Here is a 69,346-nt window from a genome sequence, read left to right as displayed (position 1 = left end):
CCTTGCAGAGCAAGGGGAACAACTACTTCAAGGTCTCAGAGCGAGTGGCGTCACCGATTGAAACGCTATTAGTGCGCACCCCGCTAACTAGCTAGCCATTTCACATCGGTTACACCAGCCTAATCTTGGGAGTTGATAGGCTTGAAGTCATAAACAGCTCAATGCTTGAAGCACAGCGAAGAGCTGCTGGCAAACGCACAAAAGTGCTGTTTGAATGAATGCTTACGAGCCTGGTGCTGCCTACCACCACTCAGACTGCTCTATCAAATCATATACTTAATTATAACATAATAACACACAGAAATACGAGTCTTACGTCATTAATATGGTCAAATCCGGAAACTATAATTTCGAAAACTAAACGTGGGTACCCGGCTGAAAAGTCCCACCGGCACACTTTTTTGGTTACTACATGATTCCATGTGTTATTTCATGGTTTTGATGTCTTCACTATTATTCTACGATGTAGAAAATAGTAAAAATAAACAAAAACCCTGGAATAACTAGGTGTCCAAACTTTTGACTAGTACTGTATTTAGTGCAATACATAGGATAGAATGGTATATGTACAGCAATAGTTAAATAGGATAGGCCTTGACTAGAATACATGATATACATATAAAGTGGGTTAAAAGGTATGTAAACATTATTAAAATGACCAGTGTTACATGACTGTGTACAGTGCTTTCGGAAAGTATTCAGACCACATGATATTTTCCACAATTTGTTACGTTACATGCTTATTCTAAAATGGATTAACTTGTTTTTTCCCACCTCATCAATCTACACACAAACTGATATTACATTTACATAAGTATTCAGACCCTTTACTCAGTACTTTGTTGAAGCACCTTTGGCAGGGATTACAGCCTCAAATCTTCTTGGGTATAACACTACTAGCTTGGCACACCTGTATTTGGTGAGTTTCTCCCATTCTTGTCTGCAGATCCTCTCAAGCTCTGTCAGGCTGGATGGGGAGCATCGCGGTTCAAGTCCAGGCTCCGGCTGGGCCACTCAAGGACTTTCAGAGTCCTCATGCATTGTCTTGGCTGTGTGCTTAGGGTCGTTGTCCTGTTGGAAGGTAAAACCTTTGCCCCAGTCTGAGGTCCTGAGCGCTCTGGAGTGGTTTTCCATCAAGGATCTCTCTGTACTTTTCTCTGTTAATCTTTCCCTCGATTCTGACTAGTCTCCCAGTCCCTGCTACTGAAAAACATCCCCACAGTATGATGCTGCCACCACCATGCTTCAGGGATGGTGCCAGGTTTTCTCCAGATGTGACGTTTGGCATTCAGGCCAAAGAGTTCAATCTTGGGTTCATCAGACCAGAGAACTTGTTTCTCATGGTCAGAGTCCTTTAGGTGCGGGCTGGCTGTCATGTGCCTTTTACTGAGGAGTGGCTTCCGTCTGGCCATTCTACCATAAAGGCCTGATTGATGGAGTGCTGCAAAGATGGTTGTCCTTCTGGAAGGTACTTGGTCACCTCCCTGACCAAGGCCCTTCTCCCCTGATTTCTCAGTTTGGCTGTGTGGCCAGCTCTAAGAAGAGTCTTGGTGTTTCCAAACTTCTTCCATTTAAGACTAATGGAGGCCACTGTATTCTTGGGGACCTTCAATGCTGCAGAAACATTTTGGTACACTTCCCCCCCAGATCTGTGTCTCGATACAATCCTATCACAGATGTGGGACCGTTTATATAGACTGGTGTGTGCCTTTCCAAATAATGTCAAATCATTTGAATTTACTACAGCTGGACTCCAAGTTGTAGAAACATCTCAATGATGATCAATGGAAACTGGATGTACCTGAGCTCAATTTCGAGTCTCACAGCAAAGGGTCTGAATACATATGTAAATAAGGTATTTCTGTTAATTTTGTATAAATTTACTAACATTTTAAAAACCTGTTTTTGCTTTGTCATTACGGGATATCGTGTGGAGATTGATTAGAATAAGGCTGTAACGTAACAAAATGTGGAAAAAGTCAAGGGGTCTGAATACTTTCCAAACGCACTGTATATAGGGCAACAGCCTCTAAGGTGCAAGGTTGAGTAACCGGGTGGTAGCTGGCTAGTGACAGTGACTAAAGTTCAGGGCAGGGCGCTGTACTGGGTAAAGGCCGGCTAGTGGTGACTATTTGAAAGTCTGATGGCTTTGAGATAGTTGTTTTATCAGCTTAAGATGGCAGTCCCCCCCCCCCCCCCCGAGAGAACAGGCCATGGCTCGGGTGGCTGAGGTCCTTGTTGAAAATAAAGCTAACAAATGATAATGTGCTTAAAGTATCTGGATAGTCAATTTTTTTTTTGGTTTATTCATTATTCATGGATGGGTTCATTCCTAAAATCGCTCTCTTACTTGATAGATACATGCATTGTCTGGTTATTTAATTCATTTACTTATTTATTTATTATGTGACTTGTCTTCAGATACTCTGATGGAATGCTTGAGTTGCAGCCATCTTAAGGTGAGAAGACAAAATGTTGATATTATGAAGAATCTACTTATTCTACACAAGGCTCATAACTGTTGTTACAATCATTTTCAAATATTTTTGAAAGATTAATCTGAAGGTTTTACCATATTTGGTTGGCTCAATCCTAAACAGACCGCAGAAATTTGGATTGCGCTTGAGCCGTTAGTGTCTACAGAAAATGAGATTTCAATCTACAGGTAAACACCTTGGACTTAATTTCGCCTCTACCTCAATAATTAGCACCTGTCACAAACAAATCCTGATCAACAGAGGATTTAGTAATTCAGTTTATTTAATATTTTGGTTACCTAATTTGCATTCCCTTCTTCCAGACTTGAATCTATTGCAGGACGCTATGAGTGCACAATATCAGGGCTGCGCTGGGTATGTGAGAGCAAAGTCACACTTCTGTACCACTTCAGCTCTTGGGATCCTCACAGGGCAGTGCTACAAAGCATGGGGTACAGGCAAGCAGGCCCCCTACTGGACATCAAAATCATTGAAGGAAAACTGAAAGAAGTGCATCTGCCACATTTTGCCTGTTTTGGTGCACGTATGGATATCAGCTATACTGAACAAGACATTGTTTTATTTACCTGGGAATTCTCAATACATATTAAAATAAATGTTTTAATCAAACTGATAATGTTCTGGTTTCTGTCCATTTTAGGGGTTGGAGATCGTTATGATCCCTCTATAAAGCAGAAAGTGAGAGTTCTTCATGTAGAAGACCGTGGTGTGTCCATAGAACAAGTGGATAAGGTCACCCGCTTCCACGTCAAGATTCTCCATCCATCTTTCTCTCTGAGAGGTGTTATCCTGCAGGCATTAGGGTGTTCCGTGCACTGTGACTTGCAGATCTACCGAGCCAGGACAGCACACCTCACGCTACATGCTTATCTGATGCCATGTGATCCTGCACTAACACAGGTTATAAAGGCTAAATCTCTTCCTCATTGTTACTTCCATATACGGTATTTATTCAACCAGGATGGTCAACAATTTCCATTGACTTTAAAAAAAATAAAATCTAAACACTCCAGATCAGACAAACGTAAAACAATCAGGCACCCTGATCAAAGCGTTAGCCAAGACGTGTTGGTGTATTTTAATGACTTAGCCCACACATTTTAAAGGTTTATCAACTTTCAAACCCACACATGTGCCTGGACTTTGATTTTTTTTATGACATTTAGCACCCATGTTATAGTTTTTTTCTTGTCAAACAATGTTGAGAACAAATGGTAATTGGAAGTATACACTGCAATAGACAGTGATGGATATGTTTGCTTGTTCTACAGGCAGTGGAGAAACAGGAGAAGTGTCATGGATCCACAAGGATCCTAACACCAAGACCAGAGAAGTCCCAATGGTTGACTAGTGATTTCTACCTCACAACATCCTGTCCTTCTGATGTTAACCCTCGTGTACGGTTTGAACTTGTATAGAACATTAATGAAATCCAAAACATTGCACATTCCCAGAACCCCCCCCCCCCCCCCCCCCCCCAAGAATGACTAATTTCAAGAAACTGTGTTCCATGTCTGTTAGTCTAACACTATCTATCTATTGTCTCAGAGATTGGAGCTCGCACATGTTGACCCACCAAACTTCTTTGAGGTGTTTATAAGAGACGCAGATTTAGACTTCAGTCTGAACCTAAGCTGTAAAAGTCGTAAACAAACCATATGGAACCACGAAATACGAGCAGGTCAGAAAAGATCCATTGGCTTAGTAACCATAAATGTCAAATATAGTTTAATGCCGGGATTCCTCAGGCGAGTTGCATGCTGCACGACAGACAATTCGCCTTTTAAAAGGCATATTCCTTTACATTCACGGTAAACACTGCTGATATCAGCTCAATCGTAAACTATATTAAAAAGTCAACTGTAATGCACTTGCCAATACTGCGCCTTTGATTGAATCCCGTCCTAGAAATGTGTTTAAGGGTCATAAGTAAAGGCAAACTAATTGTATCAGTTTCCTTTATAGCTGAATACAGGGGTTCCATCTTGACCTCAGACCAGCACTTTGTGGACCTCCACCAGACAGCCCTGATTGACAGAGTGAGCCAAGTCGTTCCCATCTTGGACAGACTCCTGAAGAGTGGAGTCATCACTGCTGATGGCTACAGTGACGTGATAGCTGAAAGAAATAACCAGAAGAAGATGAGGGCGCTCTTTGATGGGCCCTTAAAAGGGTGTGGCCCCGAATGCAAAGATCGGTTCTTAGAGATCCTGACAGAGCTGGAGCCATACCTAATCAATCACCTGAAGCTGGAATGAGCTAGGTTGGTGAAAGGGGGGCATTTGAAGTTTATTTTTTGGGGAAAGAGCATGAATGATGTCAGTTACACTTTGTTTTATTTCTTTATAAAATGTGCATAGTATAATTATTTTATATCATTCCTTTTATTTCTACATGTACAGTTGGAAGTCGGAAGTTTACATAAACGAGTTTTAATGACTCCAACATAAGTCTTTCAACCAATCCACAAATTCCTTGCCAAAACTATAGGACACCTACTTTGTGCATGACACAGGTAATTTGTCCAACAATTGTTTACAGACAGATTATTTCACTTATAATTCACTGTATCACAATTCCAGTGGGTCAGAAGTTGACATACACTAAATTGACTGTGCCTTTAAACAGCTTGGAAAGTTCCCGAAAATTATGTCATGGCTTTAGAAGCTTCTGATAGGCTAATTGATATCATTTGAGTCAATTGGAGGTGTACCCATGAATGTATTTCAAGGCCTACCTTCAAACTCAGTGCCTCTTTGCCTGACATCATTGGAAAATCAAAAGAAATCAGCCTGGAGATAAATTGGTTCATCCTTGGAATAAATTTCCAAGCGCCTGAAGGTACCACGTTCATCTGTACAAAAAATAGTACGCAAGTATAAACACCATGGGACCACGCAGCCGTCATACTGCTCAGGAAGGAGATGCGTTCTGTCTCCTAGAGATGAACGTACTTTGGTGCGAAAAGTGCAAATCAATCCCAGAACAACAGCAAAGGACCTTGTGAAGATGCTGGAGGAAACAGGTACAAAAGTATCTATATCCACAGTAAAACGAGTCCTATATCGACATAACCTGAAAGGCCGCTCAGCAAGGAAGAGGCCACTGCTCCAAAACCGCCATAAAAAAGCCAGACTACGGTTTGCAACTGCACATGGGGACAAAGATCGTACTTTTTGGAGAAATGTCCTCTGGTCTGATGAAACAAAAATTGAATGTTTTGCCATAATGACCATTGTTATGTTTGGAGGAAAAAGGGGGAGACTTGCAAGCCGAAGAACACCATCCCAACCGTGAAGCACGGGGGTGGCAGCATCATGTTGTGGGGGTGCTTTTCTGCAGGAGGGACTGGTGCACTTCACAAAATAGATGGCTTCATAAGGAATGAAAATTAGGTGGAAATATTTAAGCAACATCTCAAAACATCAGTCAGGAAGTTAAAGCTTGGTCTCAAATGGGTCTTCCAAATGGACAATGACCCCAAGCATACTTCCAAAGTTGCGGCAAAATGGCTTAAGGACAACAAAGTCAAGCTATTGGAGTGGCCATCACAACACCATGACATCAATCCTACTGAAAAAGTGTGTGCAAGCAAGGAGGCCTACAAACCTGACTCAGTTACACCAGCTCTGTCAGGAGGAATGGACCAAAATTCACCCAACTAATTGTGGGAAGCTTGTGGAAGGCTACCCGAAACGTTTGACCCAAGTTAAACAATTAAAAAGGCTATGCTACCAAATACTAATTGAGTGCATGTAAACTTCTGACCCACTGGGAATGTGATGAAATAAATAAAAGCTGAAATAAATCTACTATTATTCTGACATTTCACATTCTTAAAATAAAGTGGTGATCCTAACTGACCTAAGACAGGGAATTTTTACTCAGATTAAATGTCAGGAATTGTATTTGGCTAAGGTGTATGTAAACTTCTGACTTCAACTGTAAATATACAGGGGCACAACTTTGGTTTTAGAAGTAGGGGGTACATAACCTGGGGGGGGGGGGGTTCTCCATCAAATGTTTTGGGCATCTAAAGCTCATTTCCTGCATTTCTACACAATGTAATATGACCCTTTTGAGGTTACTGTTATTGTAGATGCATTCCAGTTATATTTAAACACTTCTAATAATAATCATGAATAATGATGTGTGAGAAAGTCAAAACGCACAAATATCATACCCTCGCAAAAATGCGGACCTCCCCTGTTGTAATGGTGAGGTTAGCCTTGTCTTGGGGGTATGATGTGTGTCAACCTTCTCACTCATTATTCTCTGTAATCATAGTATCATCCACATTAATCAAGAAGTGTTTAGAAACATTCTATTCTTATTTACAATAAAGGTGACTTAAATGACACAATACATTATTTACCATTAATTTGTACTGGGCACAAAATAATCTGAGAAACAACCAAAACTGACAGCAATTGCATCCAACAAATTTGTAGATTCACCAGCTTGATGTACTCATTGTTTGCTATGAATGTGGGACCAAATACTTAACTTGTGAATTTGTCCCAATACCTTTGCTCCCCTAAAATGGGGGACTATGTACAAAAAAATGCTGTAATTTCTAAACAATTCACCCAATATGGATGAAAATATCCTAAAATTAAAGCTGACAGTCTGCACTTTAAGTTCATAGTAATTGTTTGATTTAAACTCGCATACAGAGAGTACTTTTCACAGACCGTCATGGGGCTGCAGAAAGGTTGCTAGATCAAATCCCCGAGCTGACAAGTTAAAAATCTGTCATTCTGCCCCTGAACAAGGCAGTTAACCCACTGTTCCTAGGCTGTCATTGTAAATAAGAATTTGTTCTTATTAACTGACTTGCCTAGTTAAATAAAGGTTACATTTTTTAAAAACGAATAATTAATACTATGGAATTGTTTCTAGTCACCACCAGATGGCAGTATATCGCCACAATCTCATGAAAGAAATACTATTAAAATCTAATTTTATTGGTCACAAACATTTAGCAGATGTTATTGCGGGTGTAGTGAAATGCTTATTCATCACTACCTTACAGGTTCTACTCAATACATTGTTTCACTAATTTACATGAGTGTTAAGTCAGTACTGACGATTTTGTAATTTGAGTAGTGATGAGCACAGTGGCACGGGGCGACCGCACAATTTTGGGGGGAATAGTGACATTTGCGCGATCGGTTTTCTATCACTCATTTACACATCGGATCAATTAACCTTGTCAGAGTGGGCGCCCTGATTCTATTTTATGAGCTGGGCAGGTCTCCCACTCAAAAGTACGAGATGGGGAGGGGGTAGGTTGACCTCAGGTCTCCCCACTGGAAGCCCGATGGAGGAGAGGGGGAATCTATCTAACAGCGCACATCTAACTTTGTACAGTACTAATGCAATTAGTAAAATTAGTCACACTACCAAATAAACCACAATTCATTCATAATAGTGTGAATATATAGATTGACATATTGTTGCATTTTTTTCTGGTTTGTGCAAAATCATTAAGAATAATATTAAACCAGTCTGCACACCACCAAGGTGAATTGGTTTAGTCTTGACTCTTGGTTGACATTGTTGGGGGATGGGTAATGTATTGATGCTCGAGTGCCAAACCAACACACATGTTTTTGTATGTTTTAAATGTTATGATTATTTTTGTGTTCCAAATGTCTAAATAAAAATTACAGTTAGTGCAGAATGGTGCTTTTTTTTTGTTGGTGGGGGGGGGTGGGGGGTGGGGGGGGGGGGGGTTCGCCCAGGGAGCCATACAAGCTAGAACCGCCACTGGATGAGCAGAGTTTTGGAACATGTCTTCTGGTGAATAGACATTTCCTTTTTGCATTACAACACAATTTCGTAATAGCTTGTTTTTATTTGAGGCATTTGGGAATCTACTACTTAACAGCTATGAAAAAGCATCTTGCATTTGACTGGCAGCTTTAGTGTCGCCGGTCGGGAGAAGGGCGGGTGAGCTGTGAGGAAAACGGCCACCAGAAAGGCAGGAGCACGGCTACCGCTTGATAAAGCGGAATATAGCAGGCGTCCTGTGAATGAGTCGATTGGCAAAAAAAAAGCAAATGGTCGAGGGACAGCTATTGGGGAACTGTGGGGGGGGATCTTGGAGGGTTCGGGCTTCACAAGATTGTGATCATGAAAAAGGAAACTGACATTTTATATCACTATCATGCACACGCACCCTCACACATAAGGATGGCTCTGTTGCGGAAAGACATGTTTGAGAGTGTCTTGATGCTGCTGTATTGTTTGTCCTTCATGTTCTAATACTTTACCCATTCCTTGTTTTTTGTAATAAATAATTATAAAATAACATTTTTTTAAAGGCCTGGAGGTTGTTGCTGAGAAAAAGTCTCAATGTAGAACTGGCACCAGCGCAGGGTGCAGCATTGTATTACTAATGCCCTAGACCACATATGTCAGAGTCAAGGCCCGCGGGCCACATCCGGCCCGCAAGAAGGTTTTTTACGGCCCCTGGGATGATCTTGATTTATTATTAGAACCGGCCCGCAGCAAGCCGGCAGCCCGCAGATCTTTTACACGCACCAATACTACATTTCCCACAATGCAAAGGTGACGCACCGAGCAGTAGGCTGCTTCATTTCAATATTTATTGGCACAGCAGTCGTCAGCATCACAGTAAAATTAACTTTCAGATACCCATCAAAAATGGCAAAACGGAAGGTGGATACTGAGAACCGGGGGTTTCAAACAAGGTGGGAGTCGGAGTATATGTTCACGAAGGTAGCTGGAAAACCTGTGTGTCTTCTGTGTGGAGAAAGTGTGGCGGTACTGAAAGAGTATAATCTGAGACGACATTATGAAACGAAACACGCGGACACACACGCGGACGCAACTGTCAAGGCCAGTTTTATTTTGGCAGAAGAGATCGCTAAATCAGCCCGGCCATTTACGGAGGGGGATTTCATCAAAAACTGCATGATTAAAGTTTGTGACGAAGTTTGCCCAGAAAAAAGGCAACTCTTTTTAAATGTGAGTCTGAGCAGAAACACCATTGCCGAGAGAGTAGACCAGTTGTCCATCAATCTAAAAGAGCAGCTTGTGAAAAAGGGAAAAGATTTTATTGCATATTCCTTGGCTGTGGATGAGAGCACCGACATTTCTGACATTGCCCAGTTGTCAATTTTCATCCGCGGAGTGGACTCCAACCTAAGCGTGACAGAGGAGTTTTTGGCTTTACGTCCTATGCATGGCACAACTACGGGGCATGATTTGTATGAAGAGGTGTCAAGATGTGTAAATGAGATGGAGCTGCCTTGGGAAAAACTCGTGGGTTTGACAACCGACGGAGCACCTGCGATGTGTGGACACAGGAGCGGACTGGTGGCGAAGATACGGGAAAAGATGCAAGAGGAAAACGCGACAGGTGAGCTGACAGCTTATCATTGTATCATACACCAGGAAGCGTTGTGCGGTAAAGCCTTGAAAATGGAGCATGTAATGAGCATCATCACGCGCACAGTTAACTTTATCAGAGCCAAAGGTTTGAATCACCGCCAGTTCAAGGCATTTCTGACGGAGTTAGAAACGGAGCATGGTGATTTGCCTTATCACACAGAGGTGCGATGGCTAAGCCAGGGAAAGGTGCTTCAAAGATGTTTCGAGCTTCGTGAGGAGATTTGTCTATTCTTGGACAGCAAAGGGAAAGACAACACAACTCCGAGACGAAATGTTTCTGTGTGAAATGGCTTTTCTGTGTGACATTACGAGTCATCTGAATGCAATAAACTTGCAGCTGCAGGGTCGGGATCGTGTCATCTCTGATATGTACAGTACAGTGAAGGCATTTAAAACCAAACTGACTCTGTGGGAGACGCAGATGCGGAAAGAAAATTTGAGCCACTTTCCCAGCTGCCAGACCATGAAAGAGAAGCTCTCTACCAGTGCGTTCCCGAGCACACAGTTGGCTGATAAAATAGGTATGCTTGCCGCTGACTTTCGACGCCGATTTGCTGACTTTGAAGCACAAAAAAGCAGGTTGGAACTGCTCGGTAACCCATTTGCTGTTGACGTGGAAAGCTCACCACCAAACCTCCAAATGGAGTTGATTGACCTCCAATGCAATGATGCACTGAGGGCAAAATATGCGGCAGTGGGTGCTGCGGAGTTCGCCCGTTTCCTCCCCGGCACAATGCCCCAGCTGCGCATCCAGGCTGCTCAAACGTTGTCTATGTTTGGCAGCACATACCTGTGTGAACAACTGTTTTCTTTGATGAACCTGAACAAAACATCACACAGAAGTCGACTTACTGCTGAACACCTCCACTCAATTCTGAGGATTTCTTCAGCTCAGAGCCTTACCCCGAACATTGATGAACTTGTGGAAAAGATGGGACACCACCAAGTATCACCCTCAACCTCAAACAAGTGAACATTACTGTGCAATCACATATTTAGAGTTTTTACTCAGTTCAAGTTTAAAAGTTAAAATTTAATATTTGTTTTCACTGCATGTTACTTCTCCTTAAACAAAGTGTTGTTTTTGATTAATAGATTTTTGCACTTTATTTTTTTGTATTTCAATCCAATTATATTTTAAAAATATTTCAGTTGAGTGGATGATAGAAAATTGCTATTATTGTTTTTTCTTTGAAGTAAATTTAGCCCACTTTTGCTAAAATAGAAAATATAGTCTACTGATGGTGCCTTGAATACCGGTTTCTTTCATTTAATGTTCATGTTATGGGGATATTTATATAAAGGAAATTTGTCTTTTGTGTCTGTTGAAAATTAAAGATTACTGACAGAGCCATAAGAAAATATTGCTTTATTTATCTGATCATATTGTAATATATTTGTTAGGTTTTCAGTAGGTTCAATTAGGTTCACTAGACTATATGCGTCATTTAAAAATTTTTCAATGAACATTCGAACAGTCCGGCCCTCGTCTTGTAGCTGATTTTTTTATTTGGCCCTCCGTCCATTTGACTTTGACACCCCTGCCCTAGACAATAGAAAGTACTGTGCCGCCTTGTTCATAGATTTGTCTAAAGGTTTTGACACTGTAGACCATGCAATACTTTCAGGTAAGCTGTCGTTAATAGGACTGGGATCAGATGCCTGTCGTTGATTTCATGACTATCTAAAAGGATAGAAGTCAGCCTGTTAGTGGCGGCATCCAGTCGGAGCCATTGGAGTTGTCAGCATGTAAGGCAAGGCGCGTCTTTTTCCCAACGCAGTTAAGCCATAACCATGCGTTCTACTACGCTCCAATTGGCTAGCTAGCGTTGTCTCACTCACAGGCAATCAGCGAAGAGACAGTGACCTTCCGAGGTAAGGATGGAAAGTGTAATTTTACAGTTAGCTGCCTACAGGAATGCAGGCCTATTATTATCATCATGTTTGGTAACATTTTCCCATGCATTTATTTTCAGAGTTTCAATTGCTTCAGTTGTAAATGTCTCAGAACTCTGCTGAATTCCCTCAATTGAAGGTCAGTTAACCTAGACTACTTAACGTTACAAGCTCGGTATTTGAAGTTATATTATCATTAGTAGTCTCAGGTAAAAGCACATGCTTATTATTGATACTTTCTCAAATATTTATTAGCTAATCATTCAGTCGAATACGCTATGCCATTGAATCCGTCTTTGAGCGTTAAGGGACGTTAATGGCTAGCTCGGTCCATGACATTATGTTATTATATTTTTCAATCTTGTACAAGGGCAAATGTTATTAATCAGCAACTGAAATTTCACGCTACGTGATATTCACCTCCGGATTTGGAGACTTGTAGAACACCCCTCAATCTGGGTTTGGCAGATGCCAGGAGACGCTACCTGCCCCAATGCATAGTGCCAACTGTAAAGTTTGGTGGAGGAATAATGGTCTGTGGCTGACCTCAACCCCACCAAACACCTTTGGGATGAATTGGAACGCCGACAGAGCCACACCTAATCAACTACACCAGTGCCCGACCTCACTAATGCTTGTGGCTGAATGGAAGCAAGTCCCAGCAGCAACGTTCCAACATCATGGACCAACCATGATTTTGGAATGAGATGTTTGATGGTGTCCACATACTTTGTCAGGTAGCGTTTTACAGTTGATGTTCCCCAAATGTCCACGTATAAGTTACTGTAACTGCTACATGATAAGCAATTTCATGTAGCAAGTAACCTAGCTGCATATATCTTAGTCAAACTCATAAAATGTTTTACCTATAGGCTATAGTCATTCTATACTGAACAAAAATATAAACATGTAAAGTGCTGGTCCCATGTTTCATGAGCTGAAATAAAAGATCCCAGAAGTTTTCCATATGCACAAAAAGCTTATTTTAAGGTTTACATCCCTGTTAGTAAGCATTTATCATTTGCCAAGATAACCCATCCACCTGACAGCTGTGGCATACCAAGAAGCTGATTAAACAGCATGATCATTACACAGGTGCACCTTGTGCTGGGGACAACAAAAGGAAACTTAAATGTGCAGTTTTGTCACACAACACAATGCAACAGATGTCTCAAGTTGAGGGAGTGTGCAATTGGCATGCTGACTGCAGGAATGTCCACCAGAGCTGTTGGCAGATAATGAATTGAATGTTAATTTCTCTAACATAAGCCTTCTCCAACATCATTTAAGGGAATTTGGAATTCCAATGTCCAAATGGCCCCATATCCACAGACCATGTGTAACCTCGCCAGCCCAGGACCTCCACATCCGGCTTTTTCACCTGCGGGATTGTCACCATTGGTGGTCTGAAAGAAGCCAATGAAATGTAATAACAGCACAATGCATTTATTTATCTTTATAACATTCATGCAGAATTGATTGGCTGGATAGAACGACAACTAATTTGCTCAAAATCACCCGTATGAAAATCCCTGAAAAATATACTATTTTGTCAAATGATATTTACAAACATTCACTGTCAACTTTCGTAAAACTGTGAAGAAAAAACAGATCCCATGCAAGACACAAAAGCCATGATGCACCACCATGTTATTTGCAGAACTTATTTGCAAATAGATAGCCATACAAAATGTCTAAAATAGCACACGTTATCGATTGCTACAGTCATTAGAAGTAGACCTGCAAATGTTTCTCCGAACTGCAAGTCATGAAACATGGGTCGTATTCATTAGTATGCACCATTTCAAAACGTTTTGCAACGGGAAAGGAGAACAAGGGCTTCTTATTGGACAAGTCCTGGTCCATCCTTCCCAGTTTTCTTGTTTGGTGCCTAAGGAATAGGACCGTGGGTGTGCAAATGATTACAAACATATACTGCATTATATTGTGCATTATTAAACAGATTGATAAACATTATCTCAACTTATCTGACAAATTGCGAACAGCTTTTGAAGAACACACCCACGCTTTACACATCTACCCGTCTGTCAAGTCTCCTTTGTTTTCTTTCTACAATCCATCTTCTGTATAAATTCACATAAGTCAGAATTCAGTCAAGACATGCACTCACGTGTCTAGTTACACAAACACCTAAATGCTAGCCTGGTCCCAGATCTGTTTTTGCCATCTTGCTAACCCCTATGGTTATAAATATTGGACTCAAGGATACCTAGATGTACTAAATTAGTTGTGAATTATTGTGGTTTGAAATTCATATCTGCAGGTAAGTGCAATACCTTTTAATTATTTATATAATATTAATTATCCAGTGCACTCAAATAATAAACACAGTATAACAATGCACCATGCGTTCAACCAGAGAATACCAAATAAAATGTAGCTTTCACTGTATTCGGAAAGTATTCAGACCCCTTGACTTTTTCCACATTTTGTTACATTAGCCTTATTCTAAAATGTATTAAATTATGTATTTTTAATACAACTGTATTAAACTAAAAACAGGACTACTTTATTTACATAAGTATTCAGACCCTTTGCTATTAGACTCGCAATTGAGCTCAGGTCCATCCTGTTTCCATTGATCATCCTTGAGATGTTTCTACAACTTGATTGGACATGATTTGGAAAGCCACACACCTGTCAATATAAGGTGCCACAGTTGACAGTGCATGTCAGCAAAAACCAAACCATGAGGTCGAAGGAATTGGAACACAGTGGCCTTCATCATTCTTAAATGGAAGACGTTTGTAACCACCAAGACCCTTCCAAGAGCTGGCCGCCCGGCCAAACTGAGCAATCGGGGGAGAAGGGCCTTGGTCAGGGAGGTGACCAAGAACCCGATGGTCACTCTGACAGAGTTCAAGCGTTCCTCTGTGGAGATGGGAGAACCTTCCAGAAGGACAACCATCTCTGCACCACTCCACCAATCAGGCCTTTATGGTAGAGTGGCCAGACGAAAGCCACTCCTCAGTAAAACGCACATGACAGTCCGCTTGGAGTTTGCCAAAAGACAACAAAAGACTCTCAGACCCTGAGAAAAAATATTATTTGGTCTGATGAAACCAAAGATTGAACTCTTTGGCCTGAATGCCAAGCATCACATCTGGAGGAAACCTGGCACCCTCCCTACGGTGAAGCATGGTGGTGGCGGCATCATGCTGTGGGGATGTTTTTCCATCGGCAGGGACTGGAAGATTAGTCAGGATCGAAGGAAAGATGAACAAAGCAAAGTATAGAGAGATCCTTGATGAAAACCTGCTCCAGAGCGCTCAGGACCTCAGACTGGGGCGAAGGTTAACCTTCCAACAGGACAACGACTCTAAGCACACAGCCAGGACAACGCAGGAGTGGCTTCGGGACAAGTCTTAATGTCCTTGAGTGGCCCAGCCAGAGCTCGGACTTGAACCCGATCAAACATCTATAGAGAGACGCTCCCCATCCAACATGACAGAGCTTGAAAGGCCTTGCAGAGACAATTGGGAAAAACTCCCCAAATACAGGTGTGCCAAGCTTGTAACGTAATACCCAAGCAGACTCGAGGCTGTAATCGCTGCCATAGGTGCTTCAACAAAGTACAGAGTTAAGGGTCTGAATACATAAGTAAATGTGATTTCAGTTTTTTTTTATACATTTGCTAAAATGTCTAGAAACAACTTGTTTTTGCTTTATAATTATGGGGTATTTTGTGTAAATTGATTTTTGGGGAAAAAAACAAATTTAATACATTACAGCCTTATTCTAAAATGTAACAAAAATATGGAAAAAGTTGAGGGGTCTCTGAATCCTTACCCGAATGCACTATATACTAGACCAGGTCCTGTATTCATAAAGCGTCTCAGAGTAGGATTTCAGATCTAGGAACAGGTTCCCCCTGTCAATATTAACTTATTCATTATGATCTAAAAAGGCAAAACTCCTACACTGAGGTGTTTTATGACTATGGCCCCAGACCTGGGTCTAAAAACCATTTTAAATCATTTCAAATACTGTACTTGATTGAGTTTGTCTAGTTTAATGAAAGCAATGGAGTATATCTAAAACTGCAAACCCCACCCATCTGGCACACCAGTCAGGTTAGGAACAAGTGCTTTGGTCAAAAAATAAAACAGTTTGAGGTTAGAATTAGAAACCCAGTGTTTAGCTATAACAGTATAATCTTGAACTACAAAAATATAGTCTTCATCCCAAATTGCACCCTACTGCCTAAATCAGGGCTATTCAACTGGTGGCCTGCGGGTCAGATCCGGCCCGTTTATTTATTTAGACTGGCCCTTTGATCAATTGTGAAAATCCGACATTCAGTGCCAAAATGACAAGCACTATGGTTTCTAGCACCTGTGTGACATTTGGATTCTTCTTTCTTTATACGAGTTTGGCTCTAGCATTTGAACGGTTTAAGGGAACAAATACCTTTTGACCCCATTTCTGAAAGCTAAGCACACTTCTGTTTCCCTCTCTGATGCCCACGAGGACTTGCTAGAGGAAGTGTGATAAAAAAAACCGCACCAAATGACTGAGGGAAATAAATTCAAAGCATACTTCCTTCAGACTGGAATTTGGCATTACCGGACTTGACATATGTGTGTTATTTTTTGAGATACTTTGTTTTCAGAATTTAAAATGACCTAATTACTTTTAAGAAGCTTTAAATGGTGAGCGAACATTGCGCCTTTTCCTTTTCAATTATTACATTTTTGGGTTGCACCTCTAACCACATTGGTTGAGCGACATCCCCTTCTTTCCTAATTCATTTTAGCAACAATTTAATTAAAGTACTTTACTGGTGTGTGCTTTTATTTTTAAACAGTTCTTCCTTAAACTAAACGCATGTAGAAAATGTCTGCCCCCCCCTGCAATTAACCTTTTTTACATCTGTAAGAATATAGTTGAATAGCCCTGGCCTAAATAGTGTACAACATTTGACAAAAGCCTGGTCAAAAGTAGTGCACTATATATGAAATATGGTTCCATGCACCCATAAACATCTCCTCTTCGAAACATTGATGTAGAATGTATAATATTTTAAAGGTTTCCCAAAATGGTTGGGAAAATCCTAAATTCAAAGTAATTTTTTTTTACATAGTCAAATATTGATGTCAGTGGGAGGCTATGAGAGACAGTTTGACTTAAATGGAAGAATGGATTTGACAATTCACCCCATAGTCATTTCATCAGTTCGAATAAATCTCCTCTTCATCTTCCTCACCGTAGAGTTCGTCTGCTGACTCGAGGTCGTGTATACCCTCCTCTTCCTCGCTCATCTCCTCCTCTTGTTCATCTCCATCACTGCCATCCTCCTCATCGTCATCTTCATCCTCCTCTCCTCCGGTGTCCGGCTCTTCCCTGACTGAAGGACCTGGTAGAAGACAAAACCTTTAAAACTAGAATCTAGAGCCACTGTTCACCCTCAATGCCTTTTGTGTATATTTTGTTGATGAAACGGAAGAGCAGCGTCCGGCAGCGTTGTTAATTAAATTTCGCAATACATATTCTGCTGTTCAATCGCAACATTTGTTGTTGTTTCAAGTAACTTCTTTGTTGTAATATCCCAAACGGATCTGGCAGTTTCACCAAATACAGATTCTAGCTTTAAGAGAACAATACTTTGTCGATTTGTCGTCACTGGGACACAAACGTGTGTGTATGTGTGTGAGTGTGTGAGAGTGCACAGTACCAAAATGTCATGATACCAACATTTTTAAAAAGCTTAGTAGTTTATGATAACACCAACTTTTTCAGCCCTACTAATCTAAAGAACCCGCTGGCGCCTGTTATAAAATGTTTATAAAGTCCGCTGTTTAGTTACATTTTTGACGGGCAGGGATGGAGACCATGATCAGTCTTCTGTTGTTACATTTGTACATTGGAGCAGCACGCAAAGCAATGCAATCTTGATACATTGTATATAATTTCATCCCTAGTATAACCAAGAGCACAGGCCAGTCTGAGTACAGGCTTTTTTTGTGGCAAGTTCGCTATCAAGCAGCAGTGCCAGAGAGGAAAAACAGCAAAGGAAAGTGCTTGCTCTAGCTCAAACAACAACAAAAAATAGCCTTTTTCTTCTTCCAGCACAATTTTTATAAACCATGTCAAGGCCTTTTTAAACTAATCCCAGACTGCTAATTATTGGTTTGATAACAAACAATGTTGTTCAGTCATGTTACCTAGCTAACTAAAAACATATTTGGGGAACCTATTTGATTTTTTAAATTCAATGCAGTCTGGTATTAGAACGGTAGTCCCTACCTGCAAAAGCAGGGTTTCTGCGGAAAGCTGTGTATCTTGGCTATTGATCGGTGCCTTCAAATCTTTCGTGTGACTTACTACCATATATGGGCAAATTAATTTATAAGGGCAGGCCCAGCTGATGACCTCATTTCAAGATGGCTGATATCTACATTCCGGGTAGATTAGTGAAGCATAAACTAAATAAACACAGAATACGTTGATACACACCGAAAGCCGGGACTCCACAGATCATGGGGATATCTTATTTGTCTGCCTGTGACCTACCGTTTTTGATCACCAGCCCCGAGAGTCAAAATGTATATATTTTACACAACGTTTTTCCCAAACATCTTACAAGTTAAGCTTAAATTTCGTCTGTGTTTGAGCTATAACTACATGGGGGGTATCTAGCCTATTGCCAATGTTATGATGTATGACTTAATAGCAACATTGAATGTCACCGAGTGACTATATCAAAAATATGATGTTGCCTGCTTATGCGCTGTAGGCATCCATTACACAAGGGATTGGCTACAATGGCACCTTGACAGTCCTATAACCAATGATATGCAGTTTACCTGGGTGAGACAAAGCAAGACCTAGAACCTTTTATGCGTAATGCGAACTAGTGCTACCTGGTCCAGAGACGAGACACACTGAGCACGCTACATTACATTGGAAACATATTTCATCGCTTTAGCATAAAAGATGGCTTCTCAAGGAGAAAAAAAAAGGGGAAACTAAGAATATCGAACAGGAACCTAAAAAGGCAGCAGCTATGAATAAGTATACCGACATAGAAGCTTTGAATAAAACGGGAGTGATTTGGACATTGAGGATTTCGACTCGGCCGACGAAGATTGCTTTCTAGAAGGATTGGATCCACTGTTAGATCTGTAAGTAAATTATTTATGACTTTATATAAACTCAGCAGAAAAATAAACGTCCTCTCAACTGCATTAATTTAATACAAACTTAACATGTGTAAATATTTGCATGAACAAAACAAGATTCAACAACTGAGACAAACTGAACAAGTTCCACAGACATGTGACTAACAGAAATTGAATAATGTGTCGCTGAACAAAGGCAGGGGGGGTCACCAGCTGCATTAAGTACTGCAGTGCATCTCCTACTCATGGACTGCACCAGATTTGCCTGTTCTTGCCGTGAGATATTACCCCACTCATCCACCAAGGCACCTGCAAGTTCTCAAACATTTCTGGGGGGGAATGGCCCTAGGCCTCACCCTCCGATCCAACCGGTTCCAGACGTGCTCAATGGGATTGAGATCCGGGCTCTTCGCTGGCCATGGCAGAACACTGACATTTCTGTCTTGCAGGAAATCACACATAGAACGAGCAGAATGGCTGGTGGCATTGTCATGCTGAAGGGTCATGTCAGGATGAACCTACAGGAAGTGTACCACATGAGGGAGGAGGATGTCTTCCCTGTAATGCACAGCGGTGAGATTGCATGCAATGACAACAAGCTCAGTCCAATGATGCTGTGATACACCGCCCCAGACCACGACGGACCCTCCACCTCCAAATTGATCTCGCTCCAGAGTACAGGTCTCGGTGTAACGCTCATTCCTTCGATGATAAACGCGAATCCACGATAAACGCGAATCCGACCATCACCCCTGGTGAGACAAAACCGCGACTCGTCAGTGAAGAGCACTTTTTGCCAGTCCTGTCTGGTCCAGTGATGGTGGGTTTGTGCCCATAGGCGACATTGTTGCCGGTGATGTCTGGTGAGGACCTGCCTTACAACAGACCTACAAGCCCTCAGTCCAGCCTCTCTCAGCCTATTGTGGACAGTCAGAGCACTGATGGAGGGATTGTGCGTTCCTGGTCTAACTCGGGCAGTTGTTGTTGCCATCCTGTACTTGTCTCACAGGTGTGATGTTCAGATGTACCGATCCTGTGCAGGTGTTGTACACGTGGTCTGCAACTGGGAGGACGATCAGCTGTCCGTCCTGTCTGTCTTGCTGTCTTACAGTATGGATATTGCAATTTATTGCCCTGGCCACATCTGCAGTCCTTATGCCTCCTTGCAGCATGCCTAAGGCACGTTCACACAAATGAGCAGGGACCCTGGGCATCTTTCTATTGGTGTTTTTCAGAGTCAGTAGAAAGGCCTTTTTAGTGTCCTAAGTTAAGTTTTTATAACTGTGACCTTAATTGCCTACCGTCTGTAAGCTGTTAGTGTCTTAACTGTTCCACACGTGCATGTTCATTAATTGTTTATGGCACATTGAACAAGCATGGGGAAACAGTGTTTAAACCCTTTACAATGAAGATCTGTGAAGTTCTTTGGATCTCTCTGTGAAGTTATTTATATGCTGTCTCATCGTTGTCGGTAATCAGGCCTACCACTGTTGTGTCGTCAGCAAACTTAATGATGGTGTTGGAGTTGTGTTTGTCCACGCAGTCGTGGGTGAACAGGGAGTACAGGAGGGAACTAGGCACAAACCCGAGGGGCCCCAGTGTTGAGGATCAGCATAGGCATGTTTGTTGCCTACCCTTACCACCTGGGGTGGCCCATCAGGAAGTCCAGGATCCAGTTGCAGAGGGAGGTGTTTAGTCCCAGGGTCCTTAGTGATGAGCTTTGTGGGCACTATGGTGTTGAACGCTGAGCTGTAGTCAATGAACAGAAATCTCAAGTAGAAGTTCCTTTTGTCCAGGTGGGAAAGGGCAGTATGGAGTGCGATTGCGTCATCTGTGAATCTGTTGGGGGGTGGTATGCAAATTGGAGTGGGTCTAGGGTATGTGGGAGAATGCTGTTGATGTGAGCCATGACCAGCCTTTCAAAGCACTTCATAGCTACCGACGGGAGTGCTACAGGGCGGTAATCATTTAGGCAGGTTACCTTCGCTTCCGTGGGTACAGGGACTATGGTAGTCTGCTTGAAACATGTAGGTTTTACAGACTCGGTCAGGGAGAGGTTGAAAATGTCAATGAAGACACTTGCCAGTTGGTCCGCGCATGCTTTGAGTACACGTCCTGGTAATCCGTCTGGCCCCGCAGCTTTGTGAATGTTGACCTGTTTAAAGGTCTTGCTTACATCGGCTACCGAGAGCGTTATCAAAGTCGTCCAGAACAGCTGGTGCACTCATGCATGCTTCAGTGATGCTTACCACTATCCTCTGGTTGCATGTGAAACGCAGGTAGAAATGAGGTTAAACGGATTTAAGTTTCTCTGCATTAAAGTCCTCCGCCACTAGGAGCGCCACTTTCGGATGAGCATTTTCATATTTGCTTCTGGCCTTATACAGATGGTTGAGTACACTCTTAGTGCCAGCATCGGTTTTTGGTGGTAAATAGACAGCCACAAATAATATAGATGAAAACTCTTGTGGTAGATAGTGTGGTCTACAGCTTATCATAAGGTACTCTACCTCAGGCGAAAAATACCTTGAGACTTCTTCAATATTAAACATCCCGCACCAGCTGTTATTGACAAATAGACACACACCCCTGCCCCTCGTCTTACCAGAGGTAGCTTCTCTGGCCTGCTGGTGCATGGAAAATCCCGCCAGCTCTATATTATCCATGTCGTCGTTCAGCCATGACTCGGTGAAACATAAGATATTACAGTTAATGTCCCGTTGGTAGTATAATCTTGATCGTAGGTCATCCATTTTATTTTCCTATGGCTGCACGTTGGCCAATAGAACAGATGGCAGTGAGAGTTTACTCACTCGCCTACGAATTCTCAGAAGGAAGCCCAACCTCTGCCCCCTTTTTCTCAGTCTTTTCTTCATGCAAATGACAGGGATTTGTGCCCATTCCCGAGGAAGCAGTATATCCTTCCCGTCGGACTCGTTGAAGAAAAATTGGGTGTATGTTTATGGTTCTCACCTCTGCCTCCAAAGTGTTACTGTTTGCATTGTGTGTGCGCTTCACACCTATGTAAGTCACTGTACAGATAAAGTTTAGGCTTGGTGTTTTTACTTGAGTCAACTGTAATTCTGTGTGTCTTACAACAATATATACCTAGATTTTATTCATCAGGATATGGATGCAGAGGATTTGGATGGTGACGTTTGAGAGCCACCCCTCCCCAGCAAGCTCTTTGTGCTAGCCAATTCAGCCTCTGCCTACACGTGGAACCTTTTCATCTATGAAGGCAATCACACCCACTAGAAAGGGCCTTAGTTATGACTGTTATGCAGCTGATGGACTTCTCCTTACTTGGCAGTGGGTAACAAGCTATTTGTGGACAATTTATATACTAGACATCTTGAAAAAGCAATTAGGGGCTTGTAGCATTCGTGGGGAAACCGATTCTAAGGTAAACGACATGACAAACAAAGCGGAGAGGGGGTCCATACTAACAAGCTGCTTTTTGTGAAATGGAGGGACACTAGAGAAGTGACCATGCTCACCACACAGCATAAGGCATTCAAAAAACAACCATGTCTAGAGGAGGGTGAAAAATGCCAAAGGGAATGGGTGAGGAAGAATGTCCCCATTGCTGTTTCTGTGAAGGACTATAATGCCAGCATGGGGGGTGGCGACTTGCTGATGCTCTGATAGGCTACTACCAGATCCTCCACAAGACCGGGAAGTGGTACAATACTTTTTTTTAACCAGTTTGTGGACATGGCGACAGTAAATGCCTTCATTCTCCACAAGCAGATTGCCAAAGTAAATGGTCAAAGCCCTCTCTCCCTGTTCGCATTCCAAGAGAAGCTGGTGTTAGAAATGGCTGAATTTGGGGCCCAAAGCAACCTCACAACCATCACAATGACACAGGTCAAACGTTTTCTGTAAGTCTTCACAAGGTTTTCACACACTGTTGCTGGTATTTTGGCCCATTCCTCCATGCAGATCTCCTCTAGAGCAGTGATGTTTTGGGGCTGTTGCTGGGCAACACAGACTTTCAACTCCCTCCAAAGATTTTCTATGGGGTTGAGATCTGGAGACTGGCTAGGCCACTCCAGGACCTTGAAATGCTTCTTACGAAGCCACTCCTTTGTTGCCCAGGTGGTGTGTTTGGGATCATTGTCATGCTGAAAGACCCAGCCACGTTTCATCTTCAATGCCCTTGCTGATGGAAGGAGGTTTTCACTCAAAATCTCACGATACATGGCCCCATTCATTCTTTCCTTTACACGGATCAGTCGTCCTGGTCCCTTTGCAGAAAAACAGCCCCAAAGCATGATGTTTCCACCCCCATGCTTCACAGTAGGTATGGTGTTCTTTGGATGCAACTCAGCATTCTTTGTCCTCCAAACACGACGAGTTTTTACCAAAAAGTAATATTTTTGTTTCATCTGACCATATGACATTTTCCCAACCTTCTTCTGGATCATCCAAATGCTCTCTGGCAAACTTCAGATGGGCCTGGACATGTACTGGCTTAAGCAGGGGGACACGTCTGGCACTGCAGGATTTGAGTCCCTGGCGGCGTAGTGTGTTACTGATGGTAGGCTTTGTTACTTTGGTCCCAGCTCTCTGCAGGTCATTCACTAGGTCCCCCCGTGTGGTTCTGGGATTTTTGCTCACCATTCTTGTGATCATTTTGACCCCACGGGGTGAGATCTTGCGTGGAGCCCCAGATCGAGGGAGATTATCAGTGGTCTTGTATGTCTTCCATTTCCTAATAATTGCTCCCACAGTTGATTTCTTCAAACCAAGCTGCTTACCTATTGCAGATTCAGTCTTCCCAACCTGGTGCAGGTCTACAATTTTGTTTCTGGTGTCTTTGGTCTTGGCCATAGTGGAGTTTGGAGTGTGACTGTTTGAAGTTGTGGACAGGTGTCTTTTATACTGATAACAAGTTCAAACAGGTGCCATTAATACAGGTAACGAGTGGAGGACAGAGGAGCCTCTTAAAGAAGAAGTTGCAGGTCTGTGAGAGCTAGAAATCTTGCTTGTTTGTAGGTGACCAAATACTTATTTTCCACCATAATCTGCAAATAAATTCATTAAAAACCCTACAATGTGATTTTCTGGATTTTTTTCTCATTTTGTCTGTCATAGTTGAAGTGTACCTATGTTGAAAATTACAGGCCTCATCTTTTTAAGTGGGAGAACTTGCACAATTGGTGGCTGACTAAATACTTTTTTGCCCCACTGTATATGCCACTTTGGAGAAGTTTAGGTAACTTGGAATCATCCCGTGACCACACCTGACACCACTTACTAAAACATCTGCCCATTCCTAGTTGTTAGGTCTATCAATTCCTTTTTAATGATATTGTTCACATGTTGTGGAAGCCATCTGATGTGTTTCCAGCTCAACGGTTATTTTGCGTGTGCTTGTTCTTGTGTATTCTGATCAAGCACACACAAAATTTAACTATCTTCTGATCATTTCCTCATAATCTTCCAGTCTCCTTTCCAAATTTACCAAGTTTTTACATGTCAGAATCATGTAATTACACATGAATAGCAGTAACTTTTGGGTATGTCTATTTAGGCGGAAATCACATTTTGCCATTACATTTAAGAGGTTAACTTGACAGCAGTTCTAAGCAAATTTGATTGGCTCGGGAAGGAAAAGGGTCTTCAAAAGGTAGGATTCATATAGGCCTAACTATATATTTTTTTAAATCTATCATTTGCTGGTGTTACTTACATTCTGTTTGGTGCCTAACGTTTTTAAAGTTGGGAGTAGTGCGTGTGTGTGTGTTTGTGGAAGAGAGAGTGGTGTGTGTGTTAATGAGAGAGGGAGACTGTGTGTGAGGGAGGGTCTGTGTCCATTCCTCCACCCAAATCACAGGTAGGCCTTTGCAAATATGAGCAAATTAGCCATTCGATGCAGTATTCTATTAAATACAGTGAACAGTGTGAATTAATATGTGTAGGCCTCCCGAGTGGTGCAGCAGTCTTAGGCATTGCATCGCAGTGCTAGCGGCGTCACTACAGATCCGGGTTCGATACCTGGCTGTGTCGCAGCCGGCCGCGATCGGGAGACCAATGAGGCGGCGCACAATTGGCTCAGCGTCGTCCGAGTTAGGGGAGGGTTTGGCCGGCGGGATATCCTTGTCCCATCGCTTTCTAGCGACTCCTGTGACAGGCTGGGCGCATGCACACTGACACGGTCGCCAGGTGTACGGAGTTCCCTCCGACACATTGGTGCAGCGAGCAGTGTGTCAAGAAGTAGTGCGGTTTGGCAGGTCGCATTTCTGAGGACGCATGGCTTTTGACCTTTGCCTCTTCTGAGTCTGTACAGGAGTTGCAGCGATGGGACAAGACTGACTACCAAATGGATATAACACAATTGGGGAAAAGGTACAAAAAAAATCCATATGTGTTGCATTGAGTGAAAGTGTGAATATCAGTGACAGGTTGTGTGTGTAGCACATGCGCATAACATTCAGAAGACAGTAACAAGTGTCCGGGGGACGGGGCGAACAATACCCTAGGACACTGAATTGTTACCCCGTGGTATCGAGATAATACTTGGCCTGGTATCATGACAACACTAGTGCATGAATCACAAATTCAAAATCTATTCAAATTATTCTAAACTTCCAAAACGCTGGTTCCTTTATCGCACGCGCACACACACACACCTCTTTCTTTCCCCCCACTCACTCACTCACGCACGCACGCACGCAAACACGTCTGTTACTCACAGATATCGTCGATGAATTGAGAGATGCAGGAGCGTACATTAGTGAGGAAGTCATCCTGCTTAACCTCCAGGGCCTCGGCCAGGCCTTCAGTGTCCACACCAACATACTCTGGGTAGAAGAGGGGCTTCTTCAACTGCCTGCAGAAACTGGAACACACGCATTACAAATTGCACGTCACCCATAGACAGGATGAGAGACGCACTGCAAATGGCATTTCACCCATAGACAAGAGACACACAATACATATAATATTACACCCCACACAGACAGACACATTTCAGGTATACAGTGCCTTCAGAGAGTATTTATACTACTCGACCTAGTCCATCTTTAGTTGTGTTACAGCCTAAATATAAAGTTGATTAAATACATTTCTCACCCATCTACACACAAAACCTAATAATGACAAAGTGAAAACCTGTTTCTAGAAAATGAAATACAGAAATATGTAATTTACATAAGTATTAACACCCCTGAGTCAATACTTTGTAAAGCACCTTTGGCAGCGATTACAGATGTGAGTCTTTAAGGGTAAGCCTAAGAGCTTTCCACATCTGGATTGTGTAACATTTGCCTATTATTATTTTCAAAATTCTTCAAGCTCTGTCAAATTGGGTGTTGATCATTGCTAGACAACCATTTTCAGGTCTTGCTATAGATTTTCAATTAGATTTAAGTCAAAACTGTAACTTGGCCTCTTGAGAACATTCACTGTCTTCTTGGTAAGCAACTCCATTGTATATTTGGCTTTGAGTTTAAGGTTATTGTCCTGCTGAAAGGTGAATTAATCTCCCAGTGTCTGGTGGAAAGCAGACAACCAGGTTTTCCTCTAGGATTTTGCCTGTGCTTAGCTTCACTCCATTTATTTTTAATCCTGAAAATCTTCCCAGTCCTTAACGATTACAACCATACCCATAACATGATGCAGCCACCACTATGCTTGAGAGTGGTACTCAGTAATGTGTTGTATTGGATTTGCCCCAAACATAACACTTTGTATTCTGGACAAAGAGTTAATTGCTTTGCTACATTTTTTGCCGTATTACTTTAGTGCCTTTTTGCAAACAGGATGCATGTTTTGAAATATATTTATTCTGTACAGGCTTCCTTTTCCCTCTGTCAATTAGGTTAGTATTGTAGAGTAAGTACAATGTCCAATATCCATCCTTAGTTCTCCTATCACAGTATTAAACTCTGTAACTGTTTCAAAGTCACCATTGGCCTCATGGTGAAATCCCTGAGCGTCCTTTCTCTCCATCAACTAAGTTAGGAAGGACGCCTGTAACTTTGTAGTGACTGGGTGTATTGATACACCAACCAAAGTCTAATTAATAACTTCACCAAGCTCAAAGAGATATTCAATGTCAGTTTTTTTTTAACCATCTACCAACAGGTGCCCTTTGTGAAGCATTGGAAAACCTTCCTGGTCTTTGTGGTTGAATCTGTGTTTGAAATTCAGTGATCGACTGAGGGACCATACAGATACAGTGCCCTCCGTAATTATTGGGACAGAGACAACATTTTTGTTGTTTTGGCTCTGTACTGCAGCACATCACTTTCAGGTTAAAGTGCAGAATCTCAGCTTTAATTTCAGGGTATTTTCATCCATCTCAGGTGAACCGTTTAGAAATTATAGCACTTTGTGTACATAGGGACTATTTCTGGGGACCAAAACTACAGGTACAAATTCACTTGTGTATTGAAGTAGTCAAAAGTTCAGTATTTGGTCCCATATTCCTAGCACCCAATGATATCAAGCTTGTGACTCTACTTGCTTGTGACTACTCTACATCAAACTTGTTGGCTGTATTCAAATACAAAGTGCTGGAGTACAGAGCCAAAACAACATAAAATGTGTCACTGTTACAAAAATTGAGGACACTAATTGTATGTACAGAGATGAGGTAGTCATTCAAAAATCATGTTAAACAATAGTATTGCACACAGAGTAGTCCATACAACTTACAGTGCGTTCGGAAAGTATTCAGACCCCTTGACTTTCTCCACTTTGTTACGTTAGCCTTATTCTAAAATTGATTCAATTGTTTTTTTCCCCTCAATTGACACACAATACCCCATAATGACTAAGCAAACACAGGTTATTAGTATTTTTGCAAATGCATAAAACTAAACTGAAATTTCACATAAGTATTCAGACCCTTTACTCAGTACTTTGTTGAAGCACCTTTGGCAGCGATTACAGCCTCAAATCTTCGCTACAAGATTGGCACACCTGTATTTGGGGAGTTTCTCCCATTCTTCTCTGTGGATCCTCTCGAGCTCCATCAGGTTGGATGGGGAGCGTCACTGCACTGCTATTTTCAGGTCTCTCCAGAGATGTTTGATTGGGTTCAAGTCCGGGCTCTTGCTAGGCCACTCAATTAAATTCAGAGACTTGTCCCAAAGCCACTCCTGCATTGTCTGGCTGTGTGTTTAGGGTTGTTGTCCTGTTAGAAGGTAAACCGTCGCCCTCAGTCGGAGGTCCTGAGTGCTCTGAAGCAGTTTTCATCAAGGATATCTCTGTACTTTGCTCTGCTCATCTTTCCCTGGATAGTCTCCCAGTCCCTGCCGCTGAAAAATCCCCACAGCATGATGCTGCCACCACCATGCTTCGCCGTAGGGATGGTGCCAGGTTTCCTCCAGACGTGATGCTTGGAATTCAGGCCAAAGAGTTCAATCTTGGTTTCATCAGACCAGGGAATCTTGTTTCCCATGGGTTGAGAGTCTTTAGGTGCCTTTTGGCAAACTCCAAGTGGGCTGTCATGTGCCTTTTACTGAGGAGTGGCTTCTGCCTGGACACTACCATAAAGGCCTGATTGGTGGAGTGCTGCAGAGATGGTTGTCCTTCTGGAAGGTTCTCCCAACGCCACAGTGGAGCTCTGTCAGAGTGACCATCGGGTTCTAGGTCACCTCCCTAGCCAAGACCCTTCTCCTCTGATTGCTCAGTTTGGCCGGGCGGCCAGCTGTAGGAAGTGTCTTGGTTGTTCCAAACTTATTCCATTTAAGAATGGAGGCCACTGTGTTCTTGGGTACCTTAAATGCTGCAAAAATGTTTTGGTACCCTTCCCCAGGTCTGTGCTTCGACACAATCCTGTCTCGGAGCTCTACGGACAAATGCATTGACCTCATGACTTGGTTTTTGCTCTGACATGCACTGTCAACTGTGGGACCTTATATAGACAGGTATATCCCTTTCCATATCATGTCCAATCAATTGAATTAACCACAGGTGGACTCCAATGAAGTTGTATAAACATCTCAAGGATGATCCGTGGAAACAGGATGCACCTGAGCTCAATTTCGAGTCTCATAGCAAAGGGTCTGAATACTTATGTAAATGTAATATTTCCATTTTTTATTATGGGGTATTGTGTCAATTATTGAGGATTTTTTATTTATTTAATACATTTTAGAATAAGGTTGTAACGTAACAAAATGTGGAAAAAGTCAAGGGGTCTGAATACTTTCCGAATGCACTTTATTATGTGACTTGTTAAGCAGATGTTTACTCCTGAACTTATTTAGGCTTGCCATAACAGAGGTTGAATACCTATTGACAAAAGACATTTAAGATTTTCATTAATTTGTAAAAATGTCTAAAAACATAATTCCACCTTAACATTATGGGGTACTGTGTGTAGGCCAGTGACAGAATACATTTGAGATTCAGGCTGTAACATCAAAATATGGAAAAAGTCAAGGGGTGGAATACTTTGAAGGCACTGTAACATACAACAATAACTTACTTTTTGCTTGATGATTTGTATGCCTAAACAGCAAATCAGAGAAAAGGATTAACATTTATTAGTTCCAGAAAACAGAACGAAAAATTAACTATTTAGGGACAGCAAGAGATTTTCCTGACCATGTGACTTTTTGTTGTGGTCAGTGAACAGCATCAACCACTTATGTACTATCCTTGATGATTTGAAATGCATATCCACCTGTTCATGTACAGTTGCACCCAAATATATTGGAACCCTTGAAATTTTCATAAAGAATTTCCTTTTCTGAAATAAGTTGAAAAATAAAATTGATCTCCACACCCTCGTCATTGGACAATTTTAATTTAGAAAATAAAGACTAATGGCATGGACAAAAATATTGCCACCCCTGACTTATTACTTGGTTGCACAGACTTTGGCCAAGATAACTGCCAACAAACGCTTAATGTAGCCATATGAGCTTGCTGCACCTTTTTACTGGTAATTTGGCCCACTCTCAGCAGCAAACTGCTCAAATTCTTCAATGTTTGAGGGGTACCCTCCACTAACTCCTGTTTTCAGCTCTCACCATAGGTTTTGGATGCTATTCAGATCTAGACTCATTGCTGACCACTCCAGAACTGCTTCTTGAACCTTTGATGTGTGTTTGAGTTTGTCGTCCTACTGAAAAATCCACAACCTGCAACAGACACAGTTTTTGGAGTCTGGGTTGAACATTGCACTCCAAAGCCCCTTGATAATCTGTTGTTTTCATGTCTTGCACACATTCAAGGCCTCCAGTGGCAGAAGTAGCAAAGCAATCCAACAGCATTATCGAACGTACCCCATGTTTGATTGTGGGGAGGGTGTTCTTTTCTTTGAATAGATGTGGTAAAAAGGTCAATGGAACGCAGACCATGGGGGATAGTAGGATGCCGGATTGGCGCACATTCAACAAATCTGATCTATTCAATGAAAAGAACACTCGCACTACAATCTAAAATGAGGAGGCTTGATAATGCTGTGGAGGTTGCTTTGCTGCCTCTGGTACTGGGGGCCTTGAACATGCGCAAAGCATCTTGAAATCAGCAGAGGTCTTCTTTGAAGATTGTGGGTCTTTCAGTAGGACAACAAGCCCTAACACATCAAAAAGCACCCAGGAATGGTTCAAGAGATGCTGGCCAGCGAAGAGTCCAGATCTGAATCACATCCAAAATGTGGCAAGATCTGAAAACAGCAGTTGGTGGAGGGCAACATTGAAGAATTAGAGCATGTTTGCTGCTTAAAAAGTGGGCCAAATTGCCAGTAGGAAGGTACAGTTTGCTCATTGATGGCTACAAGAAGCATGTATCTGCAGTTATCTTGGCCAAAGTACTAGCTCAGGGGTGGCAATTTTGTCTTTATTTTCTAAATTAAAACTGTAAACTTATGTTAACAAAAATAAAATTGGTTCTGCAATGTTGAAAATCCAACAATGTGTGGTGACCAAAACTGTTTGAAATTTCAACTTATTTTAGAAGAAATTAGGAATTATTTAAGAAAAGTGTAAAGGTGCCAATATATTTGGCCGCAACTGTATATCCATTGTTTGGCTGAATATATTATAATTTAAAAACATTTTGTTAAATGAAAACAATCAAATGAAAAACCACACACTGACCTCTAGGAAGCGGAAGGGGTCGTTCTCCTGGGCGAGGTTCTGGATTCTGCTGTGGACATCCTGCAGACGAGCGTGGTCCTGGGTCACCTTGGCTATGTTCCGCTGGATGTTGGGGCCACACTCGCTCTCTTGGGAGCAGGTACAGTCCCTTAAGGCTGTGAGGAAGCCCTCCAGGTGGACCTGTAACTCCTCCCCCACCGTCATGATCCGCTGGTCCGAGTCCTCCAGGAACTTCTGCACAGAGAGAGAGAAAGAGGGTTGAGAGATGGGGGCAGGGGTGTGCGTGCGTGTGTTTAACCAGAGAAATCCAACTAATCAGTGTCCAAAGATTCTCTTCGTCTGCCACTAAAGTAAAATGCATGAAAATATACAACTCTGTGAACAAACAAATACATGACATCTTACATTACGATAAGAGTCCGGGTCGGTACTCATAAAGTGTCTCAGAATAGGAGTGCCGATCTAGGATCAGGTCCCCCCCGTCCATATAATCATATTCATTCAGTCTACAAGACAAAACATATCCTGGATCAGCACTCTCACCTTGTTAATTTGTTCCTCCACTTTCTGCTCCTGGAGAGTTTTTTCTGCTTTGCTCAACTTCCTGTCCACCTTCTGTAGCTGTGTCTCCAGAATGCCCTGAGGGACCAGAGAGAGGGGGAGAAACCGGGGAGGAGTTTGGGGGGAGAAGAGAGAGTGTGTGTTAGGGGGAAGAGAGAGAGTTAGGGGGAAGAGAAATAGAGACAGGGGGAGAACCAGTGTTACCTACATTCACTATGACAAGACTATAGTGAGGGTAAATGGTGACCTGAAAATGTCTCCCTTTCTCTCATTGGTTCAGACAAGTCACTTCTGGAAATGGGTTGAACAAGTCATTCAAACAGCGAGATCACAAGTTATGATGAGTCCTAAATGACACGCTACTTTATAGTTTACTACTTTTGAACAGAGCCCTATGGGATAGCTTTCTTCCCACTATAGGGAATAGGGTGCCATTTGGGACTCGCCCATTGTCTCATTCGCTCAACCATGTCAGACTAGTGACAACAATAAAATGATATTCACCTGCGTTCTAGACTCAATAGCCTAAATGTGGCAGCCTAGTCTAGATCTGTGTGTGTGTGTGTGGTTCACTGTTGAGTGTGTGTGTGTTTACCTTTTGTTTGATTGAAAGTAATTGGGGGTATATTCTTCTTGCTTGGGAGTGTGTTCTAGCAGAGCTTTTACAGACCTGCCAACCCTGTCCAACTTTTTAGAGTACCAGAAGCGCGTGGCAAATTGGAAATTCAACCGAATTGGGGTTCTCTTTCCCCCGCACGCTCATGCTGTTTGTGAGTATGATCACAATTACAGAATTGTACCAAATCAAGTCTATAAAAGGTTAGAATACTTTCTTGACATTATTCCATTTACACATATGGTAAAAGTCACTAACAAGATGTAATTAGAAAGAACACAAAGGGTCTTTATTCTTGGAGTTCTTATTTTATTAAACAAATAAGTTAATTGTTTAGGTACAAAATGTACCAGCGTCTTATCCACAATACCCTTTTTATTTAAAAACTCTGATATGATAAGAACAACAAATGTTTGAAGCAGAGCAGAGCATCAGTATCAAATAAACATATTATTCATAATAAAAACTAAAACGCTATGATAGGAAACAGTGGGTGAGAACAAATCTTCTGGAGACCTTCAAATGTTCAGGAAATAATAGCTTTATGCAGCAGGGCATCAGGGTAGACTTCTCTGTGGCAAACAGTTCCTCTGGCAATCATTGAAACCTTCTTGGTAACGAGGGCACTCAGCATGTCTGTACTGAGGGAGGCTTTGTACTGGGTTTTGTTCTTGGAAACAAGATTGAATATTCATTAGCAGTCTGCATTGCAGTGGAATATAACCAATATCCCCAGCATCACATCCGAAAGGTGGGAGTAGACCAGGCTGCCCCCCCCCCCCCCCCTTTTTTTTCATTGTGCCGATTTCTCTCCAGGTCTGATCCGTGCGCATGTTGACCAGACTCAAAAGGTTGTTGCCTGATCAACAGAGGCTCCCTCAGGAATAATGCAAGGAAAGCGGGCCATGAAAAAGTTGAGGGATGAGAACTTAGCAGTCTGCCTGTTGGCAATGTCAGCGACCACTGCATGCTGGAGGAGCACATCTCCAAATGGAAATTTCAGCAACATGTAGTCTACTGCAGAGGAAAATAAGTTTCTGACATCTGCATAGAAGGTCTTCAAAAACAGGTTGCCTTGGCCCCCAAATTCAGTCTCTATAGTAGAGGAACGCTTGTCACCTCTCAAACAGAGCCAATCACTAGGGCCAGCTCACAAGTATTGGCTTTTTAGACACGGTTCCTAATTAACACCAAAAGGAAAATAATTTTGAAAACATATAAACAAAAATAAATGATTGCATCGACAGTCCGCAAACTGGCTACACAGAGTAGAAGTAGGCTACCGCAAAGGGAATCTGAACGCTGTCGCTAGAAGAGTCCGGTGTTTCAGCCTATGTAAAAAGGTGCCTATTGGATTTCTTTGCTGCGCAAACATCATTTCAGATTTTCGAAATGTATATAATCTCCAATCTAGTGCAAAGGCATTTTAGAAGCATTGCCGCTATAACTAATACCGGACACTCATGCATTCTTCATCGCGCAGTCTTCTAAACTCCCCACTCCATTTAATGCCAAGATGTTTAGATTTACTTTTGATTATACTTTTGTAATGCTTTTTGTGACGTGGATCATAATTACAGTTACAGTCTATCAGGATGCATGATCCTCGTAATGTTACGTGGAAAATACAACTAATGGGACGCAGAATTAAATGTATATCACACTTTCTTTCACTAGCAAATGCGAGTGAACTGCTGGCACTTTAGAGCCCACTGAATGACCATCTCATGTTCGCTAAAGTTAGCTTGAAACAATTAGTGTTGACCTTTCCACAACACACGGAGTCAAAAAGAGATTTGTCCGCATGTTTACGTACAGCTGACAGTCGGCAAACTCCGCATCACAACAAACAGGAGAGGCAGACACGGGGTAGCTACGTCGAATAATGATGTATTAATCTCCATGTCCGTTGACACAAACTCCGTACATGTCTGTGTGTTGCAGCTCAAGAATCGGGATGTTAGATTTACTCAGTGGATTTAGTTTTTATAAAAAATATTTTAAAAACATGGAAAAACAAAAATCAGGCCTTATTCATTTCTGCGTACTTTTAACTCGGATCTCGTATCTGAGTACATGTGTACAGAGAATTGTGTACAGAGAATTGCGTAGTTGGTACGCAAAATGAGTGCATTTTGGCAGGTCTGCTTTTACCTTCAGATCTTTCATGGTGTTCTTTGGTTTTTGGAGTGCTACATTTAGGCATGTACATCACCCTCCTGACTAGTAGACCAACCAACAGAGAGAGGCCTCTTAACGTTACCGCTCTTCCTACAATCATTGTCATTTAGGTTCCAACTCTAGAGCCTTTACCTTCAGACCCTTCATGGTGTTCTTCAGGGTCTTGATGGTGTGTCCGGCGTGGCCCCCCTCTATGGTACAGGCATTACAGACACACATCCTGTCGTCCATGCAGTAGTAGCGGTACATCTCATCATGTTCGGGACACTTCCTCTTCCTCAGGTCTCCCAGGGGCTCGGTCAGGGGGTGCTCCCTAAATGCAGGTAGCTCCAGGTGGGGCTTCACATGCTCCTGACATGGACAAAATTAAGAAAACAAGTCATGTTTGAAAATAAATATATATTTGGGAGGCACTATTTATCAATCAATCATCAGGGGAGTTTTGTAAGACCAATGCAAACGTGGCCAAAGACATGACTGAAACAGGAACCAACTTTTCTGTAATTTTAAAGCAAGAGATCACAAATGAAAGTGATACATGAGACCTCTCTAACCAATTCAATTGTACACAGTCTATGTTTTAAGTTTGTGTGTGTGATATGGGGGTATAGAAACGTTTGACATTTATAAAGAAAAACTTTTATTAACAATCGCAGCAGTGTAAAGTACTTAAGTAAAAATAAATGACCTTTTTACTCCATACATTTCCCCTGAGACCTAAAAGTGCTCGTTACATTTTGAATGCTTAACAGGACAGGAAAATGGTCAAATTCACACACCTAGCAAGAGAGCATCCCTGGTCATCCCTACTGCCTCCGATCTGGGGGAATTCACTAAACACAAACGCATCTTTTGTAAATTATGTCAGAGTTTTAGAGTGTGCCCCTGGCTATCGGTAAATAAAATAAAAACAAGACAACGGTGCTCTCTGTTTTGCTTTATATAAGTATTTTACTGGGTGACTCACTTTTACTTGAGTAACTTTCTATTAAGGTATCTATCCTTTTACTCAAGTATGACAATTGGGTACTTTTTCACCAATGAATCACAGCTCTGTTGACACTGCCATGTTGATATGAGCCTTGCTGTTGAAAAACTACTAGCGTCCGACTTTCGGTTGTCGCAGATGCACCTCCACAGACTTCACTCGCCAACTTTCGTCTACATTCAGCTTAGTTAGCCTTAGTGCTCGAAAACACCCAATGTGTTGAGAATACTGGTGCTGCGCAAAAACGTAGACTTAGATAGCAGAATAATGTTGGAATATTTCTGCTCCACAGTGCTTTACCAAGGGTGCCACACTAACATATTTGGAATTATGGGTGCTGAATAGCAATATTCCATGTATCTTTACCTGACACATGGACACCTCGCATTTCAGACACGTCTTCACCGCAAACACCACCTCTCCTCCAGCCCCGGGAGCTCCAGGTTCCCCTTTCCCCGCCTCGCTAATGTCCCCTGGGCGGCAGTAGTCACAGGGCACGGACACAGGGGTCTTGGCTGTTGCCGGGGGGCCACCATCTGGTTGTTGTGGTCTTGACAACGCTGCCTGGAAATCATAGTGACAGCACAGAGAAAGGACAAGGAATAGAGTACGCTGTGTTTTGTGGTAGACCTATAGGCTATGAATCAGTAAAGTAAGCTATTGTATAGATTAATTCTCCTAAAATTAAGGTCATCATCACAGTGACAGTCCTATAAAATAGCAAAAATATATCAAATTAATGGCATTCGGTAATCACGATTAATCAACATTTTTGAATTTGCTCAAATTTGGCCATAAATAGATATTCTTCCATTTCAAACAGTGCATTGAATTACAGGCATATTATGCTTGATTGTAAGGGACGTAAAACACAAAATGATCTACATCAGAATGTTTTAATAGCATTTCTCACCACAGACAAAGTCACTGGAACATACAGATTATTAATTAATGGTCCCAGTGTTTAAGTAGGCCTATTCCCTCTCATTAATGTTATTGAAGTGTAATTCGCGCACAGCACATACACACACTCTCTCACACACCCACACCTTTAAGTACTGTTAAAGCTTCAGGCCTTCTAAATGAGTGTGACTATTAGAAAAAATAATTGGCTCTATGGATACAAAGAGCTTTTAAACTTGTCCAACAATGTTATGAAAACACTAACTATATGCACTGTTCAGATAACCCACTCACACACATCCTCTCCCATACACACACACAATCATACACACCCCACTGTTGCATATGCAACCTACCTTTGAAGCATCTCTTTGAGTAACCTATTCCATTTCAGTCATTCCTGTGCCATCCAAATGTGCACAGGAAGGTCAAGTTATCCGGTTGGCTAGCTAGCTAAGTAACATTACTAGCTAAACAATATTGCTTGTTTAGCGACTTCGGGGTCATTTAAAATGGCCCTCGACATAAGCACGAATCCACAGCAGAAAGAAAACATAGCTCTAGTAATATTAGCCATAACTTTTACGATTTTGCCTGGAGGCACACGGTACTTCAGCGATGTAGCTGAAGGCGCAAGCATTGACTGTAGCTGTGTTTTGTTCTGCGCTTAACCCCCTAAATTCAATGCAGTTAAAGGTGACAGAGCTAGAGCAGTGTTTGTCAAATCGTCTGTAGCATCTGAAACAGTTTATGACCCCTCTGTGGAAAGATGAGACTCTCACGAACATGTTTGTGTTCTCCATTTTGCTTTACGACCCCCACAAGCATCTTGGGACTTGTCTGAAGTAAGTACAGACGATCTGCCAACTTGTGTCTGTAGCGTCCAAACAGTTTGGGCTACACACTAACCGTCTGTGGAAAGGTGAGTCTCTCACAAACACGTATATGTCGGTTGTTTTGCTCTAGGATTCCCACAAGCCTCACAAGACTAGTCTGAAGGTCCCCCGGTACCAGTTGAAAGAAATACATGGAAGTACAGTGCCTTGCGAAAGTATTCGGCCCCCTTGAACTTTGCGACCTTTTGCCACATTTCAGGCTTCAAACATAAAGATATAAAACTGTATTTTTTTGTGAAGAATCAACAACAAGTGGGACACAATCATGAAGTGGAACGACATTTATTGGATATTTCAAACTTTTTAACAAATCAAAAACTGAAAAATTGGGCGTGCAAAATTATTCAGCCCCCTTAAGTTAATAATTTGTAGCGCCACCTTTTGCTGCGATTACAGCTGTAAGTCGCTTGGGGTATGTCTCTATCAGTTTTGCACATCGAGAGACTGACATTTTTTCCCATTCCTCCTTGCAAAACAGCTCGAGCTCAGTGAGGTTGGATGGAGAGCATTTGTGAACAGCAGTTTTCAGTTCTTTCCACAGATTCTCGATTGGATTCAGGCCTGGACTTTGACTTGGCCATTCTAACACCTGGATATGTTTATTTTTGAACCATTCCATTGTAGATTTTGCTTTATGTTTTGGATCATTGTCTTGTTGGAAGACAAATCTCCGTCCCAGTCTCAGGTCTTTTGCAGACTCCATCAGGTTTTCTTCCAGAATGGTCCTGTATTTGGCTCCATCCATCTTCCCATCAATTTTAACCATCTTCCCTGTCCCTGCTGAAGAAAAGCAGGCCCAAACCATGATGCTGCCACCACCATGTTTGACAGTGGGGATGGTGTGTTCAGGGTGATGAGCTGTGTTGCTTTTACGCCAAACATAACGTTTTGCATTGTTGCCAAAAAGTTCAATTTTGGTTTCATCTGACCAGAGCACCTTCTTCCACATGTTTGGTGTGTCTCCCAGGTGGCTTGTGGCAAACTTTAAACAACACTTTTTATGGATATCTTTAAGAAATGGCTTTCTTCTTGCCACTCTTCCATAAAGGCCAGATTTGTGCAATATACGACTGATTGTTGTCCTATGGACAGAGTCTCCCACCTCAGCTGTAGATCTCTGCAGTTCATCCAGAGTGATCATGGGCCTCTTGGCTGCATCTCTGATCAGTCTTCTCCTTGTATGAGCTGAAAGTTTAGAGGGACGGCCAGGTCTTGGTAGATTTGCAGTGGTCTGATACTCCTTCCATTTCAATATTATCGCTTGCACAGTGCTCCTTGGGATGTTTAAAGCTTGGGAAATCTTTTTGTATCCAAATCCGGCTTTAAACTTCTTCACAAAAGTATCTCGGACCTGCCTGGTGTGTTCCTTGTTCTTCATGATGCTCTCTGCGCTTTTAACGGACCTCTGAGACTATCACAGTGCAGGTGCATTTATACGGAGACTTGATTACACACAGGTGGATTGTATTTATCATCATTAGTCATTTAGGTCAACATTGGATCATTCAGAGATCCTCACTGAACTTCTGGAGAGAGTTTGCTGCACTGAAAGTAAAGGGGCTGAATAATATTGCACGCCCAATTTTTCAGTTTTTGATTTGTTAAAAAAGTTTGAAATATCCAATAAATGTCGTTCCACTTCATGATTGTGTCCCACTTGTTGTTGATTCTTCACAAAAAAATACAGTTTTATATCTTTATGTTTGAAGCCTGAAATGTGGCAAAAGGTCGCAAAGATCAAGGGGGCCGAATACTTTCGCAAGGCACTGTATATACGGAGACTGACAAAAATAAGGGGTTAAATACACATAGAAAAAAATTACAGACAATCGTCTGTTCCATGCAGGGGAGCAACTTTCACTGGAGATGGACGGACGGACGGGGGCATGACCCCCCCACATTCTCAAATTGCATTTGTCCCCCCCAGTTTAATCATTGCACTGTGATACAAAAAGTGGCACTGGTATCAGAGTGGTCGGGTAGACTCTTTGGCACATGCCGGCAGGATTTAGGACTGTGCGGACATCACAGAGTGTGCGAACAGAGGCAGCTGTTGCCTGTGTGTGTTGTGCTTTTTCTCAGAGTTGTAAAAGCAAGCAGAGCAGAAACTGGCTACTCTTTATTTGACTGAAATCACTGACAAAGATATGCTGTTTGACTTAATATAAATGTTTTTATTTATTAGCAGTGCTGAGTTGGTAGTGTAACTGACATGTAACGTTAGCTAATGCATTACATGTTTCATCCCCTCTCAACTGAAGTGAATTAACTAGCTAGCTAGCTTAGTAGTTACCACAGCCAGTTTAGCTCCAGCCTCTAGCTATCTGTCAGGTAGCTGTATCTAACAGCTTATGTGTATAGAAATGTTTTGTAGCCTTTGTTTTGTCGCATTTCAACAGAAGTAAATTAACTTGGCTAGTTTTCAATAACTTTAGTTATTATTTTTGCCTCAATCCCACTACGTCAGAATCAAACGATGAAACCAGCGGCAAAACAATTGAAGACCGATATTCTGACAATTTTTGAGAGCACAATGTGAGATTTCTTAGTCAGTATAGCAATGTAACGTTATTAATCTGTCAGTTTCCCTAGCTAATTCCATACTTCTCACACCGACACGGTATAAACAGCGCTACAGGCTTCACTGTCATGGTGCACAGTCAGTACACAACACTATGCTCATCATGTCTTAGCAGGATCAGATGGTGACAAGTGTCCCAGCAGGGTCAGACAGCCAGGGAAGACCAGTCTGCAGAGCTCAGGTTAATTTAGCAGTATATTATAACAACCAGTGAATGGATACAAAGCTCCAATCTTGAGTTGAAGGGCAGGCTACTGTGTAGAATCGGGGAATAATGGTAATTTCAATTATTGAACCATTGATTCTATTTTTGGATAATATAATGTATAATGTACACCAAGGTCAATCTTTGTCATGCCTCATCTGAGCAGGTTCAAACAGTGACAGGGGTCTCAGGAGGGTCAGGCAACCTGGGAAGACCAGTCTGACGGCGCTGAGGTGAACTTTGGCAGATGCAACACTTTATTCTGTCTGTGCAGCAAATACTGGACAAGCCAGAAGATTCAAAGATAAACTTTAGAGGTTTGTCAGACTATTTCCAAACCGTATCAAGGGTTGATAGAGGATTTTACCGATGACACAAAACATGTAAAACAAAAAAGTGAGGAAGATCTGGGAGACACTATTGATGAATGGAAACAGATACACTACTGTTCAAAAGTTTGGGGTCACGGGCCTCCCGGGTGGCGCAGTGCTAGCTGTGCCACCAGAGATTCTGGGTTCAAGTCCAGGCTCTGTCGCAGCCGGCCACGACCTGGAGGCCCATGGGGCGGCGCACAATTGGCCCAGCGTCGTCCGGGTTAGGGAGGGTTTGGCCGGGCAGGGATATCCTTGTCTCATCGCACACTAGCGACTACTGTGGCGGGCCGGGCGCAGTGCACGCTGACCAGGTCGCCAGGTGTACAGTGTTTCCTCCGACACATTGGTGCGGCTGGCTTCCGGGTTGGATGGGCATTGTGTCAAGAAGCAATGTGGCTCGGTTGGGTTGTGTTTCGGAAGAAGCATGGCTCTCGACCTTTGCCTCTCCCGAGTCCGTACGGAAGTTGCAGCGATGAGACAAGACTGTAACTACTACCAATTGGATACCATGGAATTGGAAAGAAAAACAGGGGTAAATTTGATTTTTTAATAAATAAATTAAAAGGTTTGGGGTCACTTAGAAATGTTCTTGTTTTTGAAAGAAAATCACATTTTTGGTCTATTAAAATATCAAATTGATTAGAAATACAGTGTAGACATTGTTAATGTTGTAAATGACTATTGTAGCTGGAAACGGCCGATCTTTTATGGAATATCTACATAGGCGTACAGAGGCCCATTATCAGCAACCATCACTCCTGTGTTCCAATGGCACGTTGTGTTAGCTAATCCAAGTTTATCATTTTAAAAAGCTAATGGATCATTAGAAAACCCTTTTGCAATTATGTTAGCACAGCTGAAAACTGTTGTCCTGACTAAAGAAGCAATAAAACTGTCCTTCTTTAGACTAGTTGAGTATCTGGAGAATCAGCATTTTTGGGTTTGATTACAGGCTCAAAATGGACAAAAACAAAGAACTTTCTTCTGAAACTCGTCAGTCTATTCTTGTTCTGAGAAATGAAGGCTATTCCATGTGAGAAATTGCCAAGAAACTGAAGACTGTACAACGCTGTGTACTACTCCCTTCACAGAACAGCGCTAACTGGCTCTAACCAGAGTAGAAAGAGGAGTGGGAGGCCCCGGTGCACCACTGAGCAAGAGGACAAGTACATTAGAGTGTCTAGTTTGAGAAACAGACACCTCACAAGTCCTTAACTGGCAGCTTCATTAAATAGTATATAGTGAAGAGGCAACTCCGGGTTGCTGGCCTTCTAGGCAGAGATGCAAAGAAAAAGCCATATCTCAGATTGGCCAATAAAAATAAATGATTAAGATGGGCAAAAGAACACAGACACTGGACAGATATGGCTTTTTCTTTGCAACTCTGCCTAAAAGGCCAGCATTTCGGAATCGCCTCTTCACTGTTGACGTTAAGACTAAACAATTTTAATATTTTGGAGAATGTGGGAATAGTCCGTGGGTATTTAAATAACAATCCTGTCGAAGTTGTTTTATTTTGTGACATCGGGAAAGGCAGTAGGACAGGATAATGGTATCTCTGGAAGTGTACATTCCTCAGTTATTAGTTTTCTACCTCAATGTTGTATAAAATGAATGAGTAAATATTAAACTATTTGTGAAAGACGTAATGTGATGTTTGCCTTCTAAATGGGAAAATTGACTGTAGTCGATAAGACATGAAAATATCGTAAGAGTTCATTTGGGAAATAAAGACCAAACATTTTCCCATGGTGCCCCGACTTCCCAGTTAAATAAAAAGTTACATGATTAGTTTAAATCACACAGAGAATTGATTTGATAATATACAGTCTTCACATTTAATGATAGTCAACGACACAACACTAGCATTTATAGTGACTAATTGCATTGGCATTAATTTTAAGGTTGGTTATCCTCGCGCAATGTCACAATAGATGGAAGAAATGTGATGCCTCACTAGATTTGATTTATTACACGATTAAGGGTATACTGTGCAACTTTCGTAAGTTCTGGATGCCTTATATGGAATACTGTACGACAAAAGGAGTCTATTGAAAACATGCCCATGTCAGGGGAGATACCTATTTATGCAATCCCTAGCTGCTGGGCGGCTCAGTCCTGGCCCTGGGGGTCTGCCATACTGTTGGTTGTCACTCTGGCCTTGGAGTAACACACCTGAAACCAATAATAAATGTTTCACTAAAATCCTAAAGCTGAGTGGGGTGTGTTGGGACGCTGAAGGGCGGTGGACCCCTAGGGGCAGGATGGGGTGATCCAGCTATATTGTATGCAAGTTAAAAGAGCACTACAGTACTATTAGGCCTGTGATCTGAATTACAGTGCCCTCCATAATTATTGGGAAGTCATTTATTTTTCGGCTCAATACACCAAGTTTGGATTTGAAAACAAACAATGACTATGAAGTCAAAGTAAGTACCGTCAGGTTTAATTTGAGGGTATTTCCATCCATATCAGGTGAATCGTTTAAAATTACAGCACTTTTTGTATATCATCCCCCCATTTTAGGGGAGCAAAAGTAATTCAGACCCCCTGCCAGGTTATGTCCTCCCCTCTTCTAAAACAAAAGTTACGCCCCTGGTTCCATATGGTGAAGCTGAAAAAATATTTTTTCATCAAATAATTAGATGTATTTATTTTCCCAAGGGGTCGTAAAATTCAAAAAGCAAAATGATCCTTGGTAAGACGAGCTTAAAACAATTCCATATAGCTTAGTAGAACCCCCCCCCGGCTTAGACTCTTATGGGTTAAAAAGGGTCAAGGCGGAAACACGTGCACTTAAAAGGTTTCATGCGGTGAACAAATGGAGACGCAATTAACGACGTCAAAAAGAATTACGCCAATAAACATCACTCATTAACTTTGACAATCCTACTATAAACTGATCAACTTCACTTTTCTGCTTTTACCACAACTTCTATGACCAAGCGCCATATGTATCAAGCGTCTCAGAGTAGGTGTGCTGATCCAAGATTGAAAAGGTAAAACTGATCCTAGATCAGCACTACTACTCATATGCTTTGTGAAAATGGCCCCAGACCACCACACATACCTGTCCCCGGAGGCGGTAGTCATCGGCGATGTTGGCCAGCTTGAAGTTCTTCTGCGAGGCTGCGGAGCAGCGGTGGCTCTCGCGACACTCTGGGCAACGGAAGCGACCCCGCTCTGCCTGGCGTTTGAGGCGGCGGACGCAGAGGAGGCAGAAGTTGTGGCCGCAAGGCAGCAGGTGGGGGTCCCGGAACAGGTCCAAGCACACGGGACAGGTGAGCTCATCTTCAAGAACAGTGGACTGATCCATGGAGGTAGCCATGATGGGAAGGGGAGGAAGCTGATAGATGGGAAGAAAAAGGGGGAAAGGAAGAGAGCTGATGTGAGAGGGGGAAGAGCCAAGGTATGTGTGGTTTGTAGAGAAAAATTCAACGTTGATAGGAGTTTATGTCCCTCTAATATAAAACATGGTTATTGGAGTATTTCGAGGTGATCAGATAAGTAGTAACACATTTGGCAATTTAAAACATAACTAGATTTAAACTTTTATCTTCTCATTTCCAATAAACACTGTAGATGTTGGATGAAAAGTGTAAGAGATGAGTCACCCAGCTCTGAACTTGCTGACAAAACCTAAAATTCAAAGGTAATTTGTGGTCGTAGTTGAATATCTGCTGGGGTGTATTCATTAGGTTGATGTTGCAAAAGGTTTTGCAACTGAAACCGTTTACTCCAAACGGAAAAGATTTTACCTTTGAACACCAGTTACCATTGGACAAATGAATGTTGGTCCCTCCAGGTTTCGTTTGGTTTGTTTCTGTTTGCCATGAACAGTAAACGGTTTCATTGCAAGACGTAACGAACAGGGATGGAAATTAAGCTAGTCCCCTAGCCCGTGGCTACTTTTCAGACAGGACTAGAACAGTAGAAAATGCGCACAACTAGCCCACCGGCTAGTGATTACTTGTATTTTCAAATTTTGCATGACAAAAGAAATTGGCCAATTTCAATTCCGATAGTAGCCTCATAACTCACCATTTCATACAGTGCATTCGTTAAGTATTCAGACCCTTGAATTTTACAGAATGTTACGTTACAGCCTATTTCTAAAATGTATTAAATAGTTTTCCCTCATCCATCTACACACAATACCCCATAATTACCAAGCCAAAAACAGGGTTTTAGAAATGTTTGCTGATTTATAAAAAATATAAATATCTTATTAGAGGTCGACCGATTAATCGGAATAGCTGATTAATTGGGGCTGATTTCAAGTTTTCATAACAATCGGAAATCGGTATTTTTGGACACCGATTTCGCCAATTTTTTATTTTACACCTTTACTCAACTAGGCAAGTCAGTTAAGAACACATTTTTATTTTCAATGAAGGCCTAGGAACGGTGGGTTAACTGCCTTGTTCAGGTGCAGAAAGACAGATTTTTACCTTGTCAGCTCGGGGATTCAATCTTGCAACCTTACAGTTAACTAGTCCAACGCTCTAACCACCTGCCTGGGTAAGTTGCTAGCTAGCATTAAACGTATCTTATAAAAAACAATCAATCAATCATAATCACTAGTTAACTACACATGGTTGATGATATTATTAGGTTATCTAGCGGGTCCTGCGTTGCATATAATCGATGCGGTGCGCATTCGCGAAAAAGGACTGTCGTTGCTCGAACGTGTACCTAACCATAAACATCAATGCTTTTCTTAAAATCAATAGACAAGTATATATTTTTAAACCTGCATATTTAGTTAATATTGCCTGCTGACATGAATTTGTTTGTGTCACTTCTCTTGCAACAGAGTCAGGGTATATGCAGCAGTTTGGGCCACCTGGCTCGTTGCGAACTGTGTGAAGACGATTTCTTCCTAACAAAGACAGCCAACTTCGCCAAACGGGGGATGATTTAACAAAAGCGCATTTGTGAAAAAAGCACAATCGTTGCACGACTGTACCTAACCATAACTAGGCAAGTCAGTTAAGAACACATTCTTATTTTCAATGATGGCCTAGGAACGATGGGTTAACTGCCTCGTTCAGGGGCAGAAAGAGATTTTCACCTTGTCAGCTCAGGGGATCCAATCTTGCAACCTTACAGTGAACTAGTCCAACACAGTAACGACCTGCCTCTCGTTGCACTCCACAAGGAGACTGCCTGTTACGCAAATGCAGTAAACCAAGGTAAGTTGCTAGCTAGCATTAAACTTATCTTATAAAAAACAATCAATCATAAGCACTAATTAACTACACATGGTTGATGATATTACTAGATATTATCTAGCGTGTCCTGTGTTGCATATAATCTGACTGAGCATACAAGCATACAAGTATCTAACTGAGCGGTGGTAGGCAGAAGCAGGCGTGTAAACATTCATTCAAACAGCACTTCCGTGCGTTTTGCCAGCAGCTCTTCATTGTGTGTCAAGCATTGCGCTGTTTATGACTTCAAGCCTATCAACTCCCGAGATGAGGCTGGTGTAACCGAAGTGAAATGGCTAGCTAGTTAGCGCACGCTAATAGCGTTTCAAACATCACTCGCTCTGAGCCTTCTAGTAGTTGTTCCCCTTGCTCTGCACGGATAACGCTGCTTCGATGGTGGTTGTTGTCATTGTGTTGCTGGTTCGAGCCCAGGGAGGAGCGAGGAGAGGGACGGAAGCTATACTGTTACACTGGCAATACTAAAGTGCCTATAAGAACATCCAATAGTCAAAGGTTAATGAAATACAAATGGTATAGAGGGAAATAGTCATTTAATCCCTATAATAACTACAACCTAAAACTTCTTACCTGGGAATATTGAAGACTCATGTTAAAAGGAACCACCAGCTTTCATATGTTCTCATGTTCTGAGCAAGGAACTGAAACGTTAGCTTTCTTACATGGCACATATTGCTCTTTTACTTTTTTCTCCAACACTTTGTTTTTGCATTATTTAAACCAGATTGAACATGTTTCATTATTTACTTGAGGCTAAATTGATTTTATTGATGTATTATATTAAGTTAAAATAAGTGTTCATTCAGTATTGTTGTAATTGTCATTATTACAAATAAAAGAATTGGCCAATTAATCGGTATCGTCTTTATTTGGTCCTCCAATAATCAGTATCGGCGTTGAAAAATCATAATTGGTCGACCTCTATACCTTATTTACACAAGTATTTAAACCCTTTGTATGAGACTCAAAATTGAGCTCAGGTGCATCCTGTTTCCATTGATCATCCTTGAGATGTTTCTACAACTTGATTGGAGTCCACCTGTGGTAAACTGAATTGAAGGTCCCCAAAAACACAGTTGCCTCCATCATTCTTAAATGGAAGAAGTTTGTAAACACCAAGACTCTTCCTAGAGCTGGCATCATGGTCAAACTGAGCAATCGGGGAAGAAGGGCCTTGGTCAGGGAGATGACCAAGAACCTGATGGTCACTATGACAGAGCTCCAGAGTTCCTTTGTGGAGACGGGAGAACCTTTCAGAAGGTCAACCATCTCTGCACCAATCAGGCCTTTATGGTAGAGTGGCCAGACGGAAGCCACTCTTCAGTAAAAGACACATGACAGCCCGCTTAAGAGTTTGACAAAAGGCAACTAAAGGACTTGCAGACCATGATAAACAAGATTATCTGGTCTGATGAAACCAAGATTGAACTCTTTGGCCTTAATGCCAAGCATCACATCTGGAGAAAACCTGGCACCCTCCCAACCGTGAAGCATGGTGGTGGCACCATCATGCTGTGGGGAAGTTTATCCATCGGCATGGACTGGGAGACTAGTCAGGATCGAGGAAAATATTAATGGAGCAAAGTACAGAGGGATCCTTGATTAAATTCTGCTCCAGAGCACTCAGGACCTCAGACAGGTTCACCTTCCAACAGGACAACGACCCTAAGCACTCAACCAAGGAGTGGATTTGTGAAAAGTCTCTGAATGTCCTTGGGTGGCCCAGTCAGATCCCAGACTTGAACCTTTATCTAACAACTCTGGAGACCTGAAAATAGCTGTGTAGAGAGAGACGCTCCCCATCCAACCTGACAGCGCTTAAGAGAATCTGAAAGGACTGGGAGAAACTCCCCAAATACTGGTGTGCCAAGCTTGTAGCGTCACACCCAAGAAGACTCGAGGCTGTAATCACTGCCAAAGGTCCTTCAACAAAGTACTGAGTAGTAAAGGGTCTGAATACTTATGTAAATAACATTTGTGTTTTATTTTTAATAAATTTGCTAAAATGTCTCAACCTTTTTTGGGTTTGTCATTATTGAGTGTGTAGATTGAAGGGGGGGGTGTAATACATTTTAGAATAAGGCTGTAACGTAACAAAATGTGGAGTAGGTCAAGGCGTCTGAATACTTTCCGAAGAATGCACCGTAAATGACATCTCCCTTTCTTTAGATGCACTGTAGCTAGCTAACTCTTTCATCGTCAACGATACTGGAGACATCTAGCTACGTCTTGTATGCAAGTGCAATGGCTCAAAACAAAAGCAGCTGAGTTCAAATATATGTATATGATAAATATAATACGCTGACCTACATGGAATGTTGTAGTTCAGAGCGCTAACGTTAGCTATCTAGCTAAAGTTAATTAATTAGCTAGCTATCATAGGTGGCATAATAGCAGCGCAAGCGCACCTTGTGGCGCTAGGCGTTGACAATACAAACATTGCCGCACATACCTTACGTCTATTACAGAGGACACCGTATTTCACAAATTCTTATTTAGCCTGTCCCATTCCTTGCCATACCGGTATCTCCAATGAACATGATTCAGGCACTTACAATTGTTCTTCGACCATTCTTACCAGGGAACCGAAAGTGAACTCTCTCGTGACCTCGTGACGCTGCGGGCAAGCTGATAGGGTCACGTGACTAGAATGCGCGCGTGGAACTTTTTTGTATTATTTTGTATTAAAAACAATATATGTACAATTTGCATATTTAAATGGTTGTATGCATTTTGTTGCCAAGAAATAGCTTCAAATCAGTCCAGAACACAGCATTATGCAAACTACAAAATAAGTGTAAAATGGATTCCGTTTCTAGTTCACTGGTTAACATCAGGTATACATTTAGAAATCAAACTATTACACGGGTATAATCTATGGATAATCTCATAATAATGGCTGGAATGGAGCAAATTGAATGGCATCAAACACATGGAAACCATGTAGTTTGATGTTGATACCTTTCCAACTATTCTGCTCCAGCCATTACAACGTGCCAGTCCTCCCCAATTAAGGTTCCACCAACCTCCTGTGGTGTGTATTCATGCGTTTATCCTCAATTTATAGCAGGCAGACAAATTTTATATTATACACATTGATAGCAAATGTCCTTGCCATGTGTTTTATCATAGTAGCAGGCAGCAGTAATCTAAATGATCAGACCAAAAACATGCAGGAAAAGTGATCATGTGAAATTATGAAGCGAGTGGACGGAAAAATACAGCTCCATCTAATCAGAGCAGCTAGATCAGTGTGCAGCCCGCCCTTCTCTTTACAGACAGGTAGACTAGCCAGTTGAGTTATTTAGACCCCCTAGAACCTTGCACATGGCTGACAAATGAGAAAGAGGTGTGCTGGCACCTGAGAAATCTATTTTTTTTAGATTAGGGATAATTACCAAAAATGAAAATCAAAATGTATTGGTCACATACACATGTTTAGCAGATGTTAATGCGAGTGTCGCTTAATGCTTGTGCTTCTAGTTCCGACAGTACAGTAATATGTAACAAATAATCTCAATTTCCCAACAACTACCTAATACACACAAATCTAAAAGGGGTGAATGAGAATATGTACATGGATATGTATATAGATGAGCGATGGCCGAGTGGCATAGGCAAGGTGCAATAGATGGTATAATATACAGTATATACATATGGTATGAGTAATGTAAGATATGTAGACATTATTAAAGTGGCATTGTTTAAAGTGACTAGTGATCCATTTATTAAAGTGGCCAGTGATTGGGTCCCAATGTAGGCAGAAGCCTCTCTGAGTTAGTGATAGCTGTTTAGCAGTCAGATGGCCTTGAGCTGTTTTTCAGTCTCTTGGTCCCAGCTTTGATGCACCTGTACTTACCTCGCCTTCTGGATGGTAGTGGTGTGAACAGGCAGTGGCTGGGGTGGTTGTTGTCCTTGAGGATCTTTTTGGCCTTCCCATCGATGTGGATGGGGGGGATGCTGTTTCCTGAAGTCCACAATCATCTCCTTTGTTATGTTGACATTGAGTGAGGTTGTTTTCCTGACACCACTCTCCGAGTGCCCTCACTTCCTCCCTGTACGCTGTCTCGTCGTTGTTGGTAATCAAGCCCACTACTGTTGTGTCGTATGAAAACTTGATGATTGAGTTGGTAGGCATGCATTGTCACGCAGTCGTGGGTGAACAGGGAGTACAGGAGGGGGCTGAGCATGCACCCTCGTGGGGCCCCATTGTTGAGGGTCAGCGAAGAGGAGATGTTATTACCTACCTTCACCACCAGGGGGCAGACCGTCAGAAAGTCCAGGACAGGACCCAATTGCACAGGCGAGGTTGAGACCCAGGGCCTCCAGCTTGATGATGAGCTTGTAGGGTGCTATGGTGTTGAATGCTGGGTTGTAGTCAATAAACAGCATTCTTACATAGGTATTCCTCTTGTCCAGATGGGATAGGGCAGTGTGATGGCGATTGCATCGTCTGTGGACCTGTTGGTATGCAAACTGAAGTGAGTCTAGGGTGGTCGATAAGGTGGAGGTGATATGATCCTTGACTAGTCTCTCAAAGCACTTCATGATGACAGAAGTGAGTGCTGCGTGGCGGTAGCCATTTAGTTCAATTATCTTTGCCTTCTTGGGTACAGGAACAATGGTGGCCATCTTGAAGCATGTGGGGACAGCAGACTGGGCTAGGCAGCGATTGAATATGTCCATAAACACACCAGCCAGCTGGTCTGAGCATGCTCTGAGGACACAGCTAGGCATGCCATCTGGGCCAGCAGCCTTAAGAGGGTTAACACGTTTAAAATGTTTTACTCACGTCGGCCACGGAGAAGGAGAGGGGTGCAATCCTTGTATGCGGACCGCGACAGTGACACTATTATCCTCAAAGCAGTTTGTCTGGAAGCGTGACGTGTCTGTGACGTGGCTGGTTTTCTTTTTGTAGTCAGTTATTTCCTGTAGACCAGGGGTGTCAAAGTCAAATGGACGGAGGGCCAAATAAAAAAATCAGCTACAAGACGAGGGCCGGACTGTTCGAATGTTCATTGAAAAATTTTTAAATGACGCATATAGTCTAGTGAACCTAATTGAACCTACTGAAAACCTAACAAATATATTACAATATGATCAGATAAATAAAGCAATATTTTCTTATGGCTCTGTCAGTAATCTTTAATTTTCAACAGACACAAAAGACAAATTTCCTTTATATAAATATCCCCATAACATGAACATTAAATGAAAGAAACCGGTATTCAAGGCACCATCAGTAGACTATATTTTCTATTTTAGCAAAAGTGGGCTAAATTTACTTCAAAGAAAAAACAATAATAGCAATTTTCTATCATCCACTCAACTGAAATATTTTTAAAATATAATTGGATTGAAATACAAAAAAATAAAGTGCAAAAATCTATTAATCAAAAACAACACTTTGTTTAAGGAGAAGTAACATGCAGTGAAAACAAATATTAAATTTTAACTTTTAAACTTGAACTGAGTAAAAACTCTAAATATGTGATTGCACAGTAATGTTCACTTGTTTGAGGTTGAGGGTGATACTTGGTGGTGTCCCATCTTTTCCACAAGTTCATCAATGTTCGGGGTAAGGCTCTGAGCTGAAGAAATCCTCAGAATTGAGTGGAGGTGTTCAGCAGTAAGTCGACTTCTGTGTGATGTTTTGTTCAGGTTCATCAAAGAAAACAGTTGTTCACACAGGTATGTGCTGCCAAACATAGACAACGTTTGAGCAGCCTGGATGCGCAGCTGGGGCATTGTGCCGGGGAGGAAACGGGCGAACTCCGCAGCACCCACTGCCGCATATTTTGCCCTCAGTGCATCATTGCATTGGAGGTCAATCAACTCCATTTGGAGGTTTGGTGGTGAGCTTTCCACGTCAACAGCAAATGGGTTACCGAGCAGTTCCAACCTGCTTTTTTGTGCTTCAAAGTCAGCAAATCGGCGTCGAAAGTCAGCGGCAAGCATACCTATTTTATCAGCCAACTGTGTGCTCGGGAACGCACTGGTAGAGAGCTTCTCTTTCATGGTCTGGCAGCTGGGAAAGTGGCTCAAATTTTCTTTCCGCATCTGCGTCTCCCACAGAGTCAGTTTGGTTTTAAATGCCTTCACTGTACTGTACATATCAGAGATGACACGATCCCGACCCTGCAGCTGCAAGTTTATTGCATTCAGATGACTCGTAATGTCACACAGAAAAGCCATTTCACACAGAAACATTTCGTCTCGGAGTTGTGTTGTCTTTCCCTTTGCTGTCCAAGAATAGACAAATCTCCTCACGAAGCTCGAAACATCTTTGAAGCACCTTTCCCTGGCTTAGCCATCGCACCTCTGTGTGATAAGGCAAATCACCATGCTCCGTTTCTAACTCCGTCAGAAATGCCTTGAACTGGCGGTGATTCAAACCTTTGGCTCTGATAAAGTTAACTGTGCGCGTGATGATGCTCATTACATGCTCCATTTTCAAGGCTTTACCGCACAACGCTTCCTGGTGTATGATACAATGATAAGCTGTCAGCTCACCTGTCGCGTTTTCCTCTTGCATCTTTTCCCGTATCTTCGCCACCAGTCCGCTCCTGTGTCCACACATCGCAGGTGCTCCGTCGGTTGTCAAACCCACGAGTTTTTCCCAAGGCAGCTCCATCTCATTTACACATCTTGACACCTCTTCATACAAATCATGCCCCGTAGTTGTGCCATGCATAGGACGTAAAGCCAAAAACTCCTCTGTCACGCTTAGGTTGGAGTCCACTCCGCGGATGAAAATTGACAACTGGGCAATGTCAGAAATGTCGGTGCTCTCATCCACAGCCAAGGAATATGCAATAAAATCTTTTCCCTTTTTCACAAGCTGCTCTTTTAGATTGATGGACAACTGGTCTACTCTCTCGGCAATGGTGTTTCTGCTCAGACTCACATTTAAAAAGAGTTGCCTTTTTTCTGGGCAAACTTCGTCACAAACTTTAATCATGCAGTTTTTGATGAAATCCCCCTCCGTAAATGGCCGGGCTGATTTAGCGATCTCTTCTGCCAAAATAAAACTGGCCTTGACAGTTGCGTCCGCGTGTGTGTCCGCGTGTTTCGTTTCATAATGTCGTCTCAGATTATACTCTTTCAGTACCGCCACACTTTCTCCACACAGAAGACACACAGGTTTTCCAGCTACCTTCGTGAACATATACTCCGACTCCCACCTTGTTTGAAACCCCCGGTTCTCAGTATCCACCTTCCGTTTTGCCATTTTTGATGGGTATCTGAAAGTTAATTTTACTGTGATGCTGACGACTGCTGTGCCAATAAATATTGAAATGAAGCAGCCTACTGCTCGGTGCGTCACCTTTGCATTGTGGGAAATGTAGTATTGGTGCGTGTAAAAGATCTGCGGGCTGCCGGCTTGCTGCGGGCCGGTTCTAATAATAAATCAAGATCATCCCAGGGGCCGTAAAAAACCTTCTTGCGGGCCGGATGTGGCCCGCGGGCCTTGACTCTGACATATGTGCTGTAGACCCTGCCACATACGTCTCGTATCTGAGCCGTTGAATTGTGACTCCACTTTGTCCCTGTACCAGAATTTCACTTGTTTGATTGCCTTGCGGACGGAATACCTACACTGTTTATATTCAGCCATATTCCCAGACCTCTTTCCATGGTTAAATGCGTTGGTTCGCGTTAAATGCGTTGGTTTAGGGGGGATTCAGTTCATTTGCATGGCAAAGAGGGACTTTGCAATTAATTGCAATTCATCTGATCACTCTTCATAACATTCTGAAGTATATGCAAATTGCCATCATACAAACTGAGGCAGCAGACTGTGAAAATGAATATTTGTGTCATTCTCAAAAATGTTGGCCATGACTGTACACCCCCGCCCTTCCTCTTCCCATAGAGGTGTTAATCTCTGTTGGCGTGATGCATGGAGAAATCCGGTGGCTGAACCGATTCCGACAACCTATCCCGAGTCGGTTTCTTTAGCCTTACCACTCTTTTCACGCCATTTCGGCATGAATATATATTTGCGCCTATCACAGTTAACTAATTAATTGTGGTGGCTGAGACTAAAAGCCCATTTATGCTTGATCCGAAAATGTGGTCGGAGGCTTCATATGGATGGTGTGACGCAATTTTCATGGGTGGAAGATGACGCGCTGATGCCATCTGTTGGTAAATGTTAATTCCTTCAACAGCAGTATTTTTACTGGTGTGCTTGATATACCCAGATGGATTGCAATGTGCTGAACAAGACTGATTACTCGCATCAATGACGGTCTCGTCATTGAACATCCAAACAGCAACTGCGGAGCCTCCAGATGCCAAATCGAGCTCTGTAACTGCATCGCCATGCGCCTCCCAAATGTTGTAACAATGCGGAGGGCTCTGTGTAGCTCCGCAATGACATGATTGGTTGACGGTAGGTGGGGGCGGTACATCCCGTATAAACACACCCCCACTGCCTTGACAACAGCTTTGCACTGCTCCATGAAGTATGAATGCCCTGACTTCTGGTGAGGCCATATCACCGTAAATGCTGAATGGCCAATGCAGAGACGTCGGATTGACCATGCGCCCAGATGCACAATGCATTTATCGCTCCAGAATGCGCACATTCAGTATTTCATAACGTCATTGTGTGAATTGTTTGCGTTTGTCAGTGTATATCAATTATCCATTACATGTATCACTAATAGTACTTTTACCGTGAATACCTATAATTTATAAATGTACAATGTTTGTTACTCTGGTTACGGTAATTCTTTTTAATGGTATATTATTATTATAGTCTTCCCGTTCTCATTGTCTGAGTGGACACATTGTTTGCAGAGTGTACAACCAGTGCTACATTTGTGAGAAACAAGTTTTGGTTTATTTAAGCCGCGCAAGCATAGAAGTAGGCCTATAGGCTACCTGAAAAATCGCCCTCCCTTTCACTGGATCAGAGCATTACATTTTTCGTGGTTTTTCATTTTTCGTGGTTGATACAATGTTTCAAGTTCGTTGCAGACAGGCCATGCGTAGCCAATGTGATTTATTTGGATATTTATTTTTATCAGGATATTTTCTATCTGCAGGCTTAATGTTTTTATTTGTCTTTATGTAGGCTATTTTTTTTACCTAGTTTGCAATGGCAATAGAAGTTACAAACTTAAAAAGTATGATTTTCAATTAGATTTGGTTCTAATTTTGATTAACCACATGACAATGATTTTGAGATATGAAGACGTTATAAATTAAATGAAACTGTTTCACGAAAATGTGCATATGAAAACCATAGCTGGCACGTAGCTCGGTAGAAATTGGAAGATACATTGGCATTCAACATGAAAAGGTTGCCGACTCCTGGTGTAGCCTATTACCGGCAACTTCAGGAGAGTAATCGCAGAATCTGCGAAAGCCAGCAGAAACGGGATGAGAATAGTGGGGTCAGGTAGTTTTTCTTCTGGTTATTTAGATCTCTGGCGCCCTCGTACGGGATCAAACCGTAAACTGTAAGCATCAGACAAACTCAATGCCTGTAGTTGACTTTATTAAAACACATAGGATGTCTATATGAAAAAATACACGTTCAAAAATGTCGACCCATCCTATTTTTTTAGTCGGCGACAGCTCTATTTATATACGTTATAGTTTACAATTACACTTTCATATTAGTACATAATTTTGCATTATTTCAACTAACAATAGCCAGCTACCAAGTGGCTGAACCAATTTTCCCAAAAGTGAATGATGTCAAATTGTCTTTGCTAGCCAACCCATTAATGCCGCTACCAAGCCAATCTACTAAATGTACCTTGAATGGAACTGATCATTATTAGATTTAATCTAATTTCACTGCGACTGGTTAGTCAACATGCAATAATACCTTTATACTGTCACTGAGATTATTTGCGTTGCTGGCTTCATTAAAAACTGTTAATCTGATGGATTTTGGATGTTTTTGGTCAGATTTATTTGTTCAAGGGCCTATACATGAGGCACATTTTACCATATGACAGTGTCCAATCAAAAACGCATATTTTGACCAGTGTTCCAAGCCTCATTCAAAATAAAAGTACCCCATTAAAACTGCTGCAAACGAATACAAATATTGGAATAATGCCATATTTGGAATAGACAATTCAAGCAAGGTTGAAATGTTATATAAAATAAACCAAAGACAATAAGTAGGCTTGTAAATTAGACACCCCCCCCCCCCCCCCCCAAACAAAAAAACTCAAAACGGATTGCATTGGGTGACTAGCAAGGGCAACACTTTTGTCTTTTGACTCCAAAACTAACTAAAATAAAAAATAATGAATTACAGTGTGAGTCAAAAGTTTGGACACCTACTCATTCCAGGGTTTTTCTTTATTTTTTACTATTTTTTACATTGTAGAATAATAGTGAAGACATCAAAACTATGAAATAACATTTGGAATCATGTAGTAATTTCTTTCCTTAATGCATTTTGAAGCAATCAGTTGTGTTGTGACAAGGTAGGGATGGTATACAGAAGATAGCCCTATTTGGTCCATAGTATGGCAAGAACAGCTCAAACAAGCAAAGAGAATTGACAGTCAAATCATTACTTTCAAAGTTCTTAATGTGTCCGCATTGACTGACCTTCATGCCTTAAAGTTTCGCAAAAACCATCAGCCGCTATGATGAAACTGGCTCTCACGAGGACCGCCACAGGAATTGAAGACCCAGAGTTACTTCTGCTGCAGAGGGTAAGTTCATTAGAGTTACCAGCCTCAGAAATTGCAGCCCAAATAAATGCTTCAGAGTTCAAGTAACAGACACATCTCAACATCAACTGTTCAGAGGAGACTGTGAATCAGGCCATCATGGTCGAATTGAGGGAAAGAAACCACCACTAAAGGACACCAGTAAGAAGAAGAGACTTGCTTTGGCAAAGAAACACAAGCAATGGACATTAAACCGGTGGAAATCTGTCCTTTGGTCTGACGAGTCCAAATGAGATTTTTGGTTCCAACCACCGTGTCTTTGGGAGACACAGAGTAGGTGTGTGGTTCCCACTGTGAAGCATGGAGGCGGTGTTGTGATGGTGCTTTGCTGGTGACACTGTCTGTGATTTATTTAGAATTCAAGGCACACTTAACAAACATGGCTACCACAGCATTCTGCAGCGATACGTCATCCCACCCGGTTTGCGCTTAGTGGGACTATCATTTGTTTTTCAACAGGACAATGACCATAAACACACCCCCTGGCTGTGTAAGGGCTATTTGACCAAGGATGAGAGTGGTGGTGCTGCATCAGATGACCAGGCCTCCACAATGACATGACCTCAACCCAATTGAGATGGTTTGGAATGAGTTTGACCACAGAGTGAAGGAAAAGCAGCCAACAAGTACTCAGCATGTGGCAACTACATGGTTCCATTGGTTACTACATGATTCCATATGTGTTATTTCATAGTTGTCTTCACTATTACTCTACAATGTAGAACATTGTACAGGAACAGGAAAAATAAAGGAAAACCTTGGAATGAGTAGGTGTGTACAAACTTTTGACTGGTACTGTAAGTCAAAACTGTAACTCGGCCTCTCAGGAACATTCACGGTCTTCTTGGTAAGTAACTTGTGTATATTTGGCTTTTTGTGTTTTAGGTTATTGTCCTGCTGAAAGGTGAATTCATCTCCCAGTGTCTGGTGGAAAGCCAACTGAACCAGGTTTTCCTGTAGGATTTTGCCTGTGCTTAGCTCCATTCTGTTTCTTTTTTATCCTGAAAAACTCCCCAGTCCTTAATGATTACAAGCATACCCATAACCACCACTACGCTTGAACATATAAAGAGAGTGGTACTCAGTAATGTGTTGTATTGGATTTGCCTTAGGACAAAAAAGTAATTGCTTTGCCACATTCTTCTGCAATATTACTTTTGTGTCTTGCAGGATGTATGTTTTGGAATATTCTTACTCTGTACAGGCTTTCTTCTTACCACTCGGTAATCATTAGTTCTGTGGAGTAATTACAATGTTGTTGATCCATCCTCAGTTCTCTCCTAATCACAGCCATTAAACAAACTGTTTTAAAGTCACCATGGTGAAATCCCTGAGCTATTTCCTTCTTTGGCAACTGAGTTAGGAAGGATGCCTGTATCTTTGTAGTGACTGGGTGGATTGATACACCAACCAAAGTCTAATTAACTTCACCATGCTCAAAGGGATATTCAATGTCTGCATTTTTTATTTTTACCCATCTACCAATAGGTGCACTTATTTTGTGAGGCATTGGAAAACCTCCCTGGGCTTTGTGGTTGAATCTGTGCTTTAAATTCCCTACTCGACTGAGGGACCTTACAGATAATTGTATGTGTGGGGTACAGAGATGAGGTAGTCATTCAAAAATCATGTTAAATGCTCTTATTGCACAGTGTGAGTCCATGCAACGTATGTTACTTGTTCAGCTAATTTTTACTCCTGAACTTTAGGCTTGCCATAAAAAGGGTTTGAACACTTCATTTCTCAAGACATTTCAGCATTTAATCGTTAATTCCACTTCAACATTAAATGGGGTCTTGTGTGTAGGCCAGTGACGTCTAAATTTAATCCATTTTAAATTCAGGCTCTAACACAACAAAATGTGTAAAAAGTAAAGGGGTGTGAATACTTTCTAAAGGCACTGTATACAGTATGTGGCCATACATTGCATTTTAAAATGGACATGTAGTGTGTACTAATAGTATTTGAACCCAGGTCTGAAATACAGGACGCTACACCTCACCATCATAACACACAAAGAAGTTGAACCGGAATGATGTAGTAGAATACAGAGACGCAGGGTATAATTGATAAAAGAAATCTAGTAGTACTATACAGGGCATTCGGAAAAGTATTCAAACCCTTTCCTTTTTTCCACATTGTTACGTTACAGCCTTATTCTAAAATGGATGACATTTTTTCCCCTCAATACCCCATAATGACAAAGCGAAAACAGGTTTTAGAAATGTTTTCAAATTTATATAAAAAATCAGATACCTTACATAAGTACTCAGACCCTATGCTATGAGAATCAAAATTGAGCTCAAATGCATCCTGTTTCCATTGACCATCCTTGAGATGTTTCTAGAACTTAGGTGGACTCCAATCGTAAATTCAATTGATTAGACATGATTTGGAAATGCACACACCTGTCTATATAAAAAGGTCCCACAGCTGACAGAGATAAAAACAAGGAAATGTCCATAGAGCTTGGAGACAGGATTGTGTCGAGGCACAGATCTGGGAAAGGGTACCAAAACCTTTCTGCAGCATTGAAGGTCGCCAAGAACACAGTAACCTCCATCATTCTTAAATGTAAGAAGTATGGAACCACGGAAACTCTTCCTAGAGCTGGCCTTTGGTCAGGGAGGTGACCAAGAACCCGATGGTCACTTTGGCGAGCTCCAGAATTCCTCTGTGGAGATGGGAGAACCTTCCAGAAGGACAACCATCTCTGCAGCACTCCACCAATCAGGCCTTTATGGTAGAGTGACCAGACAGAAGCCACATGACAGCCTGCTTGGAGTTTTCCAAAAGGCACTTAAACTTTCACACCATGGATAACAAGATTCTCTGGGTCTGATGAAACCAAGATTGAATTCTTTGGCCTGAATGCCAAGCGTCACCTCTGGAGGAAACCTGGTACGATCCTTACGGTGAAGCATGGTGGTGGCAGCATCATGCTGTGGGGATGTTTTTCAGCGGCAGGGACTGGGAAACTAGTCAGGATCGAGAGAAAGATGAGCGATCCCTAAACTGTTGCCACAAAGTTGAAAAAACAGAATCGTCTGGAATGTCATTGTATCCTGTAGCATTAAGATTTCCCTTTACTGGAATGAAGGGGCCTAGCCCGAACCATGAAAAACAACCCCAGGACATTATTCCTCCTCCACCAAACTTTACAGTTGGCACTACTGGGGCAGGTAGAGTTCTCCTGGCATCCGCCAAATCCAGATTTGTCCATTGGATTGCCAGATGGTGAAGCATGATTCATCACTCCAGAGAATGCGTTGCCACTGCTCCAAAGTCCAATGGCGGTGAGCTTTACATCGATGCTCGGCATTGTGAATGCTGATCTTAGGCTTGTGTGCGGCTGCTCAACCATGGAAACCCATTTCATGAAGCTCCCAACGAACAGTTCTTGTGCTGATGTTGCTTCCAGAGGTGGTTTGGAACTCTGTAGTGAATGTTGCAACAGAGGACAGGACATTGCTACGCACTTCAGCAGTCCCGTTCTGTGAGCTTGTGTAGCCTACCACTTCGCGGCTGAGCAGTTGTTGCTCCTAGACGTTTACACTTCACAATAATAGCACTTAGTTTACCGGGGCAGCTCGATTTTATACACCTGTCAGCAACGGGTGTGAGGGAAATAGCCGAATCCCATAATTTGAAGGGGTGTCCACATACTTTTGTATAAAAAAATATATATATATATAGCGTGTTACAATGAGTGCTAAAAAAAAGAATCCCACCAACACGCGCACTTAACTTTTTCTACTAGCAGACTTTGCTGATAACTACCTTGAGGACAAATGTACTTACTAGGACAAAGAAAATGTGGTTGTCTCCCCTAACCATCTTAAGATTAATGCACGAAGTCGCGCTGGATAAGAGCATCAGCTAAATGACGTAAATGTAAAATGTAAATACTCATCCCCAGTGTGGTCAAGGACAGGTGAAAAAACGCAAATAAGTACCCCCAGTCACACCTAACTGGTTATCTACCCCTCCCCCTTGCCTCTGAAGCTTAGTGTATCACATGTCAATTGTAATTGTTCTAGTACTAATTTGTTCGGTTAGGTGGCAGAGAATGCAGCCAGCCAACTTGGAAGTGAACCATGTAGCACAATTAATGGTTTATCAATTTCATAGTAATTCATAGGTAGCATTGATAGTGACATTTTAATTAACGAAATGGACAAAAATAGTTCCTTTTCAATTTTATTACCCAAACAAAGAAAATCTGGATTTTTATTTTTTATTAACAATACAACAGTCTACCTATCCAGGATGAACAAAAAGAGAGAGGATATGGGGTAGGAAGGGAGAGAGGGTAGGAAAGGAGGGAAGGAGAGAGGAAGGGAAAGCGACAGTGTGGGGTTTGTGAGTGTGTCTGTGTGTGTCGGTCTGTACAAACCCCCATTAAAAAAAAGGAATTGGAAAACTGAATCAAAAACTGAATATTGATATCTGCCCTCCAAAAATGAACATAAATCTTTCAACAAATAAACTGCGTCCAAGAAGATAAAAGAGAAAGGGAATAGATGGATTGTGACAGAGCGATGGGGAAGGAGGAAAGGAAAGTTTTCACAAAGTCTTATAAAACGCTTGGCAGAAGATACTGTATATCATCGTCACTGCTTACTAGATCTATTAGTTCAGAAACAGTTTACCAGAAAACCAATGGTTTGCAATAAAAAAACCTTCCAACACACACATATGTACCTGGCCCCTGAAAACAGGAGAGTTAGAGTTGCCAAAGGAGAAGGAAGGAGGAATGAAGGAAGGAATAGAACAAAATAAAAAAGATGGATGGAGTTTGTCGGTTGCCAGGTACGATATGCCCATTTTAATCAAGACACTCAATGCCTAATACAAACGCATGGGGGTGCTACCTCTATATACACATTGTATAGTGTGTGTGTGTTTTTAATGTGTGTGTGTGTATGTATTTTTGTTTGAAAGAAAGATGAAGAGGAGTGACAGAGCGAAGATGAATGGGAGGAGAGGGTGATCGAATTGACAATGTTTTGGCAGTGTGTGTGTGTGTGTGTGTGTGTACGTGTCTGGTGGTGTTATCGTTCAGTGGCGCCGTTTCTTCTTGCTGCTGGGGGGTGGGGCTGACGAGCGGCCCTTTCTCTTCCTATTGGCCGACGAGGTCTCCTCCGCGTCCTCATAGTGAGACTCTTTGTCCGCTGAGGGAGAGGAGGAAGAGGGAGGCGTGTCAATACCAAACAATTTGCAACCGATTTCACAGCCCCTTTTCATTATGTGAAGTGTGTCAACAACAAACACATACATTTTTTTTTTAAAGGTCAAAAGTGTCACGGGTCGAATAGCAAAGTATTATTTTCCGGTATTTCTCAGGCTTTTCTATACCAGAGACAAGCAAGCAATAGTACCTCTTGCTTCAGGAATGGTAAGCTATGATTCTCTCCTTGGGGGACCGCTTACATTAAAATGGGCATGTAAGTAAAGTAGACTCACCTTTCCTGGCCTCCTCTTCCAACTCATCCCAGTCTTTACCACTCTCCTCTTCACTGCCCAGCGATGCACTGTAGTCTGAAATATACACACACAGTACTAAGCCTCTGTATGCGTTTGTATGCGTGTCAGACCGCGAGTCCACGCAAGTGATGTGTGTGCATGTGTGTCAGTAAAATGTGTGCGTATCTTAACATGATGCGTTACCATTACCAGAGTCCTCGCTCTCTGAGTCATAGTCTTCATCACTGTCTTCCTCCTCTGCCTCGCTCTCGTCTGCCGAGGGGTTGAATGTCTCATCTTCCCCCGACTCAGAGTCATCCTCCGCTCCCTCCCCCTGAAAGAGACAGATGTCAAACATCTTCATTTTAACACAACACATGTTCGGTCTTGCAATAATAGCTCAAATCACACACACGCTCCAGTCACACCAGTGTTAATTTCGTCAACAATAACGAAAACACTGGTCAACAACCTATTTTTCTTGATGAAAACTAATGACGATAACAAGATGAGATGCCCTGGATAAAAAAAACGAATCACTTTTAATTTTAGTTGACAAAAATGTAACGAGAATTCAATGCGAGACTAATGGACATTCAATTTGACATGAAGCTTATTTTCATCGGTTTTGTCCAATCATAAGCATGCATCCCTTTGCAGAATATATAATGCAATCCGCTCATTGGCCGATAACGTCTTTCTGTTGAGCGGGCTGATTGAGAGTTGACCTGGCTCTGCCACACCCACAGCTCCCGGTCACTTCAAATCACTCTCGGACTCTTTTGAAGTGGTGCGCAATTGTAAGGAACTAAGTTCAATTAGAAAACAATGTCTTTAAAAATTGTTTTAGGCCATTTTTTTGCTCTGATCACATCAAAAGCTCTATTTTGCCATGAGCGCTGTTGTTATTAATGTGTGTTGCGGTTGCTTTTTTCTGATTGGAAAAACTGCTGAATAAAGTGCAGTATTACTTCTGGCATTGCTGGAAAGCTCATTCTCCCCTTTCAAGGAAATCACTGTTATTTACCCCCCTCCGACAGTTATGATGGGGAGAAAAATCAAGGCTAAATTGTTTAACCTGTAGGCTTTATATGCTATATGGTTAGATATGGCTGGCATTTGTTAAAATTTTTCCAGCTAATGTATACGAGGCAATGGTAGGCCTAGTTGGACACGGCTATTTGAAAGTACACATGATGCAAGTACGAGGTCAATATTCGTTATTTAATGGAAAAGATGCAGACTAAAATGTGACCAAAACTAGACCACAATTGTCCAGAGTTTGTGTCACCTGATCACTAAAACTAACGATGGAAGAAATTACTCAAATGTGACTATTAAGACCAAAATATATATTATATATTTTTCTCAAATCAAATTTTATGTCACATGCGCCGAATACAACAAGTGTAGATCTTACCGTGAAATGCTTACTTACAAGCCCTTAACCAAAAGCGCAGTTCAAGAAGAGCTAAGAAAATATTTACCAAGTCAAATAAATGAAAAAATAAAAAGTAACAAAAACGAGGCTATATACAGGGGGTACCGGTACAGAGTCAGTATGCAGAGGTACACGTTAGTTGAGGTCATTTGTAAATGTAGGTAGGGGTGAAGTGACTATTTTGAGACTAAGACTAAATCGAAAATAGCTGGCAAAATTATAATTGGCTCACTCGCTCGCTCACAAACACAATCACACCCCTCACCTCACTCTCAGGGTCTAAAAAGGACCAGCCCCCCTGTTCAAAGAAGCCCTCTGGATCGTCCACTATAGTCTTCATGATCTTAGTCCAGTTCAGAGACTGGACCCCCTCTGTGTACTTGATATCACAGGAACTGGAGGGAAGACAGCACGGGGGGGGCAGAGAGAAAGGTTTTTAAAGGAGTTATTCTTTAGGTTAAACACTTGGTTAAACTCTGCTAAAACACAAATATCAATTGAAAATTGAATTCCTTTCCCGAAACTCCAAAAAATCCATTCACCGTTAAAAGGGACAAGACTAAACCATTAAAATATGGCCATAAAGATATTTATTGATATGTGATATTTAGCAGACACTTTAATACAGAGCGTCTTACCGATGTGCTTACATTTTCTAAACCAATTGGTAAACCAAGTGTGAATTAATTCCACGGCTCTAGCATTGTGAGTGGCACACTACCAACAGCCACACGGAACCAATTGACTTACTTGAGCCACTCCTTGATGGGGTCCAGTGAGTTGACGGGCACTGCGTTGATCATGGTGACCTTCTTGCTGTAGTCCTTGTAGACGATGACCACGTCAAAGTTCTTCAGGTGGAACTGAACACGCTCAAAATGAACCAGCTCGACCTCATCCAGAGTCACCACGAACGGAGGCTGGAGATGGAAAGGAAGAAAACAGGAGGAAAAGAGAAGAACATATGTACTGCTGAATGTCCCTTTTAGCCTCAACTTTAACCTACTGAGGATTTGATTTGATCTGTAGTAAAATATCTGCCTAAAGGCCTAGCTTTGTTTAAAACACATGGTGGAGAATGCAAGCAGTACTACTGACGATATCAGTGAAGGTGAATTATTCATATGTGCTGTAGTATTAGTATTCATATGTGCTGTAGTATAAGTAGTATTCATATGTGCTGTAGTAGTATTCATATGTGCTGCAGTAGTAGTATTATTCATATGTGCTGTAGTATTAGTAGTATTCATATGTGCTGCAGTAGTAGTATTATTCATATGTGCTGTAGTATTAGTAGTATTCATATGTGCTGTAGTATTAGTAGTAGTAGTATTCATGTGATGTAGTATTAGTAGTATTCATATGTGCTGCAGTAGTAGTATTATTCATATGTGCTGTAGTATTAGTAGTATTCATATGTGCTGTAGTAGTAGTAGTAGTAGTATTCATGTGCTGCTGCAGTAGTAGTATTCATATGTGCTGTAGTATTCATATGTGCTGCAGTAGTAGTATTATTAATATGTGCTGTAGTATTAGTATTCATATGTGCTGTAGTATAAGTAGTATTCATATGTGCTGTAGTAGTATTCATATGTGCTGCAGTAGTAGTATTATTCATATGTGCTGTAGTATTAGTAGTATTCATATGTGCTGCAGTAGTAGTATTATTCATATGTGCTGTAGTATTAGTAGTATTAGTAGTATTAGTAGTATTCATATGTGCTGTAGTAGTAGTAGTAGTAGTATTCATGTGCTGCTGCAGTAGTAGTATTCATATGTGCTGTAGTATTCATATGTGCTGCAGTAGTAGTAGTATTCATATGTGCTGTAGTATTCATATGTGCTGCAGTAGTAGTAGTATTCATATGTGCTGTAGTATTCATATGTGCTGCAGTAGTAGTAGTATTCATATGTGCTGTAGTATTCATATGTGCTGCAGTAGTAGTAATATTCATATGTGCTGTAGTATTAGTAGTTTTCATATGTGCTGCAGTAGTAGTAGTAGTATTCATGTGCTGCTGCAGTAGTAGTATTCATATGTGCTGTAGTATTCATATGTGCTGCAGTAGTAGTAGTATTCATATGTGCTGTAGTATTCATATGTGCTGCAGTAGTAGTAGTATTCATATGTGCTGTAGTATTAGTAGTATTCATATGTGCTGCAGTAGTAGTAGTAGTAGTATTCATGTGCTGCTGCAGTAGTAGTATTCATATGTGCTGTAGTATTCATATGTGCTGCAGTAGTAGTAGTATTCATATGTGCTGTTGTAGTAGTAGTAGTAGTAGTAGTAGTATTCATATGTGCTGTAGTATTAGTAGTAGTCATATGTGATGTACTAGTAGTAGTATTCATATGTGCTGTAGTAGTATTCATATGTGCTGTAGTAGTAGTAGTATTCATATGTGCTGTAGTAGTAGTAGTAGTAGTATTAATATGTGCTGTAGTAATATTCATATGTGCTGTAGTATTAGTAGTAGTATTCATGTGCTGTAGTAGTAGTAGTATTCATATGTGCTGTAGTAGTATTCATATGTGCTGTAGTATTAGTAGTATTCATATGTGCTGTAGTATTAGTAGTAGTAGTCATATGTGCTGTAGTAGTAGTATTCATGTGCTGCAGTAGTAGTAGTAGTAGTATTCATATGTGCTGTAGTATTAGTAGTATTCATATGTGCTGTAGTATTAGTAGTATTCATATGTGCTGTAGTAGTAGTAGTAGTAGTCATGTGCTGCTGCAGTAGTAGTATTCATATGTGCTGTAGTATTCATATGTGTAGTAGTAGTATTCTGTAGTAGTAGTAGTTCATGTGTAGTAGTAGTATTCATGTGCTGTAGTATTAGTAGTAGTAGTAGTAGTATTCATATGTGCTGCAGTAGTAGTAGTAGTATTCATAGTAGTAGTATTCTGTAGTAGTAGTATAGTAGTATTCATATGTGCTGTAGTATTAGTAGTAGTAGTAGTATTCATGTGCTGTAGTATTAGTAGTATTCATATGTGCTGTAGTAGTAGTAGTAGTATTCATGTGCTGCTGCAGTAGTAGTATTCATATGTGCTGTAGTAGTAGTAGTAGTAGTCATATGTGCTGTAGTAGTAGTATTCATGTGCTGTAGTATTAGTAGTAGTAGTATTCATGTGCTGTAGTATTAGTAGTATTCATATGTGCTGCAGTAGTAGTAGTATTCATATGTGCTGTAGTATTCATATGTGCTGCAGTAGTAGTAGTATTCATATGTGCTGTAGTATTAGTAGTATTCATATGTGCTGCAGTAGTAGTAGTAGTAGTAGTAGTATTCATGTGCTGCTGCAGTAGTAGTATTCATATGTGCTGTAGTATTCATATGTGCTGCAGTAGTAGTAGTATTCATATGTGCTGTAGTATTCATATGTGCTGCAGTAGTAGTAGTATTCATATGTGCTGTTGTAGTAGTAGTAGTAGTAGTAGTATTCATATGTGCTGTAGTATTAGTAGTATTCATATGTGCTGTACTAGTAGTAGTATTCATATGTGCTGTAGTAGTATTCATATGTGCTGTAGTAGTAGTAGTATTCATATGTGCTGTAGTAGTAGTAGTAGTAGTATTAATATGTGCTGTAGTAATATTCATATGTGCTGTAGTATTAGTAGTAGTATTCATGTGCTGTAGTAGTAGTAGTATTCATATGTGCTGTAGTAGTAGTATTCATGTGCTGCAGTAGTAGTATTCATATGTGCTGTAGTATTAGTAGTAGTAGTCATATGTGCTGTAGTATTAGTAGTAGTAGTCATATGTGCTGTAGTAGTAGTATTCATGTGCTGCAGTAGTAGTATTCATATGTGCTGTAGTATTAGTAGTATTCATATGTGCTGTAGTATTAGTAGTAGTAGTCATATGTGCTGTAGTATTAGTAGTAGTAGTCATATGTGCTGTAGTAGTAGTATTCATGTGCTGCAGTAGTAGTAGTAGTAGTATTCATATGTGCTGTACTATTAGTAGTATTCATATGTGCTGTAGTATTAGTAGTCATATGTGCTGTAGTAGTAGTAGTAGTAGTAGTAGTAGTAGTAGTCATATGTGCTGTAGTATTAGTAGTATTCATATGTGCTGTAGTAGTAGTCTTCATGTGCTGTAGTAGTAGTAGTATTCATGTGCTGTAGTAGTAGTAGTAGTAGTAGGCACTCACCCACTCAGTGGTGTTACACAGGGAGCTGGATGTGGGCTGCAGCAGGCAGGTACTCCTGTAGGGGGCACCCTGGAACCTGAACACACACAACCATTCAGTTAATGTCCTCAACAAGTCTGATATTCTTCAAACTTTAACACTGTTCTATACAGTTTATTACTTGAACACCCAACTCCGTGCTTCCCACCCCTAAAGCTAGAACCCTCAATTGAAACAATTACAAAGCGGGCATCCTCCTCTGTTTTAGTAAAAAGCTGAGGGGATGGGCCTGGAGAAATGTAAAACACCAACGCTAAGCTAATAACCAAAATTTGAAATAACCAATTGACCGACATCGGTTCAAGTATTTGAATTCCATTTAGTTTGGTTGTTTTCTGAGCTCAACGCGCCATTTCTCTACAGGACATATTCATATTATTACTACAGCACATGTGAATACTACTACTAATCATAGTTAAGTGCAGAAAACTTGGTCATTAACGACAATGACCAGCTGCCTGTTTTCATTGGTTCTTGCCCAGGCAAGCCTTGGGGGCCGGCAGGCAGACATGTAGAGTAACCACTCTCAAATTTATAAACAGAGGTAAAGATGCAAGGACTGACCATCCAAGATATCAAAATGATAGTTTTAAACATGTTGAGGCTATACAGTTTGTTTACAAACACTGGAGTAAAAACAAGCTTATATTTTAGGTTCTGATGGGGCATATACAAGTTATATGGATGTAGCACACACGCCCCTTCTCATAGTGCCCTACCCTGCCAATATCCCTCAACTCTCCCTCCCATCGCCCCTCCATAATGATAATAATAAATGCCATTTAGCTGACATTTTTATCCAAAGCGACTTAGCCACGTGTGCATACATTTGAAGTACATTTTACTCCACCCCTCTCTTACCCATACACTTAGACGACTGCCAGCTGGAGTGTGATTTAAAAAAGGTATAAATCCTGCCTCCTGCAGTTTATGGAATGTTTGCTCACAAGTATAATTAATTGGCTGACCCCAATAGAAAGTCGCACCCAGTTCACTACTTTAAAATGGTGGAAGTCCTCAATGGCAATTCGTCCATGCAAAAAGGAGTTATTTCCATGCAGCGATGTCATCTCTCTACACTCTTACCCGAGGTCCCGGAAGGGCACTTCGAACTCCAGCTCCTCCTTGGTGAGGGTCTCCACCTTCTCAATGAAGTTCTTGAAGGCAGACTTGAGCTTGTGTCTCATCTCCCTCTCCATCTGCTCGGCGTACAGGTCGTCGCGGTCGTGCATGTGCTGGTGCTTGCCCAGGTCTGTGGTGATCTCACCCACCTCTGTGTAGAACTGTACATCCGTGTGACGCTTCTTACCAAACATGATGGCGTTCTGAGGGTGGATAAGTCAAAATGGACGCACAAACACACGCCAAAATTAAGACCCCTCCAAGTGCCACCGGCAAAAGCAAAGATCTAAAATACCCAAATACCCTTGATTACAAAACACATACGAGATCAGACATGAACTAAGCCTAAGTTTATCAGAACACACAAAACACCGGTAGGTACCTTGAGGTGGAAGTGCAACACGATGATCATCTCTCCGTCACAGGGCTGGAAGAGGGAGTGTTTGATGTTGTTGTAGAGGATGTCCACTTTGTCCCCACGGACGGACGTGAAGCGGAAACCTGGACAGACAGACACACGTTATTTACCAGGTGCGTTGATTGATAATACATTCATGTAGTCTTTAACAGCAACTATCTGATCTGGGGAAAAAATAATAATAATAAATAAATATTTTTTTCCCCCTTACTACTCTCCTCCACTCCCTTGATCCTAGAGTTCCAATTATACATAAACTCGTGCTCAAAGTCTCTTGGAGGGACTCACAATTACATTGTAATGTGAACTCTGCTCCTTTCCTCACCATTGGTATGGGCCTCCAGCGACCCCTGCATCCTCTTCTGGGCGATGTTGGGCCTGATGTAGAGGTCTTTGAGTTTGGGGTTGGAGCGGTTCAGGTTGATG

The 69,346-nt window shown here is 41.7% G+C and overlaps 3 protein-coding genes across 9 annotated transcripts in view; 1 reads left to right on the top strand and 2 right to left on the bottom strand.

Annotated features, from left to right (window-relative positions):
- The window catches only part of LOC139378854 (NACHT, LRR and PYD domains-containing protein 1 homolog), a 15,102-nt gene extending 7,964 nt beyond the window's left edge, over positions 1–7,138 (top strand). The window contains exons 2-8 of one of the 2 annotated variants that reach the window (XM_071121408.1): positions 2,422–2,459; positions 2,601–2,665; positions 2,801–3,021; positions 3,139–3,398; positions 3,770–3,895; positions 4,047–4,179; positions 4,464–7,138. In XM_071121408.1, the coding sequence (XP_070977509.1) occupies positions 2,422–2,459; positions 2,601–2,665; positions 2,801–3,021; positions 3,139–3,398; positions 3,770–3,895; positions 4,047–4,179; positions 4,464–4,756 (1,136 nt within the window). In that variant the 3' untranslated portion in view covers positions 4,757–7,138. The remainder of the gene's footprint in view (positions 1–2,421; positions 2,460–2,600; positions 2,666–2,800; positions 3,022–3,138; positions 3,399–3,769; positions 3,896–4,046; positions 4,180–4,463) is intronic. The other variant, XM_071121409.1, reaches the window with a different exon arrangement.
- Positions 7,139–13,084: 5,946 nt separating this feature from the next.
- LOC139378853 (E3 ubiquitin/ISG15 ligase TRIM25-like) lies at positions 13,085–48,164 on the bottom strand. 5 transcript variants are annotated; one of them, XM_071121407.1, is made up of 10 exons: positions 48,012–48,152; positions 43,399–43,674; positions 35,736–35,933; positions 34,514–34,732; positions 31,567–31,662; positions 31,024–31,257; positions 29,406–29,428; positions 25,660–25,805; positions 17,044–17,193; positions 13,085–13,222 (listed from the first exon to the last, which is right to left on the bottom strand). In XM_071121407.1, the coding sequence occupies exons 2-10, from the start codon at positions 43,654–43,656 to the stop codon at positions 13,209–13,211; spliced, it is 1,338 nt and encodes a 445-aa protein (XP_070977508.1). In that variant the 5' UTR covers positions 43,657–43,674; positions 48,012–48,152; the 3' UTR covers positions 13,085–13,208. The 5 variants fall into 5 exon arrangements, with proteins under 5 accessions (XP_070977508.1, XP_070977505.1, XP_070977503.1 ...); XM_071121404.1 differs by lacking the exon at positions 13,085–13,222 and having other exon boundaries at positions 13,247–17,193; positions 48,138–48,164; XM_071121402.1 differs by lacking the exon at positions 13,085–13,222 and having other exon boundaries at positions 13,247–17,193; positions 48,012–48,160.
- A 12,294-nt stretch (positions 48,165–60,458) lies between these two features.
- Positions 60,459–69,346, bottom strand: part of LOC139378850 (FACT complex subunit SPT16-like) — a 20,384-nt gene continuing 11,496 nt past the window's right edge. The window contains exons 16-24 of one of the 2 annotated variants that reach the window (XM_071121400.1): positions 69,246–69,346; positions 68,885–69,003; positions 68,467–68,705; positions 67,342–67,417; positions 63,929–64,098; positions 63,444–63,573; positions 61,942–62,071; positions 61,738–61,812; positions 60,459–61,445 (exon numbers count right to left, since the gene is read on the bottom strand). The exon at positions 69,246–69,346 is cut by the window's right edge and continues 162 nt beyond it. In XM_071121400.1, coding sequence (XP_070977501.1) covers positions 61,333–61,445; positions 61,738–61,812; positions 61,942–62,071; positions 63,444–63,573; positions 63,929–64,098; positions 67,342–67,417; positions 68,467–68,705; positions 68,885–69,003; positions 69,246–69,346 — 1,153 coding nt within the window. In that variant the 3' untranslated portion in view covers positions 60,459–61,332. The remainder of the gene's footprint in view (positions 61,446–61,737; positions 61,813–61,941; positions 62,072–63,443; positions 63,574–63,928; positions 64,099–67,341; positions 67,418–68,466; positions 68,706–68,884; positions 69,004–69,245) is intronic. The other variant, XM_071121401.1, reaches the window with a different exon arrangement.

This window comes from Oncorhynchus clarkii, chromosome 21, assembly GCF_045791955.1.
Source record: "Oncorhynchus clarkii lewisi isolate Uvic-CL-2024 chromosome 21, UVic_Ocla_1.0, whole genome shotgun sequence".
NCBI lineage: Eukaryota > Metazoa > Chordata > Actinopteri > Salmoniformes > Salmonidae > Oncorhynchus > Oncorhynchus clarkii.
Note: the sequence above shows the minus strand (reverse complement) of the source record. Positions and strands in the feature narration are given on the sequence as shown.

Coding starts and splice junctions, on each gene's coding strand:
- LOC139378853 (XM_071121404.1), bottom strand. CDS start 43,656: ATGGCTACCTCCATGGATCAGTCCACTGTTCTTGAAGATGAGCTCACC. Junction 35,934..43,398: donor ACTACCGCCTCCGGGGACAG/GTATGTGTGGTG, acceptor TATGATTTCCAG/GCAGCGTTGTCAAGACCACA. Junction 31,258..31,566: donor TGGAGGAACAAATTAACAAG/GTGAGAGTGCTG, acceptor CTCTCTGTGCAG/AAGTTCCTGGAGGACTCGGA.